We start from the raw sequence: 72,089 nt of genomic DNA on the forward strand, positions 1-72,089 counted from the left end.
ACACACACACACACACACACACACACACGCACGCACGCACGCACGCACGCACACACACACACACACACACACACACACACACACACACACACACACACACACACACACACAGCACATTGTGTACACCCACACTGCATATACAGTAGTAGTAGGCTATATAGGCAAGGCATAGGTAGGCCAATGTAGACCTGTGTATAACCACTATCTTCCCATTCTGACAAATATTTCCATGACACGATTTCTTAACCTGGTTTTTGCCCCTCTATTGTTTTACATTACCATTCTAATCGCTGGGTTTGCTTGGTAGCTATAGTTGCAGGTATAGGCTAAGTGCATCAGTGGCTGGCTGATCTATGCCTCAGATCGAGCATTGTGCATGCAGTTAGCAACTGTTCATTTATTTGTATTTTAATGCTATATTGAGGCCTTGCCTTGGCTATACCTCCTGTCCCCTTTACTGTTGCAGACTCTGCAATCATAACCACATTGACAAGGATCATCTCTGTCTCAGTGTGTGGAGAGGACGAGGAACCTGTGACAAGCTACATAACGGCGCATTAAGACCCGTGATGCGCCGCTTGAACACAACAAGAAAACGAAACGCGCGTGATCATTCAGCAGCCCAACACCAATCATGGTCAAAAGTAGAGGTAGGAATGAGACAAGATGATGATGACAAAAAGGAGGGCTCGCTGAGGTGATGTGAATGGAATGTGCACTTACATCTCGGAATTTATCCCATCTCCCCGCCAGCCACTTATCATCCAAGAAATTGCCGTTCTCGGTACGAGCGGAGACCTGTCCAAAGGCGACGGCGCACACACATAGCAGGGCGACGCTCAGCATCTGCAAGCACACACAACAAAAACAGAACCGGGGACAGCGAATCACACGGGGGATCGTTACCGCAGACCGACGGCACAGCAACAACAACACACTACATCAATTTCCAATGCGATCGTCTTGAATGGAAGCGACCCAATGATGTTCCCTTTCATACCTTGTCTCTGTGCTCTCTGTCGCATGAAGCTCTTCCGACTGTCTGTGCTCGCTACCGTTTTCTGTCACTGATAATAGCTCTCTCTCTCTCTCTCTCTCTCTCTCTCTCTCTCTCTCTCTCTCTCTCTCTCTCTCTCTCTCCTGCTCTGCGCCCCCTCCCCTCCGCACCGGCTTCTCTGAGAGCGCAGCAAGGCGTGAACGCGCATGGTGCCGCGCACGGCCTCTACGCTTTCTCCTTTCTATTTTTTTCCCACCTCCTTTCTTCAATCCAGTGCTGCGGACAAGACGCTCATGAATGCACGCTGTGTGAGATGCATTACATTAGCGGGGAGCGTTATCAGACCACCGCAAACAGTGTTTCATTGCGATAAGGGGTCTATGAGGAGTCTGTGGTGACATATTGCGAGCGTGCGCGCGCGTATACATGAGGGGTGTTCTGTGCGCGCGTGTGTTGTCCTACTGTGCCTTTCCTGTTTTCCTCCATTTTTGATTTGATTACAGGAATCACATGGCAGCGGTTCAGGCCTGTCTGCACAGTAACCTACACAAAAGAGTCGTGAGAGAGTGTAACTTCGCATTCCAGGCAAAGGTTAGCTCAGGACTGTAAATTGATGCCTGGAGATAACATGGTTTCCATAAGAAATGCACTTAATAGGCCCACTGTGGATGATTTGTGGAGGCTGGGGGTGGAACCACTCTCTTTTGAATTAGCTCTGAAGGCCGGGGGCCACAGAAAGCACAAACATATTCCTCAGCCTATATGGTGACCAGTGGCGTCAGTTCAGAAAAAGCAAAGGTATGGCAACATGACTGGTGTCTTGCACACGCACGAAGGCGCGCGTGCAAGCAGGGACGGACTGGGACTAAAATTCAGCCCTGGCATCTTAGCCCAGACCAGCCCCCACAACCAGCGCGCGCGCAGCAGATACTCTACCGACTCATCCGGTCACATACAAATACACAAGCTCTTAATACCACAACTTTTACAGAACAACATAAATGATAACTACACAACCCACAGGCAACTACACAATCCATAAATTGTATAAGTTAGCGTACAGTTCTCACCAACAAGGGGAGTATGAACATGACATTGGCAAATAACAACTTAGCACCAGTAAGACTCCCTAATCGGGAGATAAGCGACCGTAGGTCACTTATCTCCACAAATAGGGCAAAAATGTGTTTTTCCAAAATCTTCCTGATCCATGTTGATGACATGAGTGTAGACATAGTGTGTAGTGAGTTTCGTGATTTTAGGGCAAAATCTGTAGGAGCAGTGTCCAAAAATGTGTTTTAAAAATCGGCCTGAAGGTGGCGCTAGAAGAGGGGCATGTGAGAAATGAGGGGTGGGGTCTCCGCGTTGCCTTGGCGGACGAATAGGTACCGGGCCCGGCTCTCCCGGACGCTCCTAGCCCGAGTTACGGCATTTTATGTGAGCTGCAGTGGAGGGGGTCCTCCACTGGGGGCGCCACCACTTTTGCATCCGTTCTGGAGCAGCAGGAGTGGGTGGTCCCCAGGAATTCCCCGTGAGCAGCCCCGTTGGGGTGGTCATTTGGTCATTTTTGCACATGTGGTCATTTTTTACACCTGGAGGTCCCCCAGGGACCTGGGGGTCCCTGGAGCTCCGGGGGTCCTTGGAGGTTGTAGTTTGGCAGGTAAGGAGTGTGTGTGCAAAATTTGGCATGGATGGGGGCAACGGTTGTGGAGATATGAGCAGGACAAAAGTGTGACGTGTGACGGACTGACTCACTCACGGACAGCCCGTGGAGGTTTTGGTAGTAAATGCGACCTATGGTCGCAATTAGCAAGCCATGGGATCTTTTGGCAATGTGTGCCCTGGCAGAAAAAAGGTTGACACTAATAACTAGTGTTGTTGCTGCTCTTATACCACCATTATTATTATTATTATGAGAAATGCACTCCTTAAAGTTGAAACAAAATAAGTTAAGAACCAATTAACCAGTCTGCTTAAAGTATGCATCTGTAGCAGCTAGTTGACAGTGCAGAGAGACATAATTGCCTTCCTTTGATCCATTAACAAGGGGCTGTTACTACGTATTGGCATCAGCTGCCAGCTGGACACAGAGTCTGACACAATCACCTCCCCTCTGCAGGGCTCTGTGTCTGTCTCATTTCTCCAAAAGCCCTTGAATATGATTGAAAATGATTAAGGATTACTGTGATTATGGTAAGCTTACGTTTCATATCGCACTCACCTTACCTGTAACTTTCACTACTCCCCGAAAATATTTGTTTTTTTTTTCAGCCCCCCAGCCCTCTGGCCTAGTGGCCCACCGGGCATATGCCCGGTATGCCAGATGCCCAGTCCGCCCCTGCGTGCAAGACACCAGTCATGTTGCCATACCTTAGCAACAGGCATGATACATTTATTTTAAGAAGTACATTTTATTTTACCCCCCGTTTCTACGGTTTCTTGGGCTGGATGTGGCAGCCTGGAACGGTTGTTCAAGTGCAGCTAAACTTGGCATAAATGTTAGAGAGGCAGGGGCTGACATTTTTAAAAGGGCCTTTTGGTGAAAATATCGAAAATAGCAGACCTCCGACCTTGGAGGTCGGCTATTTTCGGTGCTTAATACACACTGAACTAAGCATAATCAAGTCAATACTGGAGATGTGGCTAATTCTTTCAACATAAGATGCTGCATGCCTGCATTCAAGGACAAGGCAATTCTCTTGAATGCTGCCTTCAGGTAAGGCATGGAAAGAGGGCCTTGCTTTCACTGTAGTAAAAATCAAACCTCGGTTCGAAGTGAAGCGGTGAATCTTTATTCTATGTGTTCTAGAGCTATGAAATCTGTGTTTTAGATCTATACATTCTGTGTTCTGGATCTATACTTTCTATGTGTTTTAGTTCTATATTTTTATATCCTAATGAATGAATGATTTTGTCTGGAGGGCCAAATTGTCATGTGAAGCTTGACCAATCCTCAATACTGCATGAACGGGACATGACACGAACACGGGACTCCTTGGAAGCCTATGGGACTGACTGTACGGGACAGACAAAGCCACTCCTTGGAAGCGGCTTTCACCGCTTAAAAAAACTGCATTCTGGAGAGGGCACCTTTTACAGACGGATAAAAGGGCAGGGGCTCAAGCCCCCTTTGATGTCTATGTGTGCACGTGCCTGCTGGGCTACAGTATGAGACCTATAAGGCTCAATGTACGAGACAAGCAAGGATTCTTCTTCGCTGAATTGATCTCCGGGGTGCATTTCTGGGTGTTTCAAATTAAAGTCTCTGCAAAGGAGTGTGTATTAGATGCCTATATTCCACACTGCATTGTGAGATTTCACATCACAAATCATGAACCTCCCACAAAGGCAGAGGGAGGCAGGGAAAGAGAGGTACATGATTGACCATGAGAGAACGAAGGCAGAGGAGTGGAAAGGAACAGCGTGAAACAGGTGAAGAGAGACTAGAGAAAAAGCAAAATAGAAGAGTGCTATTAGACCAAGGGTCTTCAACAGGGGGTCCGGGACCCCTAGGGGGTCCTCGGAGTCACTACAGGGGGTCCTCCAAATCGTAACCACTTGAACCCTAGTGTACATATTCTGAGAACTTTTCTGAGAGACGGTTCAAGTGGTTAAATATCTGAAAACACAAATTGACGTGAATCCAAAATACACAATGATGATTGTGCAGTCAGCCTGTCAAACAATGAATCTACCGTATATGGAATCTATGAAAAGGTTGTGGGGGTCCCTGCTTCATCTCTTTCTCAACTAAGGGGTCCTTGGCCTGAAAACATTGAAGACCCCTGGACTAGAGAAAAGGCAAAAGAGAAGAGAGAGTGCTAAAGACACAGAGAAGGGCAGACACAGAGGGACGTCGTAGTGAAATTATAAGTGTGCGAGAGAGCATGTGGGAGCAGGAATGGGACAGAAAGAGTTTTTAGAGCTCATTAACGGGCTCTTCGGAGAGCCCAGGTAGGTCAGGGCATTAGTATGCACACAGTTGCTGTAGAAACCAACCTTGCCCTCAGCTTCACATCTTCATCTTCATGAAAGACTGCAGTCTTTCTTGTGTAGTGTGTGCGTGTGTGTGTGTGTGTGTGTGTGTGTGTGTGTGTGTGTGTGTGTGTGTGTGTGTGTGTGTGTGTGTGTGTGTGTGTGTGTGTGTGTGTGTGTGTGTGTGTGTGTGTGTGTGTGTGTGCGTGCGTGAGCTCGCTTGCGTGTGCAGTCGTGTACCTGACAATGTATGCGTGAAGAGGAGGCATGATGTAAGCTCAGACATTTGAAAGTCAAATTGTAGCACACGCATGACTGCATTATCACAGTGTGATGTGTTGAATGGGCCATGTGACTACAGCTGCTAAAATGTCCATCCACACGCAGTGCGTGCACACAGGCCAGAATACATTGATGTTTGCTGCCAGCTGTTTGCACACAACTCCAGCAGCACAGGAAGTGTGACGGTATTCAGGCAGGACATTGTGTTTGGAACAGCAGGAGGTTCTGCAGAGCGTTCTGAGCCTTTGCTTTTCGTCTGTGGGGGCTCTTAGAGCAAGGGTCTTCAGAGTTACAGTGGGGCCGCCAAATCCTTGTGTGATTGGATAATTCTTTTAAGTTAACAACTTGAACACTCACATCCCTATTCCAAAGAGAACTTTAGCCAACAAATTATCTACAAGCTCTCAATGCCTCACGCGAGAGCTTGTAGATTGACTATTTTCGGCAAATAGGTTTGGTGTAGAGGTAAAAAAAAGAGCAGACCAAGTACATAGTGAAAGGTCAAGTTTACAAAAAGAGACTGACTGATGACAGTCGCTGTCAAACAAGTCTATGAATCTATCTATGAAATCGATGAAAATCTGCATCACACATTTATAGGCCTACAATATGTAGAGGGGGTCCCTGCTTCATCTTTCTCTCAGCTAAGGGGTCCTTGGCTTGGAAACGTTGAAGAGACCCCTGCTTTAGAGCCAATATATATAAGTCTGGCCAATATGTCATACTTTGACTTGTTTGCGACGCAACTTGTTGAACTTTTTTTTTTAATCTTCGAAAAGGGCTTAAAAGTTTAAATAGAAACTTCAATAGAAACTTCAATCAAATCCCTTTTTCTAATTTATTTGAAAATGTTGCACTTGCATCCGCAAAGGAACTAAAATTTCTGGCATCGGTCGGGCTCTACTTTGCTTTCCACCCTAGTATGTGCTTTTGGCTCAACTGTAAACAAAGTAACAAAAGGCTGAATGACTGTGGAGGCAGTGCTGCGTGTCGTACACACAGTAGCCTACAATCCTCGGCATTCATTGTAGAAATGGACAGGGCAAAGATTTCTTGTATTCATCTCTTATTAGCCTTTTTCCGTCATATCTTATTGTTGCTTAGTGCATCACGTTTGTGCAAATGGGAGCAAGTGGGGGTAAAGGAGGTGTGTGTGTGTGTGTGTGTGTGTGTGTGTGCTTGCCGTGGTTGGGTGTGTGCGTCTAGTCCAGCCCAGGGGGTTCATGCATTAATCATTCAGGGATATTAAAGATGTAGATGTGGTCCGAGACATAGGCAGGAGGGACTGACTCTCTCTCTCTCTCTCTCTCTCTCTCTCTCTCTCTCTCTCTCTCTCTCTCTCTCTCTCTCTCTCTCTCTCTCTCTCTCTCTCTCACACACACACACACACACACACACACACACACACACACACACACACACACACACACACACACACACACACACACCACACACACACACACACTAAAGCACGATCAGACCACTTGTGTTATTGATGTTTTTTTTAATAGTTTTGTCATTCGAGACAGTGTGTGTTACAGTGTGTGTGTGTGTGTGTGTGTGTGTGTGTGTGTGTGTGTGTGTGTGTGTTGTGTGTGTGTGTGTGTGTGCGTGCGTGCGTGCGTGCGTGCGTGCGTGCGTGAGTGAGTGTGTGAGTGAGTGAGTGAGTGAGTGAGTGAGTGAGTGAGTGAGTGAGTGAGTGTGTGTGTGTGTGTGTGTGTGTGTGTGTGTGTGTGTGTGTGTGTGTGTGTGTGTGTGTGTGTGTGTGTGTGTGTGTGAGAGAGAGAGAGAGAGAGAGAGAGAGAGAGAGAGAGAGAGAAGAGAGAGAGAGAGAGAGAGAGAGAGAGAGACATAGCGTGTCTCAGGGAGTTGAGATTTCACAGTTGGATGACTCTGTCACTGTGCACCTGCTCACTGCAAGACTGAAGGGCGGAGGAATGAGAGAGAAATGAGGGAGTTAGTAGGCATGGGGTAAAGGGAGGAGAAACAAGACAAATGGCTTTGCCATGTGTCAGTGCCATTTCTTGTACCTCTGAGTCTGGCTGAAATCCTACATTTCAGTTCATGCCATACCATGCCGTCCCCCATACAATGCCGTACTAGTAGACCATACCATGCCTTACAATGTCATATGACACAATACTGATACCATACCATACCAGATCATATTATAATATACAATGCAAATTATCTTTATGTTTTGGTCTACACAGCTTATGAACAGTGTGTGTGTGTGTGTGTGTGTGTGTGTGTGTGTGTGTGTGTGTGTGTGTGTGTGTGTGTGTGTGTGTGTGTGTGTGTGTGTGTGTGTGTGTGTGTGTGTGTGTGCGCGCGCGCACACATGTCAAGTTGTGCTTGTGTGTAGGAGAATGTGGTATCTGGGCAACGCGGTAGTTTTGAGCAGAACAGAGACTATAGGTCAGTTTGAGCTCTGTGTTTTATGCCCAGGGCAAAAAGCTAATAGCAGGGTAATGACAGAGAGGGAAACTGCAAACAGGAGATAAGGCAGACAGACACAAAATGGCCACCGCTGAGAGGGCTGATTAAAGAGTCAGGGCGCATGAGAGGAGGAAGGGAGCAAAGAGAGCAGGGTAGAAAGACAGAGAAAGAGACAGTATTTTACTGTGACCTTGTGCCTGACTAACCATAACTTACAGTCCTGGGTTCTTGATGTGTCTTTGAAGGTGTTGCGGAATTCCTATGACTCTCAGCATTTAACCACTTTTAACCTGGTGTCACAATTTTGGTCATGTCATTATAGGAAATATAGGCCCACTGTATATTTGTTCTTTCACCTGACACCATCGTATAATTAAGTCATAGGACATAAGTGGTTAACAAACTAAATATGTTGCCTCTTTCAGTTAAAATGATCGGACAATCTTCAAAGTGAAAGGGAGGAAAAAAGTAAATCCATAGTGTAAGCTGGTCAATGACTGCCATTCAAAGGCCCTTTCTGTGGTTTCTCTTCTTTCAGAGAAAAAGGTCATTGCACACTTGTGTCTTTTTTGGCTGGACAAAACCAAGAGTAAAGAGTGTCATTAAATAGAAAAAACTGAAAAAGAAAAGAGAAAGACTAGACAGTTCGGACTGTACTGTATCTACGTAGCCTATACTACTGAAGATGGATGGCCATATTAGTCCTTGGGCCAGACGAGATATCGGTACCACTGAGTCTGCAAAACCAAATGTTTTTTTTTGGGTCAATATAAGTACCTTTAGCCTTTCTATAGAAGTAGCTTTATATCTTTTAAAATATTATTTAGGCGGATTTTCATTCATGCATAATTGCGACCGTAAGGTCGCAGTTTAGTATGAAAACCTCCACCGGCCGTCCGTCCGTCCGTCCGTCCGTCCGTCCGTCCGTCCGTCACACACGTCACACCTTTGCCCTGCTCAATGTATACGTGTAACGCCTGATACTGAGGTGATGTGTCACTGTGACATCACAGATACTGAGGTGATGTGTCACTGTGACATCACAGGTGAGATCGCAGTGATGTCAGATACTCAGAGCAGGGATCTCCATATTTAGGCATAAACAGGTGACATCACAGTGATGTCAGATACTCAGAGCAGGTATCTCCATATATGGGCATAAAATGGATTCTGTTAGGGATCTCCATACTGTATATGGGCATAAAAGGGATTAGTGATGTCAGATACTCAGAGCAGGGATCTCCATATATGGGCATAAAAGGGATTAGTGATGTCAGATACTCAGAGCAGGGATCTCCATATATGGGCATAAAAGGGATTCAGATGGAGATTCAACTTCAATGAGTAACAATGGCAAACTGTCAACTGCCCGTATGTCTTGATAATTGGTAAAACAAACTTTTGGCCTATTTGTGGCTTATCATCACATCCAACCATCTTAAGATACTCAGCTAGTGGGGAATGCTCTCTTCCCTGGTGAGAATTGCCCCTTTATATAGGGCTTGTTTGTGTATTGTATGACATCACGCCACATCATCAGCTGTGGACTCTGTGATGTCATCGTATCTCCATATATGGCCATCTCCGTATATGGAGATATAAGTCGTCCATGCCCAGGTATGGGCTGGTGAGGTCAGACTTTGTGTGATGGGTAGGTTATCTCCATATATGGAGATTCAACATTCCAGGTGTAACTATGGCTGCCCGTATGACGTGAGAGGTGGAGGCTGTGATATTTGTGGAGATAAGCGACCAACGGTCGCTTATCTCCCGATTAGGGAGTCTTACTGGTATCATTGCGACCGTCAGGGAGCAGTTTACTATGAAAACCTCCACCGGCCGTCCGTCCGTCCGTCCGTCCGTCCGTCCGTCCGTCCGTCCGTCCGTCACACGTCACACGTGACCATCAACAAACGTCACACCTTTGTTGATGTTTAAATCGAAGAGTCTTGGTCAAATACTTCTGTTGGTTTCTGCACTGATCATTTATACAATTCAGCTGTGTTTGCTCGTGTCATCATGATGAGGTCATAAATCAGCCATGCCCAAATATAGATTTTACGGGTTTACATGCTTACTCAGTTATTCGTTATGTGAAAGTCCTATGACGTCTATGATATCTGACATCATCATACATACATTCCCTTTTATGCCCATAAATGGAGATCCCCTCTGTAGAACCAGCCACTGACATCACTGTAATGTCAGGGGAACCAAATCCCTTTTATGCCCATATATGGAGATCCCTGTGATGCCAGGGGAACCAAATCCCTTTTATGCCCATATATGGAGATATGGAGATCCCCGTGTTGCCAGGGTAACCAAATCCATTTTATGCCCATATATGGAGATCCCTGTGATGCCAGGGGAACCAAATCCCTTTTACGCCCATATATGGAGATCCCTTATGTCATCAATATTAAGCCCATATCTGTGAATATCTTTGGGTACCAGATGTCTCCATATATGGTTAAATGGTCCGATATACATCACTGGCCAGAAGACCAAGAAATGGTGCAACCTCGCCCTTTGCTTTTCTCCCTTAGGCATCTTACTGGTAGGTAGTTTAATGAGGAATGCAGTATGGTGGTAGGTAGGTAGTTATGGCCTTTGATGTAAGATTTTCACTTTCTAGGATAACTATATTTGCTATTCCCAGATGATGCCCTTTTAGGGTACCCCTCATGCCCATATATGGAGATCCCCAGGCTTTACTAATTAACATAAGTTTTATGCCCATATATGGAGATCATTGTCCCAATGTCATCAGATATATGGGCATAAATGGACACAGGCAAACTAGATGGGCTGTATGGATATCCAGACCAGATGTGTGATGTAAGTGTTTTATTCCAAATGTGGCACCCCACAGACATATTTCCAGAAACAAAATCCCTTTCATGCCCATATATGGAGATTTCTGATGTCATCAATCCCAGGCCCTGTAAAAAACATGGTTGCTATGGTATGAGCAACTTATGTCTCCATATATGGAGATTCAACTTCAATGAGTAACCATGGCAAACTGTCAACTGCCCGTATGTCTTGATAATTGGTAAAACAAACTTTTGGCCTATTTGTGGAGATAAGCGACCAACGGTTGGTCGCTTATCTCCCGATTAGGGAGTCTTACTGGTATTATTATGCTTGGTATTATTTTTAAGGGACACTTTGAGCTTTAATACAAGCCCTTTTGTGAATACACGCTGGGCTGCACTGGCTGCACAAAACAGGAGGGCGTGCACAACCTGCATTTATCAGTCTACAGCCATATTTCGATGTGACCACATTAGTTTTTTGTCTCCACCAGCCGAAGGCTTGGGGGAGAGTATGTTTTCCCCTTCGTCCGTCCGTCCGTGCGTCCGTCCGTGTGTCCGTGTGTCGGTGTGTCCGTGTGTCCTCGCAGTTTGTGTGCAGCTAATCTCAGTCGCCGTTGGCCCGGTCGCTGCCAAAGTGAGCACACACATTCCCTGGATGCCAATCTAGAACCTCTGCCCTAAATCTTTCAAATGGGCCTTTTCTAGCGCCACCTAGTGGCCGATGTTCGCAAAACACATTTCTGTGCACTACTCTTACAGATTTTGTCCAAAAATCCTACAAATCAGTAGGCAGTATCTCGACAGTCATGTGATCGACACAGATCTGTCCGATTTTGCATATTCCATCCTGATTGGCTAAGATTGGCTTCCAAAGTTTGTAGGATTGAGCCGTTTTGAACAAAATGCCTCAAATCCCAAACGCAAAGTGCAATTATCATGAAATCGTGCACACACGTTCCCACTAGGCCGAGGAAGAAATGCCACTTATTTTTTTTTAAATCAGCCTCATGGTGGCGCTATAACAGGCCGATTTGTGGTTTTACCTATAACTCCACCGATCAGTTTCAAACTTTGTAAGCGCACTCCCTAGAGTCTAAGGATAAACCTTTGCCCTGCATTTTTCACATCAGCCTTTTATAGCGCCACCTTTGGGCCGACTTATGTAAAACACATTTTTGGATATTACTCCTTGAGATTTTATCCAAAAATCACGCAAATCGGTACACAGTATCTCTATAGTCATGTGATCAAGTCCGATCCGTCTGATATTTCATATTCCATCCTGATTGGCTAATATTAGCTTCCAAAGTTTGCAGGATTGCTCAGTTTTTGAAAAAAATGCTTCAAATCATCAACGCAGCTTGCGATTACCGTGAAATTTGCCACACATATTCCCACTAGGTCAAGGAACAAATGCTACCTTTTTTCACATTGGCCTGTTATAGCGCCACCAGCAGGTAGACTTTAGCAAAACACATTTTTGGAACACAATGCTTCAAATCATGCATGCAGCGTCCGATTTCCATGAAAGATCTATGGTGAAGAACATATGCCACCCTTTTTACATTGGCCTATTATAACACCACCAGGACACACGGCCTGGTGGAGACCTGTGCTCGGAAGAGCACTGCTTCTAGTTTTCCCTCCATTTTGCAGATTGTGGATCTCACTGTTTACAGTGAAAATAATCTTCTCCAAAGTGGATATGCTGGTGACTCTTCAGCTGACCCAACTAACTGAAACTTTTGTCACACTCTTTACAGTGAAAAGGTTTTTCTCCTGTGTGGATACGCTGGTGTGTCTTCAGAGTAGATAACACACTAAAGTTCTTGCCACACTGCTTACAGAGGAAAGGTTTTTCTCCTGTGTGGATACGCTGGCGAATCTCCAGTTCATCTAACCGAAAAAAAAAGCCTTCTCACACTGTTTACAATAGAGAGGTTTTTCCCTGGTGTGGATATACAGGTGTCTCTTCAGGGTACCTAACTGATTGAAACTCTTGTCACACTCTTTACAGTGAAATGGTTTTTCTCCGGTGTGGATATACAGGTGTCTCTTCAGGTGACTCAACTTACTGAAACTCTTGTCACACTGTTTACAGATGTGAGTTCTCTTCCCTGTATAAGTCAGCTGATGTGTCTTCACTTCTCCTGGTTGAGTTAAAGTCTTGATAAACCTTTGATGACTGTAAGATTTTGGTTCATCTGTGTCTCCTTGTTCCTGGCTGGTTACAATTCTGGTGATTTGCTGGAACGATTCCGAGGGGATCTGTCCATGTATGGGAATTTGGCAATAGAGGTCATCATGGCTGGAATCAGCGGAACTTAGTCTGGGAGGATTGAGACCACGCTCCTTCCTGGAGTGGTGGTTCATCATCAAATCTGAATCTATACATGGACTGTTATAGGAACAGAGTTTTAGGTTCTGTTGGGTAATGAACAATTTATTTATCCTCTTTCTGACTCCCTATATGTTTTCTATCTCCTCTCACAACACAGAGTAAGAAAACTGAATGATCTGGCCTCTGGGGAATGAAGTGGAATTCAAAAGTATTTAGAGTCTTATTCATGCTGAGCAGAGCTCTGGTCTGTCCTCACTCACACAACACAACCGGTTGCCGTGCATGCCTGACAACACCGATGTGCGCAGTCTGCCGCCCCTCCATATTTGGGCAAGTGTGATATGATCAATTTGACATCACTACCATGATGGAAGAGATCCAGGTAGATGCCACGCCGTTATTAGACCCAGTTTATTTACTTTTTCATTCAGTAATTAGTGTGGTTGCTATAGGCAGGGGTGAAAGTGTGCCGGAACGGACCAGAACGAGGAGGAGAAGGCAGCTGTCAAAATCTGTGTGTAAATTATACATTTCCTTTTCCATTTCCAAGCTTTGAAGAGCTTTGGTGACCACTGTACAAATACATATTCACAAAAGGGCTTGAATGAAAGCTCAAAATGTCCCCTTAAAAATGATACCAAACATATAATATACAACTTATTATTTCCTGAACATGAGCCAATACCAATTAAGGTATGCACCCGTTTCTAAAATGCAATTATTCAATGGGGGAGCAGGGGGACGGTAACTTTAGTAGCTGATAACAACATTTTAGCTACCAGTCAGTAATGGTAGCTATCATATCAAAACTTAATCTAGGGATGTATAGGAATAAAATAAAAATAAAAATAAAACACACACAACTAGAATTTGCCATCCCAGGTGGTACCCATGTGATATTTTGGCTCTTGGCCCAAGGACTAGGCTATATGAAAATGTCTCACTGGCAAAAAACATTTTTAAAACTAAATGATGAATAACATTAACAAACATCAACAAAGCCTATCCTTACCTCCCTGTGACCTTTCTAATGTAAATACAATTTATTTTGTAAGGTATTTATTTATTATGACAGTTTAATATTTTCTGCATAGTACTGTTTTTATTTGTTATCTGAGCCCAAAAGCCCAAAAGCTTTCTTGAGGTGTTTATCCTTTTATTTGACCTTGTACCAGTGAACTGTACAGTCATGAAATTGTACCTTTTTCTATGCTAACTGCTAGTAAAGTCTTCAATCAGTCAATAGCGCTATATTGTCTTTGTCTGTATGTGAACCTTTTGCTTTTTGAAGCGGTAAGCCGCTTCCAAGATGTGGCTTTGTCTGTCCCGTACATGTCCATCTGATTGGATTGGTCAATTTTGTCTGTCCCGTATATGTCCCGTGCATGCTTGACCAATTGAGGATTGGTCAAGCTTCACATGCCAATTTGGCCCTCCAGACAAAATCTAGAACACAGATTTCATAGCTCTAGAACACATAGAATAAAAATTCACCGCTTCACTTCGAACCGAGGTTAGATCTTTTGTTTTTTAATTGCAGTTTTCTATTTCAATATACAGTAACTTTCCAATATACTTACTTCATATGCCTACTTACTGTTTTGATTGATAATTGTCTTTTCACAGATAGAGGCTGGTGAAGAGAGTAAGAGAGAAAGGAGAATATAAAACAACAAGAATCTTGTATGTTTCAAGAATTGAAAAAAGTTACTGTTTTGTAACAGCAAAAGTCATTTTCTGTTGCAAAACCTTTTCAATTTAAAATATTACCACCTCCACAAACTGACAGTAATAATGATACACCACAAGCTATCATCAATCAGCAAACCAACCAACAAAATCAGAGTCATTGGTTGTTGGTGTTTGTTCACCCCCTTGTGGTGTTTAGTTGAACCTACACTTAACATTGGCTCAATGGCCTGGGTATGACAAAAAAGAGAGGACTTGTTTTACCAAGAGTACCAAATTAAATATTCACAAAACAAAGACAAAATACATTATAAAACATACCAATGGTATCTGTGTTTTAATGTGTTATGGTTTGAAAGTAACATACATTGAAAACAAAACTGCTGGGGTGTCTTTGGAAAGAAAACAAGCAATGAAAACAGAGCAAAGAGTCCATAACTCATCTACCCATCTTAAGAATCATTCTTATCATCAAACTTAAACAATTGGGGTGGTTATATTTTTCTCCCTGCTCTTCTATGGAGACATTTAGACAGTGTCAAAGGTCATGTCTCACCCACAGGATCTGACACACATTTTGACCTGAAGGTCAAGATTCAGTTTATCTGCCTGAACGGCTAGCGTAGCGGTCTGGGCACCTATAGGCTGCAAATTCAGCTTGACAGCGTGTCGCGGGTTTGAATCCCGATGAAGTTTGCAGTGTGTCTCTACCCATTTCCTGTCAGTCTACTGTATTCTACTCAATAAAGGTTCAGCCTTTATTGAGTAGAAACCCCAAAAAATGAATAAAAAGAAAATCTGAAAAAATAAATTTGTCCCACGACCAAGCAGGGAACCGGGTTGCAGGGGAAGTTGCAGCTTTAAGGTGGGTTACCTAACTTAACTACTAGTCCATTCAAAATCCAACAATTGCATTATGTGAGTGTATACGTGTTGTTTTGTTAATATTTTATTAACAAAACAGGAATTACAGTAAAAGGTGAGGTGGTATAGGATAACAAAACAAATCCCCAGGGTCTTGTTTCCATTGTTTGACTGAACTCAGTTATGAATGATCCATCATCAGGAAGACTTACAATACATACAATACAGTGTGTGTGTGTGTGTGTGTGTGTGTGTGTGTGTGTGTGTGTGTGTGTGTGTGTGTGTGTGTGTGTGTGTGTGTGTGTGTGTGTGTGTGTGTGTGTGTTTGTGTGTGTGTGCAGGGCCGGACTGGGACCCAAAATCTGACCGGGAATCATATACACCCACCCAGGCCACATTTGCTCGCCAGGCCACATTTGCTCGAGGGCGTGACGGTGTGCGCGAGCGAAGTTTGTTATTCCATATAGACTGACAGTCACACGACAGCACTCTTAAACTGAGTCACACAATAACACGTTTAAAATGACAGTCACAAAACAACACTATTAAAATGACAGTCACACAACAACACTCAAAACCACCATGACAACAGACTGCCCCACACAGTCCTACATTCCAGTACTTTTCTCTAATCATTCTCTACCCTCATCATAGTGTGTCCTGTCCTATATTCTGTCAAACAATCCATGAATTGAATACCAAGGACCTCCAAAGTAAACATGACTGTAAAAGGACTTATTTGGGGTGTTTTTAGAATGATAACATCCAGACTATCATACCTCAAGTGGCAGTCTCAAAGCTTTTCAGGCTGCCTGCAAGGCTGCAACCTGTGGATGTATTTTTGGCCAGACCAACCAAATATGTTGTGCAGTAAGATTAGCAATTTACATTTTCATTACCAGTAAAAACAAAGGTTAAAACATTAGTTAATTAACTTCTCTATTCATTTTGGTCAGAGGTCATCAATAGTATTTCCCTTGTCACTGGTGTCATGTTACTGAGCCAGGGCAGCTAGCGCAGAGCTCGGCTCTGCTGCCACACAGAGCCACTGTGTGAATTTAATTAACTGAGTTTTTGCACAAGTAAAGCGCAATCAAGCGATGCACTGCACTGGCTGTAGCTGGCCTGAAGCTAGGGGAATTTTATTTTGTAAAAAAAACCAAAAAGAAAAACCTTTTTTTTTTCGGCGGCGCAGGCCACCGGGAATCGGCCCGGCGTTCCCGACGGCCAATCCGGGCCTGTGTGTGTGTGTGTGTGTGTGTGTGTGTGTGTGTGTGTGTGTGTGTGTGTGTGTGTGTGCACGCGCGTGTGGGTGTGTGTCTGCATATCTCTACCTTACTGTATCTCTGTCTGTCTGTGTGCACAGCTAATCGTGCAAGCCGCAGAAAGGTGTTGAAGTGTTAACACATGTTTTATCAAGCCAGCTGGAGCTAGAATTGCCCCTTTACTTGTTTATAAAGCACTTAACAACCTGCCATCTTATATATTACACTTCATTATTCCAGCCAGAACACTTAAGTCTTCCTCTGCCATCCTTTGTTCCCAAAGTATTTCATACCGTAAATGGCCATGGCTTGGTGGGGGAAGGCCACTTCAGGGTCTCCAAATCCCTGCCATCACTTTGGGCCCAGTTGGTTAAACTATTGATACGGAGCTATGTGTCCACAGTCCACAAATATGACAGTTGCACTACGCAAAGGCCAGACCCAGTGCTTACGCGATGCACTATCGAGGTGGACTGGGCCCTTTCCTTGGAAAGTGCTATGTCATAGTAGCGATGAACTACTTTACCCAGTGTCCAGAGGCATATGCAGATCCAGACGAGAGTGCTGTCTGTCTGTGTCCCTTTTCATATTCATAATTTATTGGATTCTAGGTCGATGCCCATTGGAACGATGCCTTCTGGAAACGAAAGACCCTCCGCTTCGTGTCCAAACTTTTTTCAAAGGGGCCACATTAGAAAATATTAAAACACCCAGGGGCCGACTTTATCTTCTGATATAATAGTCACATACATATGCACCATTTTATTTAACTATCATCATCAATATTTAATATCAATGGTCTTTTGTGAGGTGTTTGCTCTGAACAAAATACAAATAACTTGTTCAAGGTAAAAACAAAATACAGTAAAATAGCCTTTTTTTGACCCCTTCAGAATGAGGCAACAGGGAAAAATTATACTTTGGGAAAATATTCTTGTTTGACAGTGCTGGTGGGCCATTTATAACACAATTTAGAAATGCAGCAGAGGGCCGTATAAAATGAGTCCTCGGGCCGCATTTGGCCCCGGGACCGCACTTTGGACACCCATGAGTTATGCAATACCCGCTCCAATAGTACCCATTATACCTGTTATCAGTACCTACCCGTTGCACCTGTTTTCAGAGTTGTCAAAGGGATATGATAGTACTTGGGCCGGATTTACACTGGCAAACAAATCCAGCCTGAATAAGATCTGTGCCACATACAGATTGGAATCCGATTGGTCACATGTTCACATGGAACAAATCAGATTCCAATCTGGATGTGACACAGATCTGATTGATTCATCTGGATTTTAAACCCGGCCTTAGAGGCCAGTCTGTGATGTCAGTACTATGGTGTCATGTTGTTGATGACATCAGCGATTTCCATATATGGGCATAAAGGGACACAGTGAGACAGACAGATTCAGATTCAGATTCATAAAAGTCTGTCTGTGTCCCTTTCATGATATATGGAGATCGTTATCTTCTTATGTCTCTCTTATGTTCATTTGGAGTCTGTGTACATATTATGCCCATATAGTATAGAGTTCTGTGTCAGCCATGCTCAAATATGGTGTCCTGACCAGTACTATCATCTTGATATATGGGGATTAGCAGATTTCTCTCTATATATATCTTTTGACAGCCGCCAATCCGACCGACTCTGTGCATTACTCCCTCAGATCGTCGATGATAGCATTCAAGACTGTATCTGCTGCAATAAGCCTTGTATATGCCATCATTTTATATTCCAAAATTTCTTCTGAATTTTTCAAACTTTCTCTTTATGAAACTAAGACTTTCTTTCACAGGGCTCCTGCTGGCCTAGCGGTCCAGACGCATGCCACATAGGCTCTGATGCCTGACAGTGTGCCGTGGGTTCAAATCTCAACGATCTTTGCTGCGTGTCACTCCCCATCTCTCTCCCCATTCCCTGTCAGTCTACTGTTAATAAAGGCATAAAAGCCCCCCCCCCCCCCCCCCACCCAAAAAAAAACATGTGCAATTAGCATGAAAAGTGTCCCAAAAAAGTCCAGATAGCCCAGCTGTTTGGTCCACAGTAGGCTATCAGCTGCAATATGCCTTGATGTCCACAAGAGGGTCACAGAAGCATGTGTTTAAAAACTGACTATTCCCATGCAGGTTAGTTAACAGACACAAAGGATATTCTGAGTTTTCTGACAGGCTAATTCACTTATTAACAAAGGAACGAGTGTGTGTGTGTGTGTGTGTGTGTGTGTGTGTGTGTGTGTGTGTGTGTGTGTGTGTGTGTGTGTGTGTGTGTGTGTGTGTGTGTGTGTGTGTGTGTGTGTGTGTGTGTGTGTGTGTGTGTGTGTGTGTGTGTGTGTGTGTAAGGGGGGCACGGCAGAGAGAGGCAGATATATATAGACATACATAAAATAATAATTAGAAGGTCATAACTCTGTTCCATCCGTTTCTTATCACTGTAGGCCTACTGCTCATCTATCCCTTGTCCCCCATGTGTCTTTTTTTGTGTCGATTTTGCCTTGTGTCGTTCATCAGATTCTGACTTTGGAACAAATATGGCATTTCCTTACTCACCCGACTGACCCTCCACCATCACTCTCCATGGGAGAGTTCTGTCATTCTCTGTAGATTGGGTGTCCCAGGATGATTAACTATTGATATGGAGCTCGGGTGACACACTTGAGATATCTGGAGGGAGGGAGGGAGAGAGAGAGAGAGAGAGAGAGAGAGAGAGAGAGAGAGAGAGAGAGAGAGAGAGAGAGAGAGAGAGAGAGAGAGAGAGATGGGGGTGGGTGTTATGGGGAGAAATAGAATAGAGGAGGAAGAGAAGAAAAAGAGAGAGTGAAACAGAGAGAAAGAGTGTAGGGGGGAACCAGAGAGAGAGAGAGAGAGAGAGAGAGAGAGAGAGAGAGAGAGAGAGAGAGAGAGAGAGAGAGAGAGAGAGAGAGACCACAGGAGAGAGTTAATCTTCATTTATACTCCCATCTAATGATGCTTTAAAATGAGTTATTTTCGGTGAGTGAAGCTGTCGTACGACAGCGTATATAGGCTATTAGGCTTTAACTTGTAATGGACAGACAAGATTAAAGCAGATTGATTCACTTCCCCACAGATTCCATACAATGTATTGATCCATTGTATGGAATGTCTAATGGCCAAGGTCAGTGTGGAATGACTCTGGAATGCAATGAAAGAAAGATAGCATCAGATAGAGAGAGAGAATGAGAGAGAGCAGAGAGCGAGAGACAGACAGAGAGACAGAGAGAGAGAGAGAGAGAGAGAGAGAGAGAGAGAAGAGAGAGAGAGAGAGAGAGAGAGAGAGAGAGAGAGAGAGAGAGAGAGAGAGAGAGAGATGACCTGAGAGATGAGGCAAGAACTAAGAAGGGAATTTTATGCAATCAAAACAACATCAACCTGGACATCGATCCAATACAACTCTGGCTCAAAATATTGGACTCTGTCAGAGAAACCATTTCCCTTCATGACTGTGAGGTCTGGTGCCTCTGGGCTCCATTGCCAACTAGCCGGGCAGATAACAGAAATAATCGTTCACTTGCGGATACAAGCACCAAAATTGGCACACATACTCCTTAGGGATTGCTCTTTTCATAAAACCATCTGGCCAAATCAAATTTCAAGATGGCGGCCATTTTTCAAGATGGCCGCCATAAAATACCATAGACCTGTCCTATTTGAATGATCTTGGTGTCAAATCATACATTTTTCACTATGTAGAATCCAAATTTGGACCCATGGACTTACTCACTGGCTTTCTTGTACCATATATCAGTCCCGGAATCCTAATATTCTGCTAAATTAGAGGTTTGTGTTATGTCTGACTCGGATAAAGTGTATATCTTAGTATTGTTAGAGGTTTATAGTGTGTATGTGTGTGTGTGTGTGTGTGTGTGTGTGTGTGTGTGTGTGTGTGTGTGGGGGGGGGGGGGGGGGTAATGTAGTAATGTAGTAACTCAACAGAGCGGATTTCAATGCACAGCGGCTGACGCGGCTAAAATGCATGGTAGATATAATAGCGCCGTGGGATCACTCTTTGTCTAGTCTCTATTCTTCGACCTTTTCGACTTGGGTAACCCTGCCAGGAGTACAGGAGTACAAGACTCCTGCCGACATAGCTCTGGGGGTCATGGAGACACGCAAACTGCCTCACCACGATAAGGTGATGATCCCGTCGAGGCAGGAGGTAGTTTTTTTTTTGTCTTTTCTTCTTTTTTTTTTCTTTTCTATGGCCTAGGCAGTATAGTACAATAGTATAGTAGGCCTATACTACAACGCTTCTAAACCTCGCACCTGCAGCTGCACAGTGCCGTGCAGGTCAGACCAAAGTGGTAGCATTTGCATCGACTGCAGCATTCCAACTTGCATCCACACTTGGTCAGCTGCTGGCAACTCTCTGCAATGGGTGGGAGCTCAGTCCAATCAATCTGCCACAGATCTCCTTTCTTGGTCCAGCCCCAGTTGTCAGGAGTCTGCATTTCTGGTTGACATACTGTTGACTGACTCCAGATGCAGGCCGCTTGATAGGAAGCGCGCTTCACATGTTGCTTCAGTGCTGCTTGCGTTGGAGGAATGGCTTCGTATGGCCTCTGCTTCCGAGCAAACAAGTCCAACCTCGCATCATTGACACCTTCAGCTGTGCTGGATCGGTCGTACATCATGACCACAAACTTCTCCAAGGTTTTCAGGTCTTCATCATCCACTACAGGTGGGTAATGGCTGAGTTTGCTGAAGACACCAGAAGCCTCATCACAAACATTCCAGGTTTGCCACGCAGACTTCTTCCCCTTTACGCGGAATGCTGAAACAACATCGCAGCCAGTGAAGGCATGGAAGAAGAGCATCCCTTTGCTCTTTTCTGCAAGAGTGCAACACAGGTCATGAACAGAATCCACTTTAAGTTCTGTCTTTGGCCAAAGGCAACCCACTGCCCAGCCCTGAGGCTCATAGGGCAGGAGTCTATGTCCTGTTTCTGTGAGGCTGCTTGATGTACATTAAGTACCCCTAGTGGACATGATAATAGTTTGTCACAGGGACATACCCCAATCCAGCCTTTGATGCTGAGGTCATAGATTCAAGATGTATGACAAGGTCCATATATGGAGTTCCCTGATGTCTTCAATATTAAGCCCATATCTAACAGGACTTCATATGGGAATGCCCATATATGGAGGACACATTGGCCACATACCACACTAACAGAATCCATATATGGCCAAGACAGATGGCCAAGACAGCCCATATCTGTGTGACTGGTTCTACAGACAGGGATCTCCATGTATGGGCATAAAAGGGTATGTTGTCAGTTGTCATGGACATCATAGTACTTTCACATAACAAATAACTGAGTAAGCATGTTTGGGCTCTCACAGCATATCTCCATATACAGTACATGGACCTCCATATATGGGTACCAGGGGGTCTCCATATATGGGTAAACAGCCGTTTGGATGGCCCCCTGTAGTAACGCTGAGGACACCTGGGGGTCCCGGACCCTGTGGAAGACCCCTGGTATTAGCTACAGAGCCCAGTTACAGGTACAAAAGCTTTTATGCTTCAAGTATGATCTAATTGTTCTGGAGCAGGAGCAGAGCAAGGACTGTACTGAGATAGGCTCAGGGGTCATTCCGGGGGTCCCAGGTGAGGAGAGACCCCCACCAAAAGTCATAAAGGTTATTCTGGCTGCTTCAAAAGTGCAATATATGAACTTAGAATGTTTTAAAACCTTCAAAACAACTCTAATATTATGAGAATTGGACATTAACTGGCTGACATACTGTTCTGCGAGGTCCTAACATAGATGACCCCCCAGAAAGGGGGCTGGGGTCAGGAAAATCTGACACCCATCATTTTCTGACAGTTTGGTCCCTATAAATGCCAAAGCAGTAAAAAAAATACATTTTAGCAAAGAAATCCTTAGAAGTACACTTCTTATCACACTAGGTAGTAACTCCGAGGACCCCCAGGGGTCCCGAAGCCCCTGTGGAAGACCCCTGGTATTTGTTACTACTTTTTTTTTGTTTTCAGAAAAAAGGTTTATGCTTCAATTATGATCTAATATGACATTGTTCTGGAGCAGGAGCAGAGCGAGTACTGAGATAGGCTCAGGGGTCCATCTGGGGGGGTCCCAGGTGAGGAAAGACCCCAACCAAAAGTCAGAAAGCTTATTCTGGCTGCTTCAAAAGTAATAAATGAACTCAGAATGTTTTAAAACCTACAAAACAACCCTAATATTAAGAAAATTGGACATTAACTGGCTGGCGTACTGTTCTGGCATGCAGGTCCCAAACTAGATGACCCCCAGAAAGGGGGTGGGGGTCCGGAAAAGTTGACACCCATCATTTTCTCATAGTTTGGACTCTATAGAACCAGGATCTGCAAAAAGATCAATTTTAGCACAAAAATCCTACGGGAGCTGTTTTTTGGACGCATCGCACCACACTATTAGCAGAATATTAAGATTCCGGGACTGATATATGGTACAAGGAAGCCATTGAGTAAGTCCATGGGTCCAAATTTGGATTCTACATAGTGATAAATGTATGATTTGACACCAAAATTATTCAAATAGGACAAGTCTATGGGATTTTATTGCGGAATGCAAGATTACTGTATATTCAATGGCGGCCATCATGAAAATTGGCCGCCATCTTGATTTTTTTTTTGGCCAGATGGTTTTCTGAAAAGAACAATGCCTAAGGAGTATGTGTGCCAATTTTGGTGCTTGTATCCGCAAGTGAACGATTCACCTGTAATATGCACTTTATCTGCCTCGCTAAACCAAGATTCTGTTAAATGGGATAAACACCAAACTGAGACAGACTGAATACAGACTTCTGCAAATCCATTCCCTGCATCCAACGGAAAACACCAAATAATATAGGCCTATGCAGAGCAGAGGGACAACACCAAGAGTATTAACATTTTATAATCACCTAAATAAAGTGACCCAAATACGCTCCATAACAAACCCATCACCTACAGAGAGACAGAGATCCCTCCTCAGCTTCTGCTCACAATCACAAGCAGAGCCACCAGACAGATCCATTGAGTGTGGAGAAGGCACATAAAATCCCTGCCCTCAAATTTTTCAATGAATGTTGCTCACTCAGCACATACTCCCTCAAGAACTTGTCAGAAGTACACCGTCCTTCCGCGTTAAAACAAACTACCTCCTATGAGCGAACTTGTGCGTCGAGTCTATCCAGCCACCTGGATGTGGAGTTTTGTGGACTCAAGCTTGCAGTAGTATACCGTCCAGAGCTGGCCACTTGTTGACAGCAAAACTCCCTCTCAGTCCAGGGGGATTGGACAGAAATTCCTTGTTGTCCTACAGGACAACAAGGAATTATATTTGTACTCAAACAGAGAATACACAGTGGCAGAATACCTGAGCAGTGAGCACTGTGACTGATCCAAAAGGAAATCCTTGACATGTGACTCAATGAACACAGCCTTTGAGAAAGGCCATCACGGGCAGCTCCAAGAGAAGACAGACTGTGCACCACATGCACACAAAATGAGGTGGAGACCGAGGTGCACTTTCTAATAACCTGCCAACTGTTCCAAGACATCAGAGATGCATACTTCCCACAGATTACAAATACCCCTATCAGTGTGTGAGCTGCTGTGATAGCAAAAGGATGTAAAAAAGGCAATGTCCGCACACGATAATGATGCTCTCCACAGTCTTTTCTTTTATTTCTCAAACAAACAACATTTCGCCCTGCAGCAGGGCTTTTTCTGGGAAAAACGTTGTTGTTTGGTGGAAGAATAAAAGAAAAGACGGTATAGCATCATTATCGTGTGCAGACATTGCCTTTTTTATTGACTTGTTTGTTCTTGGATCCAGCACCGTATAAAAAGTTGTGGGATTATCCGTCTTTTGTTTTAGCAAAAGGATGTCCAGTGGAATAAACCATCATAAAGACTGTCAATCCTGTGTATTCCTGTTCTACACAGACCAGATACCTTTAAATACAGAGAGGGAAAGAGAGATGGGGAGGGGGAAGACACCCACCTAGGCCGAATTACATTGCATTGTCTTTGTGTTTATTGTGTACACGTGTGAGTGTGTGTGTATTGTGTGTGTATGTTTGTGTGAGTGTGTGTGTTTACAAAATAGTTACTTTTCTAATGTCAGCATAACCACATTGAACTCACAAGTGAACTATTCTCCTCGTTACAACCTTTTGCCAGATAACCATCTTTCCCTGTGTATAGATCTATACATTGCCAGAGGCAATCTAACTCAACCCCCTTTTCCCACCCTGCCCTGCAGGTGCACTATCCAACAATGGGCCACAGTAGGTGGTTCAAGTAATGTAACCTGGGCCAGTAATCCTGGATCTTTTTCCTCCAAGAAATGAAACGCTGTAAGCACAATAACTTAGTCATATAGTAACACTAAGTTATTGAGCACATTATGTACATTCCTGATGAGCTTCATCAGGAATGCAAGGTGCCAGGCAGTTATTTGTGAAAGTGACATATTTAGCATATACACATGACTGATGCATGCATGTGTTCACGCACACACACACTCAATCACATGCAGAGAGGACTGCTGCAGAGTGCAGATGCTGAATGCTGATATGTGTTACTCAGCACAATAGTGATGGGAAGTAATGAGATATACCTGTATTACCAAGCATTCTGCCCAATAGAGAGAGAGTATTATGAGTTATTCTCATTAGGGATGCCACCGATTTGATCTTCAGATCGGATATCGGCCCGATATCAGCCAAAAAATGTAGATTGATTCGGGTGGCAGTGAAAATTAATACATAAATATGAGCTTTTATTTTAGTTTTATTTCATTGTACTTATTATTTATATTTCATATTTCATATATAAATATTATCAAATATGTGCTGTATTGGATCGGATCGGTATTAATTCTGCCATATAGGTAATCGGATCGAAAGTGAACAATTACCTCAAGTCTAGGGCATTTATTTACAGATGCTGCATAATATCACAGGGATAATAGGATAACCTATTAAGGTCACCAAGTTCCATTAATCAAAATGAATGACACATGACATGGCTAACAGTCAATATCATTTATTGGCCTATAGATTAGAACAGTGTAAAGGTGGATGATGCATGCATGGCACCACCTGTCACACAGGTAAGCTAATGTATAATACTAGGCCGAAACTCCCTTTTGTCATGTCCACGACCAACCACTGTGTCCCATTCCTGTGACACTCCTCCATTGACTACACTGTGCAGGCCCCTAGCCCCGCCCCTGTGAAAGATACAGTGAGTCTGATGTCCTCTTTTACTCGTCTTCTCGACCACACTTATGTGTTGCCTCAAGCAGCCCTTTTTTTTTTTTTTTTTTTACTCTTCTCTTTTTAGGCTTCTCCACAAGTACAGTTACAGTTCTGTTCGAGGCCGGACTACTTTGTCTCTCACCTCACCCACTAGGATCTAAATTCAAGTAACGAGGTAAGATTATTCCAATAACAGGTGTTTACTAGTGCGGGTTGCGCTCGCAACAGGTGCATCGTCTCAGAACTCGTTGTTGCTGTTGTTTTGAGCAATAGTCCCTTTCGGACAACGTCTGTTGTCTAACTAGAAGCGGCCATGGGGGTGAACTGAAGAAAACAAAGAAAGTATGCGCACCTTTCCACAGTTTCCAGTTCCAGAGCCACTGGGGGCCTTTGCAGGTGAGAGGTATTCGAAACCTCTTTTGGCGCAAGTAGCTATAAGGCAAATAGCTTTCGTTCCAGTGTTTTTCCCAGTGGTGGAAAAAGTATTCAATTTTTTCTACTTAAAGTAAAAGTATCAATTCTGCAATGTAGAAATACTCTTATAGTGTTACTATATAGTAGAAGTCCTGAATTCTAATAAATGTTGGCCCAACTTGCATAAAAAGTAGTAGGGTCTATTGGTATCAAAATGTAGGCTATACTCAAAGTACCAAAAGTAGAAAGTAGTCACTTTGCAGAATGTCCCATTTCACAAGTTAGCAAATGTATAAAATGTATAAAAATATTTTGAAAATAGCTGATCTACAAGCTCACAATGCTATATAGAGCTATTTTCAAATGGCCGAAATAGACCTGTACACAGTTAAAGTGTATGTTTTTTTTTAAATAAATAGGCTATACAAAGTAACTAGTAGCCTAAATAAAGTTAGGCCCAATAATTAAAAATAATTATAGTGAAGTAAAAGTAGCCTACAATATTTCCTCTGAGATTTAGCCTAGATAGTGGAGTAGAAGTAAAAGTATTGGAAATCGGAAATACTCAAATAAAGTAGAAATACCTCAAAATTGTAGGCTACTCAAGTAAATCTCCTTAGTTACTTTACATCACTGTTTTTTTCCCCCCTGATGAACTATCCATCGTCCTGTCTGCCAGCCACAGCTGAGCTAGGGCGAGGCGATCGGCCACCTAATATTTATATAAGGCGTTTCGGTAACATCCGAATAGTCAACATCTATCAATATCTTCTGTTGGCTCACTCATTGTACGCCTGACTTTGAGGACGATATATGATATGACTAGCGCGGCATGTCGTGCATTGTATAGTTACATTATTATCATGTAATTTCTGCTAGCTCTTAAAATAATGGAATATCAAATATATCAGTCGGTAAATGTTCAGTTGGACTTGGTGAGGAGTGAGTGGTCGTTCAAAACCGCCCTCAAACTTTCTTAAGGTGTTCCCACCAGGCTGCAGGCTTGTTTATGGTGGCTGCTAACTGCTGCCATCTCGTCTTACCCACTGTATCTGCTCTATTAGTGGCAGGTAGCAACACTTAGAGCCAGTCTGACTTGTTTCTGTGAATGGAAAAAAATAACAGCAACAAAACTATATAGGTTCAGAGACAGAGTAGTGTAAAACGGTCCAGAAAAATAGTAGGCCTAAGGGATTCAAGGGAAGAAAAGGCCAATTCTGGAATTTGGATGAAAAAGAATAGGCTTGTTGAGTAAGGGGATATTGCAATTATAGAGATTACATTTAGGGAAATTGAAAACAGTATTCGAGGCGCCTTTCCAAAGTAACAAATTATCACAACAGTAGCCTATTATCAGCAAGTGTGGTAAACCTGATGCATGTACATCAGCTGTAATGGGGCTACAAATGTGGATGACCGCAGGCTTCTCAGGATGAAGGCCTATCACTCTACTAGAGTGCATCTATGTTGCCTACTTGCCAGGGACATTGTAACTAATATCTTTATTACATCATCGCTGTAGGAACATATTTCACAGTTTCTGTCATGGTGTGTGTAGACTTTAACTTCACCAGCCAGGGTTTGGTCAATGCAGGCCTACAGTATACAATATTTACCCATCAGTTATCACCATGTCATACACTTGCATTGCCTTGATTATTATTTTTTAAGCCTTCTGCCAGAGAGTTAATAAATATAATATAATTGTAAAAAGTGCGAGAGAGTGATGTGTAGTAGCCTAATTATTAGCGGCTTATTATTCATAATATTATAATAATTAACCTTTTGTAACATAATTGCAAGGTGATTTAAGAGAACAAAATATGATAAAACAATAGTTAAAAGTAACTTCAGCAAGGAATCAAAAAACAAATACAAAAATGGAAGCAAGAAAGAGTATACTATGGACAAAAAGTCACAGAAGGTGTAGAACAGCAGCTATGTTGCCATTATAAACAAGGTGCTTTGAATATTTCCTTGTCCTCTTCATGCATTCAAAGCATGAAGAATGCCTTTGAGGAATAAAGTAGACATTTCATTTGAATGTTCATGTGTCCTAACTCCTTAGTAAATATAAGATATCTGTAAAAAAACGAGAGACAAAACCCATAGACGTAGAGTAGCCTACCTCTGTTAACATTTCAATTAGCTATATGCAGTCTAAAGCATGGTGTAGGGCCTACACTGCGGCACCTGTGTGTAGGCTCCCCTGTTGTACAAAGGTGACGAGAGATGAAAATAGTTGATCTGCTATTTTCGGCACACAACCCTGTCGTACGATGAGGTAGAGTACAACTGATGTTTAACCCCTCAAGGGAGCAAATGTAGGTTACTAATCACAGAGCGCTGAGATTGGCTTTATCTCTCAGACTTGCACACCATGTGATATGAGGTTGTAACTTGACTTGGACGAATGCCTAACTGACTAACTTAATCAGTGGTCAGAAGTCACATCTCTTAGCAGGACAGATTAAGCTAATTAAGTCACATTGTGAATGCAGCATTGTGGCTTCTCCCTCAACTAAACGCATGGAGAGAATGTAGATAATCTAGATTAGGATATTAGAGAGAGATTAACGCTGCAATTGCGTCTGCCTAAATGGATGTAATGGATGTATTGTATTTGCAATACTGTAGGACCTTGTAAAACTGTGTTTTATTTTGTATTAATCAATTACAAGATGTCTTATCTGATGAGATGTATCAGTTTTTTGATAGACGATCAATGTTGATATTTTCAGCATTGGTTCACTGGACTCTTAATGTAAGTGTAGGTTATTTTGTCCTTGTTCAAGGCAGGCTATGCGTGTGCAGACTGTGCACTGTGCAGTGTTCAGTGAGTGCATGTAGGTGATTGAAGAAAGGAATTTAGCTCAGCTCAGACTATCGCGGTCTTTCACATGGTAGTCATAATATATATTATTTATTGACATTTTACAGACTCTGGTCACATACTTTGGAATTGGCTTTAACATCCAGTGCAGCTGACCCATTTGGAGTACCGATAGCAGTGGTTCTCAAACTTTTTCATGTCAAGGACCCTAAAATCGATATGTATTTGACCGTGGACCGGGCCCCCATCTGAAAAGGTTTTGTGCGAAATTATTCAACATTTTCCAAACATATCTTTCAAATATTTTCAAAAATAGCAGATATACGAGCTTGTAGATCTGCTATTTTGTCAATAGCCAATAAGTGGATAAAGTTAATTTATGATGCTATTCTACTTTTGCTGTGGACACCCTGGACCCACCCGGACCCCACCTTGAGAACCAATGACCTATGGGCTGTATTTAAAAAATCAAGCTAGTCCAAAGGAAGTACGTTCAGTGTTGTGTAGACTTTTGTAATAGACAAAAGTCACATTTAATAGCATTTGATGTAGAACTGTAAAACGTCATTCTAGTTTTGTCTGTTATTTTCCACCTCTGCTTTGTCTTCTAATTAATAGATCATTGTTTTGTACTTTAATTCTCTTTGGCCATATGATTTCCTCAGCCCTCCGTGTGTGGTGGGTAACCAGACTCTCGTCATTAGTAACTTAAGTCATGACGCATCACAGTCCTCAGTATAGATGGTGGCGTGTCTCTATGGTTACGGTCAACAGTCTGGACAGAGAAGTGTTTGTAATGTTATCCTCAGAACAATGCTAAAACAAAATGGCCGACACAGTAAAATCCCCTCCCCACCAAGTCCCAGCTGTCTGTGCATAGAAACCCCATATAGTGAATAAACAGATGGTTGATACACTGACTATATAATCTAGTTCAGATAAGAAGGTGTCAGCAGAACTCGTATGGACTCTGCCACTTGATATACGTAGATTCTGTGGTAACGCTAATGCTAACAGGAAGTTTCACTCTTTTCTGATGTTAATTATTTGACTTATTCTGAAGTTAATTATTTGACTTATTCTGAAGTAAATTATTTGACTTATTTGAAGGAAACGTTTACATGGAATTGATCAAAGGTAATTAAACCAGAATTAGCTGTCTAATGTTACCAGTCCAAACTGAAGGTACGTTAATTTGACTCACCCATGCTAAACATAATTTACAATAGAATATAAAAACTGGTGAATATCTTGCAGTATCATCTTATCAATCCTGCTTTCTAGGTATTAACAGTGTAGGAAAATACTATTACTAAGCAGCATAGCTCACATTTGTCCCTAAGGAATGTACGACGCACAGCTTTGAGCAGAAGCCAAACACAGGCCTACAGGTGTCACACCCCAGAGATAATACAGTATATACCACAAGTTAGTTATCAAAAATCAACAAACGATGTTCGATTTCTGTGTGTCTTCTCATCAGCCTTCAAGTGTAGATGATTGAGCAGAGAGTGGCAGAATGAGTGTGGGCATGTAGAACATGGTGACACGATAATGGCTCTTTGTATTTGTAGAGAGTGTGTCCGGAGGTTTAGAATGACGCTGGTGCTACCCACGCCATGTCAGTGATGACCGTACACACAGTCAGGGTAGAGGAGGGATGGAGGTGGGGAAGTGAGGCACCGAGGACGAGGGCAAAAGGTGAATAAGTGAGACGCGCACAATTTATGAAAGCCTCCTCACAACATTGGGAAAGTCTGTGATGTAACTGAGGCGCGTAACAGTTTTGACAGAAACAGTATTCCCCTGTTTAAATGATATACCGGTAGTATATTGTAGCCTACTATGGTAAAAGCACAAACGCTGTGGTGGTTCTGAAACATTTTCTAATCAACGACCCCCAGATTTATTTGTCCGCGGACCACTTTTGAAAAGATTTTGTGCCAGGGAGTGGGACCCCCAAAAGAGAAGATTTTTCAAAAATAGCGAATCTACACGCTCACAACTCATCGCGATATGATGTGTTGTGAGCTTGTAGACTGCTGGCTATTGCTGGCTATTAAAAAGCGTTTAAGTGTTTAAACTGTTCCCCATTTTGCTTGAGGCCCCCTGAACCCCCTCCCTCAAGGACCTGTGGGGGTCCCCAGATCCAGCTTTGAGAACCAATGTGGTAAAGAATAAAGATTATAAAGCAGTATATATGAGTCAATAATCCCTTCTGAGTGGAGTGGAGGGTCAAATAAATATCTTCAAAGAGCTGGTCCCTCTTCTTATAATCATTAATAAGTTCAGCACTGGCTTTAATAGATTGAATGTGTTTATCCTCATGAAGTGTGGGTGTTTGCTTATTATAACTTAAGTGACAAACTCCCTTGAAGATTTGATGTGTGGCGATGAACTCCTTCACCAAAGGTGAGCAAAGTTTCCGCTGTCAAGTCTTTTGTCATGAGAGGCACTGAGGCAGTAAAGATAAAAGATTATAAATCACAGTTTCTTGATCATTTACATACCACATAAGAGAATGATATACATAATGTATTAAACCACTAAGCCCTATTTACTTCATAGTACAACAAATATGCTATTTAGATACAGTATCGAGCTTAAGGACTATGCCCCTCCCCTAAAAGCTTTTGTCCAATGCTAGCTTAAGGGCCATTTATAGTTACGTATGGTTGATTTTGTGTACGTTTTGGGTGAGATATTACGTACTGTAATTCCGTCGACATACATAGTATTTCTCTACGTTATGTCCGTGCCGACCGATCTCCGTTGGGCCGCACGCCACATTTGAGCCTCGCAGCACAGAAGAGAATTGCTAACAAAAGCGAAGCAGCCAAAATATGTAGAACCACAGAATGTCTTGACCCGACGACGTGATGTTATAAGTGGTAACAGTCTGGACTGCTGCTTCTGCTGTCTGTCGGCAAAGTTGTTTCGCGGATTCGCGGTAAATGTAAAACTCCGCGAGGGTACAGATTTAACCACATATGGATCAGGACCCAGAGTGATTATAACAAAATACACCCGCATATAATTCCCAAGTATATGATGAGCCGCTGAGCTAATTAATCAGCTCTCCTCTTCTTGTGTGCAGTGTGCCTCGTCTTGTTGGCAGCTGTTGGAGAGGAGAGGATATAGGCGGTGTGTGTGTCAAGCCGTCCTGTTGCGACTTTTTTTTTACCGTTTCTTGATACAATATATTTATCATTGGGACACATAGTTTGAGAACCGCTGTCATAGAGCAGAGGAAAAGTAATTTTCATCACTCTGCGCCTATGTTTGACAACGGTGGCCGTGGGTACTTCTTGCTACGGATAGCTACATCTTGTACGTTGAGTCCGTCCAGTTGGGTGCTGTCCGTAACCGTCCGTATACGGAGATAAATCATCCGGAGTGTTACGTACGGGGAGTCAAACCGGACCAAACGGAGTAAAGTTCTCTCACCCTCCGTTGCTTGTGTATTCCTGCGGATGTACTACTATGCATGGTACTTTAGCAACCGGCAGCTTGCCAAGGCTGTTGCCAAGGCAAACCTTGGCAAGCAGGAAGTTATTCTAAGCTAGCATTGGACAAAAGCTTTTTGGGAGGGGCATAGCTACTGGCTAATTGGGAAACAGAAAAGAACAGGGCGGCTGGGTCCATTGAATTCAATGGAGAAATGGCACCATGTTCTATTTGGTTCCTCAAGCTAGTTATCTCTCTCTCTCTCTCTCTCTCTGTGTGTGTGTGTGTGTGTGTGTGTGTGTGTGTGTGTGTGTGTGTGTGTGTGTGTGTGTGCGTGTGCGTGTGCGCGCGCGTGCGTGCGTGCGCGCGTCGGTATATGCATTAAAATTCGTCACCTGCACAAAATAGGGATGCCAGGTTGAAAGTATGCTTAGAGTTGGTGACATGTTTTCATTATGTCATTGACTTCTATTCATTTTGCATTAACACTGCTCCTGTCTCCTGTCGTATCTCTGTTCCTCCAGCCATGCACCTACCTCCTTTACTCCTGCTCCTCCTCGGCCTACTCTGCTGGAGCCCCAGCGCACTATGGGCCGCTAAGGTCATCGTCGTCCCGCCCATCATGTTTGAATCCCACCTGTACATCTTCAAGACGCTGGCCACAGCGCTGCACCAGGAGGGCCACGAGACGCACTTCCTGGTTTCGGAGGGCCGGGAAGTGCCCCCCTCCCCTCACTACCACTTCCAGCGCTACCCGGGGATCTTCAACAGCACCACGGCCGACAACTTCCTCCAGTCCAAAGTCAGCAACATCTTCTCAGGTCGACTGACGTTCCTAGAACTGTTTGACATCCTGGACCACTACTCCCAGAACTGTGACGCCGTGGTCGGCAGCGCGGAAACCATGGCCCGGCTCAAGGAGGCCAAGTTTGACCTGCTGCTGGTGGACCCCAACGAGATGTGTGGCTTTGTGCTGGCCCACATCCTGGGCGTCCAGTACGCCGTGTTCAGCACAGGGCTGTGGTACCCCGCCGAGGTGGGGGCCCCGGCGCCCCTGTCCTACGTCCCCGAGTTCAACTCTCTGCTGACAGACCGCATGTCACTTTTCCAGCGGATCTCCAACACGGCTGTTTACCTGGTGTCGCGCTTTGGGGTCCATTATATTGCGCTCCCCAAGTATGACCGGATCATGAGGAAATACGGGGTGAAGCCCCAGGTGGCCATGGCTGACTTGGTGCAAGGCAGCCGGCTGTGGATGCTGTGCACCGACATGGCTCTGGAGTTCCCCAGGCCCACCCTGCCTCATGTTGTGTACATAGGGGGCATCCTGACCAAGCCTCCCAACCCTCTTCCACAGGTCAGTAGTACTCGGACAGAGATGGATAGCGTCACTGTCGGGCAGAAACCTTGTATCTCCAAGTTCCAAATTTGCACGTATTTTCGTAAATTAAAGCCCTGCCTCATCATATAAAACTGTTGCTCAAAACTAGTGAAATAGCAGATCTACAAGCACACAACGCCTCGCACCGCAAGGCGTTGTGTGCTTGTAGATCGGCTATTTTCACTCATTTAAATCGTTTTTGAAATGATAAATACAAAACGAATGGTTTTGGACATACAAGGTTTCCACCCGACAACGACGATAGAAAAAATATAAACAGAGGGACACACAGGGTTGCTGTTGATTTGTTTTTTCTTCATGATGATAAGTCTTTTGTGTTTCTTTGCCATTGCCAACCTCCACAACATGAGTGATAAACCTTCCCCATTGTAATTAACTTCTGTCCGTTTACAAATTGATAATTCTTAATCACTAATAATTTAATTCATTTACTCTGTAATCAGTACTGTGTTTCTTTGCCATCGCCAACACTCACAACACAAGTGTCTGCACAAAAGAAGAAGGCATTATAATATCCAGTAAGAAGTATAATGCCATTTTATGATACTAATAGGTCATAACTGGGTACTTGGCAGGTATCACATTATTCAAATCTGTAGCTAGCTAGAGGATGTGTGTGGGTGTGGGATGCAAAGCCTCATTATGTTCCACGGGAAGATTGGGGGGAAACCTTTCCTCTTTTCTTCTTTAAACACAAGCAGTCAAATATGTCCCTCTCATTGACAAATGCCAATTAATTATTCAGAACTTGGCATGAATGAATCCATTGCATGGAAGGCTGGTGGTAGCCCTGCGGAGCCTGCCCAGGAGAATGGTGGTTTTCATGGATGGAATCAATCCACCTCTTGTCTCATTCACAATGCCTTGGCTACCACATGTCTGTCGGACCTCATTGTCAGTCCACACACACGCACAAATACATATGTCGCGTTTATCCATTGACGTATCCCTCCTGTGTTCTTGCGTCCTCAGCATCTACCCCCTCCTCCACAAACCTGCCTCCTTTATGTATTTTTCCCCCTGTGTTGCTGATTTTTGCATGTGCTTCTTTCTCTCTTTCTTTTTACAATATACTTAAGCTGGTTCTCTCTGTCTCTGTCTCTCTGTCTCTGTCTCTCTCTCTCTCTCTCTCTCTCTCTCTCTCTCTCTGTCTCTCTCTCTCTCTCTCTCTCTCTCTCTCTCTCTCTCTCTCTCTCTCTCTCTGGCTGTGTTCAAAGTCAGTCACTCATTCACTACCTTATAGGGAGTTATAACATTTTGCATGCCAGAATAAATGTTGGCATTCTTCTTTCAACGCAATGCATGATGGTAGGCTTTGTGATGTTGAATGTCCACTATGGGTATAATAACTGCAAAATTGCATATTAATCACTATATAGTCCCCTGTATAGTGAGTAGGGAGTGATCTCAGACACAGTCTCTCTATCGCTTTCTCTCGATTTTTACTGTATGTTCTCGAGTATCAACAGGAAGCAGATTATTATGGATGATGCTGGTTTTGACTCGTCCTGTCTGGGGTCAGGTTGGCCTGGGTCTAGGCCGGGGTGAATGGAGACACAGTAGGGGGAGGGAGGTCGAGTCAAGAAGAAGAAGAAGAACAGAGGCGGGTGGCGAGAGGGGTTTTAGTCCATTTGTTTGGACGGAGACGAGGGCCGGCGGTATCTACTGCGGGGGGCTTTGGAATGCCACGCCGGCCAATAGGCAGCATTGTGTAGCATGGGGCGGAGGGGGTCATAATGGAAGTGGAAGGAGAACGAAGCCATTGTTTTCCGTCGAGCTCCGCGGACACTGAGACTCCTTTATGGGGACACTGAGGCTGCGTTGTAGGGACAGTAGGGCCGCGCTGCGGGGACACAGGGGCCCAGTGTGTCCCTGAGGCTGCTCTGTGCCAGGGCCAGGCCTGATTTGCCGCAGCTGGACCATTCTCTTCCCTCCTCCTCCTTGTCCTCCGCCTTCCAGCTCTCAAATATGGCGACCCCTCCCATCCCCCTTCTCCCATTCTCTGTGCGTGTTCCTTATTCTCCCACCATTCTAAAATGAGACGTTTTTTTTACATTTACAATATTCCTTGCACGCATGTATGTATGCCCGCACACACACACAGACACTGGGGTCACAAATTGCACCCCCAACCAGCGTGTTGATGTCTGACATTTGTCCCAAAACATGATGCGGGCCAGAAACAAGCACGCACGCACACTTACGCACACTTACGCACACGCAAATCCAATCATTCTACACTGAGTCCTACTCTGTTTGTCATGTTTGGAAACATCCCCCCCATCAGCTAAGTGACCAAGTCTTTTTGCTGACTGACTGGGTAATGGCACGCTGGGTTAACATGCTCAACATTCCTTCAGGAGGAGAGGACCTCAGTCCGCTATTGTCATAATTGTCCAAGGCTTGAAATATTCCTTGGCATCCCACATTTTCACTGCCTCAGTGTTAGGCAGTGAAGCCAAATGGACACTGGGACACTCAGCAAAACTAACGTCTAAATTAGGATTAATGAGTTTTCTTTGTGCTGATAAGCCAGATTATGGTGATATTATGCTACGATAGAGTGCTACTGTATCTGATAGCTCCAGATCAAACCGCAATTAACATAATATTTGTTGACTCAAGCCATATCTACGGTATGGTTGCTAAGTTAGCATAGTTGGTAGATGATAAGGTATTTCCAAAGGTAAAACACTTTCAAAGTACATGTATAAAACAAATAAATGATTGGCCTTTATAGTAGGATAATCAGTGATAAGCCATAAAGTCAAATTGACAATATAATGAATAATTCATAATCCATGATTGTTTTTCATTTTTTAGATTAATGTCATGGCATTTTGCCTTTAGATCAGTGAACATTGACAGGGTAGAGAGTAAGACAGGAGACACAGCTGAAATATTTAGAATAGAGTTTTGTGTGTCATTTCTTTTTTCCTTTCTTTTTTGGGGGGGGGGTATAATTGTAATCTCTGCTGGATAGTTAGAACACAATTGGACATATTTATGAAGTAGAATAGACACATATTTGGATTAAAATTAAGTATTTCTGGCCATATACAAAATCTTATCAGACTTATGTTGTCCATGGTAGTATATGCGGTTTTAACACATTCTTTTTTGTGTGTCACTTTTAGAGCTTGTTGCTTCACTTGCTTGACCTTTTTGGCTCAAACTCTCTTGTTTACCTTTTTTTCATTATGAACAAATGTGAAAAAGTGTCACTTGAAAAGGGGTCTCCCCTCCTGCTCAAGTCATTACTGTAGGTGTTTGTTCATTGAGTTTTATGAATCAGTCAAGGTTCATTTAAAACCAAATGCAGTGCAGTAGTCCAAAGGTTGAGCACAACAGAATCTTCAATATGCTGATTATGAGTTTATATGAGGGTAGTTGCTTTGAATTGGAAATGACCTCTTATAACCTCACAGCATGGTTACATTGAAAGCTGTTAGACCTTTAGATTTTAATTAGCTTTTATTTTGTTAGTCAACATACATATTATTTACCCTATTGCCTTATAGTTTACTTCTATCACTCATTATGCAATGATTTATTAATTTTCTAATAAAAGACCAAACGACAGCTTGTCAGCCATCTATTCGTTTTTGAAAGACACAGTATGGTTATGAGCTGTATGTTCTCATGTTTATCCGACATTTATTTATTTATGGACTGTGATGAATCATCGCAGAGAGACAGATAAGCCTATGCCATGGTCTTTAATAATGGCTATAAACTTTTATAATGTTGCCTGGTTGGCTATAAAGCAGATTACACACCATGACAACCACGGGTTCACATGAACATGCGATGGGGTCGGAGGGTCGATTCCTAATTTAGCATTCAACTTTTTATTATAGGAAAGGATGGAGTTTTTATTACGTCTCTTTCTGCTCATATCAGGCCAGTTCTTCAGTGCACTGCATATAAAGCATCAATTGACAAGCTAGAAATTTAACTTTTTGGACATGTTGACATGACATGATTGCTTGGATCTCTATTCTGGTGCCAACATTCTACAAAAAATATCAGATCTATGAGCTCACAACGTTAGCGTAGCGACACATTCTGAGATTATAGACATTTTAGGGGAAATTGGAGAGGGCCTAGGCTAGTATTAGATCCCTAGGGCCTGGGGGGCTCCGGTTAGTCACATATAGGGTTTAAAAGTGTCCCAGACGTTGTTACTAATTTGTTACATGTTCGCACTGATGTGTTTGCATGAATGCATTAATGAAGCCAAAGGGGAAATGGTGATGTCATTGAAACACATTTCGGTCGGATGCATTCACCAGGATCAAAGTTCGCCGTAATTTGTTTGAAAAGCTTGAAACATATCTCTTTCCCTCCATTCCAACAGGAATTTGAGACCTGGGTCAATGACACAGCGGAGCATGGGTTCGTAGTCGTGTCATTTGGAGCTGGGGTCAAGTACCTGTCCCACGACATCGCTCACAAACTGGCTGGAGCCTTGGCCAGACTCCCCCAGCGTGTGGTCTGGAGGTACAGTACACTCATCACTGTCACTCACTCATAGGCATCACTGTTCCCTCTGACACCCAGAATGTGCTGCGCAGAACAAAGCTCTCTAGCGCAGATAGATCTGTATATTGCAGTTGTTGGATTGATTCTTTTGTTGCCCGCACCACCGACCTCTACCTCACTTTGAATAACACACACGCACGCACTCACGCACTCACTCACGCACGCACGCACGCACGCACGCACGCGCGCACACACACACACACACACACACACACACACACACACACACACACACACACACACACACACACACATCCTACTGTTTTCCATCACCTGAAAAGTTACCATATGAGCGACTGCACCGGCATTTTGCATTTTGGAATTGCCGTTCTGCATTTAACATTAGTCCAAGTTTTGACCTTCGTGCACCAGCGACGCTGTACTAAAATATATCAGATATTTTGCATAACGGAAAGTGACTCAAAAAGATGGAGGGAGGATATAACAAAAGACATGATTACCCTAGTCTGAGCACAGCGTAGAAAGATTGATTTATTTACTGTATATCACTGGACTCCAGTTAGCCCACAAAAGAACTGCTTGAAGAAGCAGGAGTGGACGTTACTTTATCTTTTAGTTGACTGTAACCATCTCCATCCTCTCCCTCCCCATAACCTCTAGTGTTAAAATTCAATGTTAATATTTAGATGTTGTGGCCCGGACCGTGGCTCTTTCTTTTCCCTTGTAACTAGCCTTTATAGCACACTTTATTAAAAGTAATCCAACTGAAATGACTTCTGTAACTAAATTATTTGTCATTGTTTAACCCTTAGACAAGGGTTGGACAGGTGTCAAAGTGACCACAGTTTATCCAGTGTACAGTACATGTCAGAGAGGAACGTGCGGAGAATGTTAGAGAGGCAGGGGCTGACATTTCTAATTCTAAAAGGGCCTTTTGGTAGAAATATCGAAAATAGCAGTGTGTTATACCACACTCAACTAAGCATTATCAAGTCAATACTGAAGATGTGGCGCACAGCATTTATACACAGTGAGGGCAATTCTCTTTCAACATAAGATGCTGCATTCAAGTTCAAGAGAGTTTGGACGAGGCAATTCTCTTGAATGCTGCCTTCAGGTATGGCATGGAAAGATGACATTTGCATTTCTTTCACCGTAGTAAAAACTGCATTCATGGCTCATTAGTTGCTGAAGTATCGCACATTATTGGTCACAGGGTTTTGCTTCCTGTTTGCAAATGTGCATATTTTCATAATGATTCTTTTGTACAGATATCACTCCTGTAAGTCGAGGTAGAACCGAAAATGAGAACTGAAAATTCTCCCACCGTTCAGAAGATTCACATTGTGAGAATTTTCGTGAGAAATTCTGTGTTCTGAATACATACATTTCAGTAAGACTCCCTAATTGGCAGATAAGCGACTGTCAGGTCGCATACACAAACTTTAGAAGGCAATGGTAGCCAATCAGGAGGGAATATGGGAAATGGGACAGATCCATGTTGATGACATGACTTATACTGTGTACCGCTGTGTACAGATACTGTGTACCGCTTTGTGTGATTTTAGGGCAAAATCTGTAAGCGCATTGTCCAAAAATGTGTTTTGCAAGAGTCTGCCTCATGGTGGCGCTGGAAGAGGGCCATGTGAGAAATGAGGTTGTGGTTTGGCAGCCAAGGAGTGTGTGTGCAAAGTTTGGCATGGATGGGGGCAACGGTGGCGGAGATATGAGTAGGGCAAAAGTGTGATGTGACGTGTGACGGACAGACTGACAGCCGTTGGAGGTTTTGATAGTAACAATTCAGGAATCTAAGTTAAACGTTTTACGATTTATTTATTCAGAAGAACACAGGATTTCTCACACGGTTGTGCTTCAACTCACTGACCCCCAATCCATCCTAACACAGTGGCTGTGCACTTGGTTCTGCAATCTGGCTCTCAGTGGTCAAAGTTTTCATGCACACCCCACATGAACTTTAAAGAGATTAGCGTTTATTGTCCACTGAGCTTCACATTTGGCATGCATGGGCACCCTCTGACCTCACATCGTTCTCCTCGTCATCTGTGGACAGAGTGATCTCCAGCTTGAATCTTAAGCATTTGGTAATTAGTCTGTTTTATTGTCAAATCACTTGCTTAAAGGCTTATATGCCTGTCCTTCTTGTTTAGTAGTTATATCTCTGCCATGCCGGAAACTGGGGCGGATGTCATGTTTTCTTTTGTGGTTTCAGTGTGTCTGTCTGTGTGTACGAAATCTTGCAAAATACTACACCAACTAACTACTACTCAAAATGTAATATTGAGTATTAGTTATAATATATAATATACCGGTATAAGTATTCAAGGTAGGGTAAGTGATATTTTTGTGTTCAAATAAATGTTAAATAGGTTTGATAGTTCTGATAGTACTCACTGACATAGAATGTTTGTTCAGTAAGTCTCCCTGAACTTAGGTGCATAAACATGTCCTGTTCCTGACTAGAAACTCATGAAGGTGTTGTGTGTTCCCAGGCACTACACTGTCTTTCTGCATTTGATGTACAGTATGTTTACCTTGCTTATTTTAAGTCGCTCTGAATAAGAGCGCCTAAATTGTGAATTGTATTTCAGCATACTAACTTTACAGGAAGAGAAAGCTGTAGTTTCAGTTAGCTTGGAATCCCCATCAGTGATGTCATTGGTAGGCAGCTTTCTGAACTGCCCACAATGAGATGCAGAGTGAGTTGACAGAAACTGTGCCATCTTATAATGAGCATTAGTGAGGTAAGGTTGCTCCAACTTTAACTCTGACATCCCTCATGTCATCATAGGCAAAAGTTTTGAAAAGTGTTTATTCATTTGTCAAAATTGTCAGCTCTACACTTGCAAGTTGCAACCAGGGCAGGAATTTCATGGAGGCCATGAAGGCCATGGCCGTCGTTGCCCCTCAGTTTGGCCTTGTGCCCCTCAAACCAATGGCATTCCCTGAGGCCACAGTGGCCTTAATGCCCCAGCTGACTGTCCCACTTTCTCCTCTGTCTCTTTCTTGTCAATATGTAGACAGTAGACACCGGTGTCTCTTTATTGTCAATATGTAGACAGTAGACACCAGTGTCTCTTTCTTGTCATTTAGACACCAGTGTCTTTTGTTGAGAAGATCTGAAATCTCAACCCCCCCTGGTCCCCATCTTTAAACCAATCCAGTGACTTTGATTGGTGCAGGGCTAAGCATGGATCAGATTGTAAATATCATCATTTATCTATTTCACTGCAGATTAGGTTATCATCCCTAACCCTTAAATTCAACAAATTCTTTCAATGGACTAAAATCTTTTTTTATTTGATGGCCTTCCTGCCCTGGCATTTGGCCTTTGTGTCCTTGCCCCTAAAATGACGAAATTCGTTGTGAGATTGTAGATTTTGTATTTATTTTATTTTTTATAGACATTTAGGGTAGTTGTTCTGTTCCTGTACATTGTTTTTATTCATTCTATTGCTGTAATTAGGGACAGACAGTCTGTCACACTGTTTTTATGTGGAGCCCAGAACAAATAGCTGTAAGACTAGCACCTCCCAGTCAGCTAATTATTGAAATAAATATAAACTTTTACTTTACCTACTCACCCAGACACCCACGCACCCTTGTATTTGTTGGTTTTCACTATAAGCTAATGTTCCGACTGCAGGTGTTTGTGGGTCATTGCTTTACTCCTCAGATGCATACAATAATGTCTGATAGAGGAACTGAGACATAATGCAGAACCGAGCTCCACTTGGTTCTGCATTATCTGTCTTATCTGTGCGTGTGTCTGTTTTTCTATATCATAAATTTTAAGTTTGCAACTTTGCATGAGTCAATGTGTTCTGGTGTAAAGGTTCTGGTGTTATAACATACTGAAATGTGGGTTTCAGTTTAGATTTTTGGAGGGAACGTTTTCCCAAAATAGCCGATCTTATGAGCTTGTTGCGACCGTAGGTCCCATTTACTATAAAAACCTGCAGTTCCTGTGCGTGCATGCGTGCATGCGTGCATGCATGCATTCACTCATGTCACGCTGGCCAAGACAGAATTAATTTGCACTGACATCACAATGATGACTTGACCAGCTCAGCAGAAGGCCTTACTAATTAGCATACCTTTTAAGCCCAACCCGGCCCGAAAACGTCAATGTTAAGTCCATATATGGGCATTCCCAGTTGATGCCCTGTTAGGGCAACCACACTAATACAATCCCTTTTATGCCCATATAATGGAGATCCCTGATGTCATCAATATTAAGCCCATATCTGGGAATGCCCATATATGGACATAGCCCATATCTGGGAATGCCCATATATGGACATATTGTGTCAGTCTCATGTGGTCTATGACATCAAACATCTATGATGTCAGATGTCAGTTATCTCCATATTTGGGAAAATAATATGGCTACATTTTGTCCAACATAAACAACCAACCAGGTCTGTCGATTTTTTTTGGTCAAAGTTGATCCCATGGCTTCTCGCCCCTAGGCCGTCTTACTGGTAAATTACTATTTTAGGGGAAGATATTTAGTATATCCCATGGTAATATCTGTGTCCATCTTATGCCCATATATGGAGTGAGGCATGCCTAAATATGGAGTCCAGGCCAGTACTAAGACATCATATTGATGACATCAGGGTGCTCCATATATGGAGATTTGCGGATTCATCAGTATTCTTTTTAGCTAACTTTCCACTCTGCACATCATTCTGTGGCTGCGCACCAGAATTAACCTCCGTGAGCTTGTGATATCACAAAACGATGTCGGAGTGTGACATCATGAGTTAGTAGATGCGGAAGAGTGACACACCAGCAGGCGCAGGCTGGGGGAAGGGAAGAGCAAGGGGCGGCAGATTACAGCCCTTCCTCGGAGCGAGCTGCTGTCATATTTCGATCGAAGGGGACTGTAACAACGGCTTTCACTCACCTATATAATATACAACTATAATTGTATAGTAATATTAGTACTCCATATATGGAGCCATCCGACATATCTAACTAACCTATCGAAGTCTGACATCACAAACCCCATATTTGGGCGTGGTTGATCTAGAGCTCCATATATTGAGCCAGCAGAGACATCTAATGCTGACATCATGCTAAGGTAAAATCCATATATGGATATAGCTGACTCATCGTGACATCAGTGTGATGTCACGAGCATCCAGCCAAGCACTATATAAAGGGTGGCCGCCACTCCTTGAGTTAAGAGGCAAGCAGTGTTTACTCTACTCAGTCCTATATCCAAATATATCAATTACATAGAAGCTGTGAAAATGGCGCTGCCACCAGACAGCAAGAAGATCTTCTTTGAGAACCTGTCCGGAGCGGGGAAAGCCATCGCCGTGCTGACGAGTGGAGGAGATGCTCAAGGGATGAATGCTGCCGTGCGTGCTGTTGTTCGAATGGGAATATATGTGGGGGCCAAGGTTTACTTCATTCGTGAGGGATATCAGGGTATGGTGGATGGTGGAGACAATATAGAGGAGGCCACGTGGGAAAGTGTCTCCAGCATGCTACATGTGGGCGGCACGCAGATCGGGAGCGCCCGCTGCAAAGAGTTCCGTTCCCGCGAGGGCCGCCTGAAGGCCGCCCACAACCTGGTGCAGCGTGGCATCACCAACCTGTGTGTGATCGGTGGAGACGGCAGTTTGACCGGAGCCAATCTCTTCAGAAAGGAGTGGAGCTGCTTGCTGGCCGAGCTGCTGGGTCAAGGTTTGATCGATGCAGCGGCAGTTCGGAGGTACGATGCCCTGCACATCGTGGGCATGGTGGGCTCCATCGATAATGACTTCTACGGAACTGACATGACAATTGGCACAGACTCGGCACTGCACAGAATCATCGAGGTGGTGGACGCCATCATGACCACCGCGCAGAGTCACCAGAGGACATTTGTCTTGGAGGTCATGGGCAGACACTGTGGCTACCTGGCCTTGGTGAGTGCCCTGGCGTGTGGGGCAGACTGGTTGCTGATTCCTGAAATGCCCCCAGAGGACGGCTGGGAGGACAACATGTGTCAGAAACTGTCTGCGAATCGCGCCGTGATGAAAAGGCTCAATATCATAATTGTAGCCGAAGGCGCGATTGATCGTTACAACAAGCCCATTACCAGTGAATATGTTAAGAATCTTGTAGTCAAATGCTTGGGCTTCGACACTCGGGTGACAATCCTTGGCCATGTCCAGAGAGGAGGGACTCCATCTGCTTTCGACCGCATCCTGGCCAGTCGTATGGGTGTGGAGGCTGTGATTGCGCTCCTGGAGACATCAGCCAACACTCCAGCATGTGTGGTGTCTCTGTCTGGAAACCAGGCTGTGCGTCTGCCGCTCATGGAGTGTGTTCAGATGACTCAAGAGGTGCAGAAGGCCATGGACGAGAAGAAGTTTGAGGAGGCTGTCAAGCTCCGTGGAAGGAGCTTTGAGAATAACCTGAAGACATACGAGCTGCTGGCCCACAATAAACCCTCATCAGTGATTGTCAGTTCTGGCTTCAACGTGGCCGTGCTGAACGTGGGCGCACCCGCAGCGGGCATGAATGCTGCGGTGCGCTCTGCTGTCAGAGTGGGCATCTCCGAGGGCCACAGGATGCTGGCTGTCAGTGATGGCTTCGAGGGATTCTATAAGGGACAGATCAAGGAGATCAAATGGTCTGATGTAGGAGGATGGACAGGCCAAGGAGGATCTCTGCTGGGAACCAAAAGGACACTCCCTGCAAAGCATGCTGACAAAATTGCTGAGCAAATCCGAGCACATAACATAAATGCGCTGCTAATTATTGGTGGATTTGAGGCCTTCCTCTCACTGCTGGAATTGCTGGATTTGCGCAGGAAATACGTGGAGCTGTGCGTGCCCATGGTCATGGTCCCTGCCACAGTGTCCAACAATGTGCCTGGGTCAGACTTCAGCATTGGCGCTGACACGGCACTGAACGCCATCACGAGTACCTGTGACCGCATCAAGCAGTCAGCCAGCGGTACCAAGCGTCGTGTGTTCATGATTGAGACCATGGGGAACTACTGTGGGTACCTGGCCAGTGTAGGGGGCTTGGCTGCTGGGGCAGATGCTGCGTACATCTTTGAAGAGCCTTTTGACATCAGAGACCTGCAGGCCAATGTTGAGCACTTGACAGAGAAGATGAAGACCAGAATCCAGAGAGGACTGGTCCTCAGCAATCACAACAGTAACGAGAACTACACGACAGACTTCATCTACCAGCTGTACACAGAGCAAGGCAAAGGAGTGTTTGACTGCAGGAAGAACGTGCTTGGACACATGCAGCAGGGCGGAGCGCCTTCTCCGTTCGACCGTAACTTCGGGACCAAGATCTCAGCGAAGGCGATGCAGTGGATCTCTAAGAAGCTGCAGGAGACATACAGACACGGCCGAGTGTTCGCTAACTCGGATGACTCGTGCTGCTTACTGGGAATGCGTCGTAGAGCCCTGGTCTTCCAGCCTGTCCTACAGCTCAAACCGGAGACTGATTTTGTCCACAGGATCCCCAAGGAGCAGTGGTGGTTGAAGCTGCGTCCGCTGATGAAAATCTTAGCCAAGTACAAGACCAGCTACGATGTTTCTGACGCCGGGCAGCTGGAGCATGTGGTCTGCCACCGGCACAGAGAGTCCCGCAGAGCTGCCACCGTGGAACCCCCTGTAGGAATCGTATGAGCTTCCTACAGAGAAGGACGATTATGTGTCCACCCATGCATGTTATGTTTGTGACATCCAATGTGTTATGTTTGTGATGTCCAATGTCCACCACCCATAAGCCAATTTTACTATAACATAATATGAATGAACTAGAAAGATGCAATTGGAAATTGCAAGTGTGGTTCCTGCTGACTAATGGGGAGCCAATCAGATAGGGGGAAATGGATGATATCACGATACCTTGAAGGGTTACATCAGATGATGAGAAAAATTACAAGAACAATAGTCAATAGTCTGGTTAGACAAGTGTGGTTGCCGTGACATGAGTCACACTTGCGTATTAATTCCGTCCTTGTCCCTTTTATGCCCATATATGGAGATCCCTGACATCATCAATATTAATTGCAAATGAATTCCGTCTTACCATTTGAATTTTCCCCAATCAGGTCAATGGGGAAAGTGAATTCACTAATATATTAATGTCCATATATAGAGATCTCTGTGTCAGTCCTTGTCCATTTTATGCCCATATATGGAGATCATCAATTTTAAACCCATATCTTGGAGTACCCCTTATATGGACATACTGTGTGAGTCTAATTTTTGCATTTTCCTAATTAAGTCAATGGAGAAGATTTGTAATTCGGCTACTTGCCCATATAAGGAGACTATACTGTTTGAGCCAGTATAGTCTCCTCATATGGTCATGTTTGTTACGTCCAATGGTCGGCCACCCATGCATGTTATGTTATCAATTACCCATATATGGAGATCCCTGATACCCATATATATGGAGATATGGGCATATTGGTTGGGTTGGCAGTGCTGCAAAGAAAAATGTTTCATACAACTGTACATTGTGCAAGTACAGTAACGGCAGGGGAAGCAGCTAAGAATATAGGCAAGTATATGTGTCAGTATCTGACTCTCAGTTCTTGTCCCCTTTTATGGGCATATTGGCTGGATCTGCGGTTCTACTGAAAGATGTTGTTCCGTACAACTGTACATCAGGGATCTCCATATATAGGCATACAAGGGATAAGGACGGAATGTGATGTCACACTGTGATGTCAACAACCTATAAACTGTAGATATTGAGCCGTTGTGTCAATGTGACATTCTAAAATGGCTAGTTCCATTCCTTGATTCTGATTGGCTGGTTTCCCTTTAATTGCTGTGGTATATGAGACTATAATCCACACCTTGAATCAGTTTATATCAAACCCAGGTGCGTTATTTCTTTCCACAGTGAATCAGTTCATATCAAACCCAGTGCTATTAGTGAAATAAAACCGTTTTAATTGGTACATGTCTATGATTTTTCATGTTGCCATATTGTAACCACTGACATTGAGGCGTTACGACTCTACAACTCTACGGACAAGATGTGCCGATTTTCATAGTTAACTGCGACCTACGGTCACAATAAATAATAATAATTGACTATGAGATTAAGCATTCACTACAACTTGACCACGGAAATAAACATAGTCTTAAATGTCTTTCTCCATCCCTTTTGGGAATCCCTCGCACCGTTTCCATTGATCTGTTATTCATTGACTCTTATCTTGTATGGTTAACCTGGCTGTGGTTCATTTCTCGTTTGAAACCATAATGGGGGACAATAATATTGATGGATTCCTCTTTCTGGAGTTAGATACTTCTCTTTAACCCTTGTTTTATTGTTTTGTTGTAAACATACACATCATTAATAAGACATGTAAAATGAAAATGGAGTTAGATATGTCTTACCGTATATATCAGATAATACAAACAATCTGTGTCATGTGCACGGTCTTTGCTGTGGAGGTTTGCTTTGCTAGTGTATAGTTGTTTGGTGTGTAAATATACAGACTAAACCATTTGCGATGATGTAATCACTGGAAAGGTGTATTTTGAGCCATCCCTCTTGGCACTCAAAGTGTGTCTGTGTCTGTGTGCGTGTGTGTATAAAGTATATACAAAGTTGAGGTGTTTTTTTGCACTTGTCTCAATTCCAGCCATGTATGTTCACGTTTAGTCAGAAATGCCTTAACGGAAGTCTGTAGTTAGTCTAATGTTCTTCATGCCCAAACATGAAGAACATTAGACTAACTACTTTCTACTACGACTTTCTGATAGTTGTGTGTGTGACGTTAGACATTTATTTAGCCCATTAAAATCGAGAAAGCATCCTTGTAATTTTTGGCTATTCAAAATGAGCAGATCTGAAGCTCATAGAGCGTCACTTTGTGCTGCGCTATTGATCTGCTATTTTTGAAAAATCCTGAACATTTGTCAACTATTTGAATATATGTATTTTCAAAGTGAAAATGGACAAAGGGTTCCCTAGATTGTCATGTTTGACGAGCTGCGATGAAGGGTATGTTTTTCACAGTCAGTTTTGGAACATATCTATGGTCATATTGGGGACATAGCTGTGTGTGTGTGTGTGTGTGTGTGTGTGTGTGTGTGTGTGTGTGTGTGTGTGTGTGTGTGTGTGTGTGTGTGTGTGTGTGTGTGTGTGTGTGTGTGTGTGTGTGTGTGTGTGTGTGTGTGTGTGTGTGTGTGTGTGTGTGTGTGTGTGTGTGTGATTTACCATTTAGAAGCCTATCATCATCAGTCTAAAAAGAAGAAATACAGTCATTTCTTGTTATATTGTTATCCCTTGCACTGAACGCAGTGGTTACACCTAATCTGGCTACATATCTTTGGCAACATAAGGCAATGTATGTGACCCTTGAGTGAAGGAAGAAGACAAGGTAAACAAATGTGAACAAAAGCATTCCTTTTGCTTGGTTCTTAAATTACACCATGGCTGTCTGCAGAATGCTCAATCTGGATCCTTCAGCAAATGTGGCAGATCAATTGAGTAGAATATGCAGGCAGAGAGAGAGTGTAGTGAGAACATAAGGTGAGAATTTAAACCATGCAACCATAGTCCTGGCTGCAGCCCTCACCCAATCACGGACACCCGGATGCCCCTAAAAGTGCCCGCGTGTTCATTCTGGGGTCTGGAGCACGGCCAAAGAGAGACTAAAGCGAAAAGAATTGTGTCATTGATTATCAGTGAGTCAATGTTGGCTTTGATTGGACACAGTGAATTGTTGCTTTGTTGAAGAGAAAGGGAGATAAGAGATTTTTGGTTAAAAGGAGGAGAAACGGACAGAGGGATGGGGGAAGTAATCTATGCATACAGATGTATTGTGTTCCGCCTGCACTGGAAAAAGCTTTGAGTCTCAGTAGACAAAGGCTTGGGTTGAGCTCCAAATGACCGGAAGTACGGCTGTCTTTATATGGTTGAAGCTTATGCTCCTTTTGTCTTTTTGAATGGTGCCATCAAATACTTATGACCTAACCGTATGTGTATGTCCATGCAAAATGGACAGGCCATCAATACTTATTACCTAACCGTATGTCCCTTTTCTGAATATAATGATGAGACGTCATGTGGGTCTATCATCACCAGTAAGACTCCCTACATCGGGAGATAAGCGACCGTCAGGTCGCATACACAAACTTTAGAAGGCAATGGTAGCCAATCAGGAGGGAATATGGGAAATGTGACAGATCCTTGTTGATGACATGACTTTAGAGATACTGTGTACCGCTTTGCGTTATTTTAGGGCAAAATCTGTAGGAGCAGTGTCCAAAAATGTGTTTTGCTAAAATCGTCCTGATGGTGGCGCTCTATCATCATCATTATCAGCAGCACCGCTCGCTTCAAACTGGTGTTATTTCTTTCTGTAAGTTTAACTTGGAGGATATATAGTTACCTGTGCCAGCAGAGGGCGCAAGTTTGGTGTTTCTGTATGTGGCGGTGTCTGTCTGTGTTTACACCAAACTCATGAAAAAACGTGTTTCCAATGGGAAAACATCACCAACTTGGTGACCTCACCACCAACAAGTGCGACCTGATATAAGTAACAAGGTGCAAGTTGGCACCTCGACAGAGTGCCAATTGGCACCTCGACAGAGTGCCAACTTGCCCATCCACATACATACAGAGCACCGAACACCCCCGATCGCTGTACTTGCGCGCTCTGCTGGCGCATAATTAGGCCATATATGGCCACGAGTTCACAAGGCACAAGTTGGCACCTCACCTGCAGTCTAGCTTGACTGCAGGTTACACTTTTTGACCTGCTTTATTACAATCACTTTCAATCTGGAGTCCCTCTTTTGGGCCAAGGTAACAATTGCAGATCTAAAAGCTCACAACATGTCACGATGTTATACGTTGTGAACTTGTAGATTGTCTTTTTTTTTTGCAGAAATAGATTAAAAGTTGTTGATTCGTTCATGTCTGTGTTCATCTACCCCTTGATTATATTTCCTGTAAGGCTGAAGTGCCTCCCTGTGCTGTAGTAGTACTCCTAGCCCTTGATCTGGTTGCATTAGGAAACACCTGTTACTCTCAAGCAACCTATGTAGTATTGTATGCACATGTAAAACATCATACCTATTAAACAAAATCCATTGTTTAAATGTAACTCTTGAGAGTATAGACATGGATTTGAAAACAACTTTGGATTTGCCTTGTTGGCATCAATACAGTATACCGGTATATGTACTGACACTATTTAGGCTATGAGATTTATGTTCTTGTGTGTAGTCTGTTTTATTCCTGGAGAAATCTTTGATTTTCCTACCAGATCGCAAACACACAATGATAAAATGGCACATTCTACTTCTTGTTTAGGCAGCAGACCAGTGATCGGCTTGATACTTTCATGTTGAACACTGTGTTAACAACGGTTAGTTTTACCACAGCATCTCTCCTTTCCTTTCTGATGGATGGTCAGTGAGTCACTGAAAGCAATGAAAACAGCATCCTATTATAGGGACTAGCAGCTCAGCGGCCTTGTGGTTAGCGTGTCGGCCCCGAGACTGGGAGGTCAATACCTTGTCGAGTAGTCGATGTCATACCAAAGACTATAATAATTGTACCCAATGCCTCCCTGCTTGGCATTCAGCATCAAGGGATGTATTGGGGTTAAGTACCTAATGACATGCTGTCATCATCCATGTCCAGGGGGTGTACTTGTACATCAAGCTGCCTCACACTAAGGAAATAGGAGATGTGACCTTTTGGCCTCATGCCTCGGGAACGGCTTGTTCTCAAGGCTACTTCTACATCCACGTACTGCTGGTGCTAAAATAACTGCTTTATAGTGTAATATGTAATCTAGTGGAACTGAAAACCCTACAAGGTGGTATGATGATGATGATGATGCACTATATGAATGCACCAATTACCATTGATGACAGGAGTCTTCAACGTTTTATAGGCGACCCATAGATACAATATAGTTTCAACGTTTGACGGCACAATCATCTGTGTATTTTGGGTTCATGTAAATTTGTGTTTCCAGATATTTAACCACTTGAACCGTCAATACTTAATAAACTTGACCTATCACTCTGTACTTACTCTGCTCTTTTTCCCCTCTACACAAAACCTCTTTGCTGAAGCCTCGCAGCGCGAGGTGTTGTGAGCTTGTAGATCTGCTATTTGTGGCTAAAGTTCTCAGAATATGGACGCTAGGGTTCAAGTGTTTAATATAGAAGGAGAAAAAAAAAGCCTCTATGACACAAAGATTTGGAGGACCCCCTGTATTTATGGTGATGATGATGATGATCGTGGGTGATACTCGCTATGGACCTGAAAATTGATGTCTTGTCCATGAGACATAGCGTCAGTTTTCACATTTACACACATTTTCACATTGACTCTGTATTGCTGTGTCTCCTGATGACCTCTATAAGTGTATTCTAGACATTATTTGTGGATGGCTCAAAGCTTCCTTCAGATGAACCAGGACAAAACACAGATAAGAAGGATCCATCACTGGAGCAGAGGAACACAGAGCGAGAAACTTTTAAATTGAAGTCACTGACACCAGGCTAAAACCCTAGATGTCATCATAGATTCTTATTTAATTCTTATGAATGTGACCATATCTTCCTTTTATCACTTATAATTCAAATTCTCAGGCCAATAGAGAGTGCTTTGATTCTCAAACCTTTTCATGTCAAGGACACCTATTGACACTTATTAGCCTGCGGACCCCCATTTGAAAAGATATGTCAGGGACCCCCAGAAGAGAAGATCTCTACCAGTGATTCTCTCAACCACCAAGGACCTCCAGTTTGAGATTTAATGGCATTTCTATCTTTGGGAACCCAATTTATATTGTAAAATCAATTTAACTCTGAGCTATTTGTACACTCTCTGAGTTACAGACCCATAAGGGTCCATTTGGTTCCAAACTATCATTTAGCTGGGGACCCCCTGGAACTCCCTCAAGGACCCCTGGGGGTCCCCGAACCCCACTTTGAGAACCAATAGTCTAGTGCATGCTTTTATTGCTCGTAGGCTAGAATACTATAACGCTCTCCTTTCATGCCTACCAAGAAAGTAATACATCAACTACAACTTACACAAAGTTCAGATGTGTGTCGGCCAGGACAAGAAGGAGAGAACATAATACGCCTGTATTAAAATGGCTGCACTGGTTGGCTACTGATCCACATGAAGCCACACCATTATTATTAGACCCCATCTTGTTATGTTCAATGCTTGGAGCTGCATCAGATGTCTGCTACTGTATATAATGTAAATAAGCTTTGATTGATTCAGAAATAACGATGTATTTCTCTCTCTTTCTCTCTCTCTCTCTCTCTCTCTATCTCTGTATTGTAGGTTCTCTGGAGTTCGGCCAAGTAACCTGGGCAATAACACCAAGCTTGTTGAATGGATGCCTCAGAACGACCTGTTGGGTAAGTCCAGAAAAAAGACCCAATAGCTGTCTTGCAAACTGTTATACTGTCTTACTGGTTACTGAAATGTAATGTAGCCAAAAGTGTTATTGACCCGGTGCACTGCGTCCTTGTGTTACGCTAACACCGGCAATAGCAACAACACCAGCAACCCGCCGTTGGTTGAGCTGATGAACTTGACATATTTTTCTTCTGTTCTATTTGACTCTCACAACAGCAGTAGTAAATGCATTGGGCATTTTGTGTAGATGAAGGGAATTTTCTGTGACCAAGAACATGTAATACATCACTTATTGAAGGAGTCAATGATTCACAGACAGTCTACACACACTGAGACACATACTGCTCCTAAGCTGAGGAGTGACCCCCCCCCCTGACTGCAGACTCACTCCCCGTCTGAAAACTCACCTCTGCAGACTCTTCCCCACCCCTACCACACCTCATTTCATTCCTTCCATCCACTTCATGTCGCCTATTTTTGATTTGTTAAATTTTGCTTACTTCTTGTAACGTTGGTTACATCTTGTTTCTAAGTATGTTATTCCTGGCTACTTTGTAGCACTAAATTGTTTTATATGTTGTTTGTTCGCTAAGGGCCACGCCATTTACTCTGATCTTGCACTTTATAGGTTGCGTAAAGTTGTGTAAATTATACACACATAGATGTTGTTTGCCCAGCAGGTGTAAAGACATGTTTCAAAAGTGTGGCTTTTCAGCGGTGCACGTGAGGTTTGTTCATGACTAATGGGTTAGGAAATATACACAGGGTTCAGCTGGTTCATAGTCGGCATATTATTCTGTAGCCTTGAAGAAATATGCTTCACGTTTTATCAAACCTTTAACCCGGCGTTCCATACAGACATTTAAATAGTCAACACAATAGTAAAAACACGTACATTCAAGGTTTAGGGTTGTGCTTTATTGTTATTGTTATCTTGTGTGCAGGTTCCTTACATATGAGAAAAACTTATTTTTGTTTGGACAATGCAACAGCATAGGTAATGCTACTACTACTACTAATAAAACTATATATAACACTTTTTTTTATAGATAATAAAACTATACAAATTGAATAAGAAAAAGAGAGTGAAAAAAAGGGAACATCAGTGTAGGTATATTATATAGACTAGCAGCATTTTCTTCTGTAGCTGCCACATTATTTCATGAAAACAACTTCACTGTATCTTCTAAATGTATATCGTCACTGTCGGGCAGAAACCTCGTATCTCCAAGTTTCAAATTTGTACGTTTTTTCGCAAAGTAAAGCCCTTTTTCATCACACAAGGCCGTCGCACAAAGGTAGTGAAAACAGCTGATCTACAAGCACACTACAAGCACATCTACAAGCACACTCGCACCGCGAGGCGTCGGCTGTTTTCACTAGTTTAAATCAATTTTAAAATGATAAATACAAAACAAACGGCTTTGGACATACAAGGTTTCAACCCGACAACGACGATATACAGCAGTGTAGGTGTAGGAAGTAACAGTAACAGTAAAGTGCAAGAAAAGGACAGGAGAGGGAGGGAGGAGGTGTGAGGGATGGTGGGGTTGGCAAAACATTTCTGATCTGTTGCCCTGCTATTCCTACCATACAGGCCACGCCAACACCCGGGCCTTCCTAAGCCACGGTGGCCTGAACAGCATCTACGAGGCCATGTACCACGGGGTACCAGTGGTGGGGGTGCCCCTCTTCGGAGACCATTATGACACAATGACCCGCGTGGCTGCTAAGGGCATGGGCATCATGCTGCACTGGAAGACCATGACCGAGGAAGAGCTCTACACCGCCTTGACCAGCGTCATCCAAGAGAGCAGGTTGGAGTTCCAGGCCTGGGCAAAAACCTGGCCTTCATTTACAGCAACACACACGCACGCACGCACGCACGCACGCACGCACGCACGCACGCACGCACGCACGCACGCACACACACACACACACACACACACGTGCACATACACAGAATTGGAGAGAGTCACACTTCACACTTTCTGTGAGATTCAGCCACAATGTTATATACTGTTCCACTTGCAATTGTTCCGAGTTTGGTCTGTTTTGGATATCAGTGCCATCTAGTGACTACTTGTGGCAACACATGCTGGAGTTTCAAACCAGGGTTAAAGTGCTCCCTAACTGTTGTTTGCATCAAACACATAAATGCTGGAAATTACAATGAATTTTTATAATGTTGTAAAACTCACACACTCACACACACACACCCACACACACAAATTGTCATACGTAGTCCCAATGTATGGCACACATTGACCCTTACATCTTATTTGTGTTCCTATAGGTATCGCCAGCGAGCACGCGTCCTGTCCACCATTCACAAGGACCAGCCGGGACACCCCGTGACCAGAGCCGTCTACTGGATCAGCTACATCCTCCGTCACCAAGGTGCCAACCACTTGCGCTCGGCGGTCTACGAGGTGTCCACCCACCAGTACTTCCTGGTGGACGTGGTGGCCACCGTGGCCGCAGCCTTAGCTCTGTTAGTCTTTACCCTCTACCGGATAGGACGGTTGTTCAGGTCGAAGGTGGGGAGTCAGAGGAGAGCGGGCGAGGTCGCCAGGGATGACGATAACATGGCCAACGGACATTGCCATAGCGACAGCCTGGCCAACGGGAAGCACAACCGCAACGGCTCCTTGGTAAAAGAGAAGAAGATGAATTAAGCGTGTGAAACGGCTGGGAGGGAGAAGGAGGGCGGACGTTGTCCTTTTAGACTCTGACCTAGGTTCAGTTTAGTGTTTTGATAAAGGATATAACTCATCAACGATGGAGGAAAAAGGCTGATCCTAGGTTGTGTCTACAGGCGACTGCTACAACAGCAAACCCAGAGGCTGGAGGAGGAGGAGGAAACACAATGCATCATGGGGGTTCAGAATTAAAGCCTAATTAATGCGTTGTTGCACTATGGTGTGGCGTTTATTGCTTGGAAAGCAGTTATTTGTGACCAGCGGGCGCTGTCGTGGCAACAAAGCATAAATTAGGCTTTAGGGGATTGGGTGCTCAAAACCTGTGTGTGTGTGTGTTTGCAAGTGTGTATGTGTGCCGAGAGGAGTTTTAATGAAATGCAACAACATCTAACAGAAGCAGTTACAACAAGGACATCAAAACCAGTCTGATAGTTAAAAAAAAAAGAAGAAAAAGGAAAAAAAAGAGAATGCAAGCAGGAAAAATGCGTTAGAGAACATAGTGCTTTTCTCTCTCTCTCTCTCTCTCTCTCTCTCTCTCTCTCTCTCTCTCTCTCTCTCTCTCTCCTGTCTTCCTCTCTGGAATGGAGGGAGGGGAAACTCTGAATGCCAATCCGTTTTCCTTGAACAAAATAAGCACATAATGAAAGAATATTTAATTTAGAAGCTAATGTTTTTAATGACAAGTAATGGCACTCCTTCAACCAAGTGCCTGGCAAACTGTAAATAGAGGACAATTCTATTTATTACTGTACAAAGGTATTTTAATGATGGACAATTTAGCATGGCTTATTCTTAATTTATTATTTCATTTATCGGTATTGTGATTTAATTATTACGCACACACTCCCTTTTTTAAACAAATAACACCCCTGTGTTATGTTATTCTACCATAATATACGTAATAAATGCATAAATATAACGTATAGAGGTAGACCGATATATGTCCAATTGACTGATACAGTATATCGGGCCGATACTTGCATTTAATACCATATCAGAATCGGTTGTAAAGACCTTTGTTCACTCCTGATACAACATACTTCTATTGCTACCTGTAGAATCAATAATCTGCTGCTTCCGACACGTCTTCATTTGTTGATAAAGATCCAGTGTAATTCTAATATTTGTTTTAAATTATTTTATTTCTGTTTTTAAAAGCTTTTAAATGGTAAGAGTGGTTTAGAACTTGATCCACTCCAATCAAGTTTCCCCAAAAAATTCTGTTTGAGAGGATAATGCGTGTTGTAAAGACAGTGCTGATTTTACTCCGGTTAATACGGCTATTATATCGGTACATACTGTATGTGGCTTATCAGCTGTATATCGCCAACTAATTATTGACTTATATGGGCTTATCAGTCTTCCTGTTCTCTGAGATATCGTTATGGGTCAACCTCTAATTAATTAGTGTTGAACAGTTCTGTGTGCTTTCCAACTCCTCAGCACTCCGATAGATTAAGCCCCAACTCTTAAAAATATATTATGAATACATTATTGTCTATGTCAAAACCTCTCCCATTTCACATTGCCAAACATTGCCTGCACTATGGTGGATCAAGGAACTTCCCTTTTCAGCAGCAGAGGTGAATTTGGGACCAGCTCAGTTGGGTTTAGCAGTGTGAAAAGGGTGATTGGGTTGATATGTGACGTCCCATTAACAACCGCAGAAGGTTGACCAGAGCCCACTTCATCAGGGATGAGACCTAATGTTATTGATTTATTACCAATTGCCTTGGTAATTCCCCCATGTGGATCGTGCCTCCCTCATATACTTATCCCTCATATAAGTATTGATTGAAAGATTTATTGCCACATCTCTGGTGCACTACGTGACAGCATGCATCCCTCCAGTATGATTTATGTTCTTGTTCGTATTTGATAGGAATAGTTGTCCATAATGACAGTAGAGGATGAGGAGCACACCGGTCGTAGGTGGTTACAGAACTTGACAGTCATTCAGAAACCCTTTTGGTTTCTCAGTCCCGGGTAGATTTGTCAACGAAGCAACCGTAAAAGTTTTCTTTACACTATACACACTAAGCAGGCCTACAGTGTATAGTTGTATTAATTTTGAATGTGAATGGTGCCGTTTCTGCATATCACCTTTTTAAAGGAAATATTTTACACATATTGAAAGCTTGATTACTGGTGTGCATGTGTGTGTGGACTTGTGTGTGCTAGATATTGAGCAGATTTAGGCTGGAATGCCAGGGAGTTGTCCGAAAACGACAACGTTTTGGCCCCGCCATGTTCTCATTATCATGAGTGTGCGCTAATAATTATTAAAAGCATTCCAATGAGTCATGTAATGGCAGTTTCAGCATGTTATGTTTAGATAAAGGTTATTCAGCAAGACTGAAGTCGCCTTTAGTAGTTTTCTCACCTTTCCTCAACTCCACTATTGACCATAGTCACACTGGGGTTTGTCACCCACCATGTGAATTATGGCCAATGATACAGTGCTGGTATGAGAATCAAAATCAGGGTCCTGCCTGTGAATCCTCAATAGAGGGAATGTTAAGATGAGGATCTGAGGAAAGTACAGTAGTGCAGACAACCAGTGTGCATTCATTCTTTGTTCCTAATCCTATTATGTCCACAGTTGATTCTGAAAAACAAAAAGTTTGTCTCATTCTTTGTGCGGATGTTCTCTTCCATTGTTCCTTGTCATAATGTCTGTGCCGTCTATTCAGTGAGATTACGCTTTAAATTGGCAGCCACAATTTGCTGATGTCCACCGTTACTAAAACTCCATATGAGAAAGAAATACAAATTTGTTTTAACCAATCAGAGTAGAGGTGAAACAACAAGGAAACTATGAAGCTTCTGTTATGAAACATGATGAAAAGATCAACAAAAATATCTTTGTGATCCTTCTTTTCCTCTGAGAGCTGACTGTGAGTCTTCCGAACCTAGCCCTGCCATGAACTGAGACTGTATACTTGAATCTTAATCAGCATTCATCATCATCATCATCATCATCTTCGTCTTCAACAGCATTTTCATCTTCATCGTCATTATCACCAACAACTCCAACTCTTTATGGTAACGGGCTACAGGCGACACACAAGCTATGACCAGGGGATGGCGAGAAAGGAAAAAGTAAAACAAACTTTGTGAATAAAGAACTTTGTTTTTTTATGATTTCAGTATTAACATTAGTGTAGTTCTCATGGTAGCTTAGCCTCATCTTCTTTATGTATTGCTGTTTTCCTGTCTTACATATTTCATCATAATGTATGTGTGTTTGAGCATCAACCTGAAAGGCCTTCTTCTAAATATTGTAATTGATTTTTTAAGAAGTGCTTTTCTTGGTACTTAGACACTACAGAAAAGAAGGGGGGAAATGCAGTATAAAATGGACAAAATGCTGACTTTTACTCTTGCATTGGCCCTGTCCTCTTTCTATATTGAAGCTTCTCTATTCTCTTGTCTTTGCTCTCTCTCTCCATGACTGTCTCTTTATCGCTTTTCTGTCTTCTCTGCCCTCATAAATAACACCAGGTATAGCTGCGACTGCAGAAGTGCGCCTTTTTTTCATATACTTTTATTTAAAAAGTAAAAATGTCCTCAATTGTCCCGTCATGTGTGTCCATGTTGTTGTAAATACAATAATGTAAACAAACAAAACTAATGCTAAATAAACATTACATATTTTGTTTGCATATTTGCATTGGATTTTTCTTTTACCATATATGTGTCATCTGTTGAGGTATCGAACTTGGATTTGATAGCTCATTCACAGGTCTCGATGGAATTGATCATCATTTAGCCTACATAAATCGCAATACAATAACAATTGGGTCATTGAACAATGGATATACTGTAGAAAGTATTGTGTTTCACCAAAGAGAATATTGTACTGCATACATTTGATTGGGAAATGTGTTAGCCGTCTAGACATATTCTTTGTTTCTGTATTTATTTGATGCTTGATTGCAAATGTATTTAATGTCCATTCCACTGTGATAGAAATGAGCTGATGCATAGTCACACTGAAAAGTCCAAAAAAATTGCACAAAAGGTTGTACAATAGGATGGGATTGCAAACATCCACTGTACATAGATTGTTATATGCTTTGTTGTTGGGTGTATAGGCAGGGTGGTGTTCTGGAGATCTGATCCGTTGAGTCCAGTATGAAAGTGACATCATCATTGTGCACCCCACCGGTCAGCGCAGTGGTCCAAAACACTGTTTCAGGAGGTGAAACAGTGGAGAGAGAGAGAGAAACACCCTCTGGAAAAACTAAAAGAATGAGATGAAACAAGATACAGCTGCCTCACAGCCTATAGTAGTGCTTCATCTCACTCTGCCTCCAGTGCCAGAAAGGTGCTTCCATCAATCCACAGATATACCTGTACTACATGTCAATTTAATTTGATTTGTTCTTATTTTTTATGGCATCCCTTGTTTTGTGAGAACAGAAATATGAGATACTTTGCTGGCTGTTGGAAGTTTTTAATACTTTACATCTCCGTCTCAAGGCCAGCTAACGGCATCTTAGGGTCTTGTGGGTTGTTTTATTTTGTTGTTTTTTCTTCGAATATTGGACATGAATAATATAAAGGACAGCCAGTAGTTCTACCTGGCTGTTACCTAGGCTGCGTTTGGTAGGGGATGTATAGCTTATCTGAGTGGAATTGTTACTGAGCTGCTGAGAAGCTTGGCAGGTATCAGATGGTGGAATAATCTAAAGTGGCCCGTGCACGCACACACACACGCACACACGCACACACACTCACACTGACTCAGGAACTTGGCCTGTACCTGTTGGATAGGGTTCTCTAATGTTGTGTGCTCGTGCTGAGTGAAGACTCTGTAATAAAACACCCAACCTGCACCCCGCCTCGCTCAACAGCCCTGTTAATTATTCATAGTGCTCACCTGCCGGCCTGCCCATAGCGCGCGCACACACATTAACACGCACACGTGCAGACACAGTCAAATGTGCCCTCGGGTATGTTTAACTTGCGTTCTTTCAGTTGTTTTCTTTTGTTGTGACCAAGCCAAGCAGTTGACTGAGGTGCCGGAACAGAGGCAGGCCGAGAGACATTTTTTTGGGGTGGGTGGGAGAGTCTTCCTTTTCTCATGGGGAATCTGATATGGCAGAAAGCACAGTGGGCATCATTCACAGCCATTCGTTCTCTAATACCCCACGTCCCACCCTCCTCAAACGTTGCAAGTGCCCATTATCTCCCCTATACCTCAAAGGATCCTGATGAGGGGTAATTATTAAGCACTTAGTGTTTGGACTAAGTGGGTTTATTGTGTGGGATGAGAGACCCCCATCACTATAGTCCAGTCCAGTTCATTTCATTTAATACACAAAGGCAATATCCACTGTGTTCACATGAGGCATGAAAAGACCTTTGGAAACAAGGAAACAAGTAAAACGCCGTAAGGGCGAGAAGCGACCGTCAGGTGGCCCAGACAAAACAAAACAAAGGACAGGCATTGGTACATGAATGGTTAGAAAGTACACGTCACGTTGGTGTAGAAATTTAAATGAGTAAGACAGGCTTATTAATCTGGTTGGTTGCCACGTTATGGAGTATCTCCAGTCCTCAATAGCTTGGCCATGATCTACCTTCAGAACAGGGGTGGCTCTATGGTACAGTAGGCCGACTGAACCAGGGCATTCACAGTTTTACAGCTTTCCTGCCCTTAAACTTGCAGTGGTGTGTGTATGTGCTGCCACTCCCTGATCAACTCAGGCCGACAGACAGACATAATACACACGTCTATTTACTCACTACATCCTGCATGTATAATTCGTGCCTGAGGCTGTCACCAACAGAGAATTTCCTGTTGTGATTGTGTCTGTCTGTCTCTGACACTAACCTATTTTAAAGGAGTAGTTCACCCCCAAAATGACTTTTTTTCTATTGATTACTCATGCCATGGAGAGTAGAGTTCAATAATATTTTTAGTTTTTTGTCGCAATCCTAAGACAAAAATGTGATGACAATAAATTTACCCCCATTCGTTCCGGATGGGGACCCGTTTCGAACCGGGAATCAATGGGGGTAAATTTACTCGAATGATTCGTGAAACTAATGCCAGTGTGGGCCTACCATCAGACTTCCAGGACTAGCTAATAAAGATGTTACCACTGCTTCAGAATCAAATGACACAGTGGCTCATTTTCTAAAGATTTTTTTTGGGGGCCATTATTTGATAGGACAGTGGACTGACAGGAAATGGGGGGAGAGATGAGGAGTGACACGCGGCAAAGGTCGTCCGGATCGGGAATCGAACCGGAGGCGCCGTCAGGCATCATTGCCTACTGTATGTGGCAATGCCTATGTGGTATGCGCGTGGACCAGTAGGCCAGTGGACACCCTCAGTGGCTCATTTTCTACTTGGCCTCTTCAGATGGCTCTGTCTATCACTGGACTCTTCTCATAGCTGTAGTACTTCCTTCAGCGACTTTGCAAAAAAAGCCACTGTTTTTCTGCCCATGTTCATTCCTCTTTCATCGCAGTGATTCTTGGATGGCATTTCTCTGAATGTTGTTCCACTTGGCCGTAAAGTGATGACACCAAGGTTTCCAAGAATCCGAGGTCTTTGTATTTTGGTCTTTGTTGTTTCTTCCAGGCTCTTTATCTTTACATTTTGACCTTGAGTTCAGGCACTCAAATCGCCCGTAGCAGAGTCATTTTACACTTTCAGTGTCTCTATCTCTCTTCTCAGCGTGTCAGACAGTACACCAGCAATATTTTTGTCAATCCTGTTACAAATTGCCCGAGGCTCCTAGGGAACACATTGACTGCAGCATGGACTTTGAAGACTTAGCGATGACTTTAGCGATGCTGTTTTGGTCAAAACCTTCCTCACTCCAGTCCAGAGTCTCTCCTGGAGTGTGTGGACTGCTGGAAGGTATTGACCACCACAGCATTGCTAAAGTCATTGCCTAAAGTCAAAAGGCTTCTGGGCCTTCTCCCTGGCTTGTAACTGTTTTGGGATTCATTCTTGTCTGCATTTTCATTTAAAAAATGTAACTCACTTAAGAGTAAATCCCACACACAAGTTCCACAAAAGTGTTTTACACAAAGGTTTCATCTTAAATGTAGTTTTGATATTATGCATGAGCTACTGAGAATCATGTCCTGACTGCTCAACAGGCAACAGCGCCCTCTCACTGAGACAGTTGTAGATGGTCAAAGTCAGGTGAGATAATTCTCAATTTCTGCCCGAACCCGACCCTACCCGAACCTGACCCGACATTTAGGGTATAGGCTAAGGCCTAAAATGTATGCTAATTAGTAGGGCCGGGGCGGGCCTCAGGCTCAATAAAAACAGAAAAGATAATTTTGTATTTATTTATATTACTTTTACTCTGTGATAGAGTTCTCAAATTCTTCCCGAACCTGACCCTACCCGACCCGACCCAACGTTTTCGGACCGGGTAGGGCCTAGGCTATATGATAATTAGTCGGGCCGGGCCTCAGGCCAGCCCAATTAAGGCCCAAGTAGGGCCTTACAGCAAAGTCATTGAAGTCATCTAAGGAGAACACATGGTGAACCTTTCAATATAACCAGGATGTTCAGCCTGGTGCTGAGACTGTTGCTGGGCTGTATCGGGGTGGGGGGCAGATTAGTGATGAAGAAAATGGTCCACTCTGGCCTGTTTGGATGGATGTCAGGGACGTGCTGGCCATTGGGAAAAGCGGGACAACTCCCGAACGGCTGCTTCACTCCCGGCCAGTCCAGGCCGGCCATTAGGAAAAAATTAAACTGTTTGCACAAAAGTAAAAATTAAACTGTTTGCACAAAAGTAGTGAAAACAGCAGATCTACAAGCACACAACGCCTCGCACCGCGAGGCGTTGTGTGCTTGTAGATCGGCTGTTTTCACTAGTTTATATCATTTTTAAAATGATAAATACAAAACAAACGGTTTTGGACATACAAGGTTTCTACCCAACAACGACGAAATATAACTCGTGTAATTGGCCCACTGGCTTGTCACTTGTCACAAATCTTTGAGTAGCAGCAGGGCTATAGCGCGCTATATAGAGAGATCTCTCTCTATATATAGAGAGAGATCTCTCTATATAGCGCGCAATGAGGGCCTCTCCAACTCTTTTCCCGGGCTGAATCAGGGGCCCAGCACGTCCCTGATGGATATCGATGAGTCCTTTGAAGTTTCAGGTCGAAGAGAGCCATGCATTTAATCATGACAAAACCTGTTAAACATTAACTCCTCTGTCAACCGTTATTAGTTGTTAAACAGAGACACAAACACTTCAGCAGACAATGGGTTTGCCAACAGGGTGTGCTCTAATCCTAAACAATCTCTGACAGCACACAGTCTCTCAAAGAATGCTGAAGAGATGGGGGTGTAGTTTGCTGGTACAATATATTGATTTTGCTTGGCTTAGCAAAGGTGTGTGTGTGTGTGTGTGTGTGTGTGTGTGTGTGTGTGTGTGTGTGTGTGTGTGTGTGTGTGTGTGTGTGTGTGTGTGTGTGTGTGCGTGCGTGCGTGCGTGCGTGCGTGCGTGCGTGCGTGCGTGCGTGCGTGCGTGCGCGCGTGAGAGAGAGAAAGAGAGTGTGTGCGTGTGCGTGTGTGTGTGTGTGAGAGAGACCCAAGGGTGTGTGTCGAATGTAAAATTGTTGACTTAGCTTCTCCACGCTTAAATGACTGATGGCACTCTCTGAGTGTTTATTCATCTCTGTCACGGCAACAATTGTGAGAGGCCAGCCTATATGGCCAGGAGCATATCATATTTCTCCGCAACTTGTTTGAAAGGATTTGAAGTGCTTTTGCCTCTTGCTGAATCAACCCCAAACTGGACCCAACATTTGGGTTTGGTTATTAATTGGAACGATTCAAAACTTTTCTGTTCACCAGTTTTCACAAAAGAACAACAACTACTGAATCAACATGGGAAGTGGAACCCATTCGTTTTAAATCAAAGATTTGCATGCAGATTGAAAATGTGTCTTGAGAGATAAACTCAACCATATTATGCCTCCTCCCAGAAAGTCACTGTGCTTGTTTGTTTGTTTTTCCTCTCCCTAGAAAGGTGTCTGCACTGTAATATGTTTTCGTACACAGCATTAAGCTTTCATTTTTAGAGGGACCAAAATTGAATGGAATCACCTTATGTCAATATGGCCTACGTTGTTTGCCTGATTATGGGTTTCTGTTAGTAAAATATTCTGCCTGGCCCCAGTCCTATTATTAACCACGCCCGATGTATTTGCAAACTCACAATGCATTGAGAGCTTGAAATGGAAAGACAGGTGAAAGGATCTCATCTTGCAGGTTGGTCTCAGGGCCCATAGAGGGCAGTATTACTCCAGGTTTTACTTAGGACTCAATGCCCCTCCAAGCTCCAACACAGTGTTTCTCAAACTTGCAAATGTCAAGGTTTCCCCTAGCGGGTTCATTTGGTTCCATTTGTACACTGTCAGAGTTAGAGACATGTATGGGTCAATTTAGACCCCGCTAAAGGAACCCACAGATTCACTGGAATCCACTTTGAGAACCACTGCGAACCACTGCGAACACTCTTCAGCATCCTTATCCTCACCTGTGTGTCTCTCTCTCTCTCTCTCTCTCTCTCTCTCTCTCTCTCTCTCTCTCTCTCTCTCTCTCTCTCTCTCTCTCTCTCTCTCTCTTCACCATAACCAAGCAGCAGATAGACTAAGTATGTCTAAGTTCTGTTATAAGTGTGTGTGAGTGTGCACGTGGCGTGCACACAAACACGTGAGTGTGTGTACACATGTTTGTCTGGCCCCCTTTCCCCCAACACTAAGAAGCAGAGCGTATTTCTTTAAAGCTCATTCGGAATTCAGCTCTGGTCAGAGCCAATTGGTGGGTGAGATGAAACCTACTGTAGAACATAATTATGTTACAGTTGTTTGTATGTTTTGAGGGATTGATTTAATTAGCAGGTTTGTTAACAGGTAGTACAGTAAAAGGTCACGCTAATAGGATAACACAAACAGCCCCAGGGAGGATTGTTTCTATTGTGGTCCATTCATGTACTCACTGTTTATGACGTTTCAGTTTAAATAACAGTAAGAAATTGGGATAGAAGAACGCGAGTGAGGGGAGAAATACAGTATATTCACCCGAGGTCATTAGGTCAGGTGAGTGTGTTTGTGTGTGTCGGTGAGTACTCTACCTCTGTGAGGGGTGCATGTGTATGCTGCACATGCTGATGCATGCATGTCCCTGTGTGTGTGTGTGTGTGTGTGTGTGTGTGTGTGTGTGTGTGTGTGTGTGTGTGTGTGTGTGTGTGTGTGTGTGTGTGTGTGTGTGTGTCAGGCACATGCACACATAGACATAAAAGGGGGCTTGAGCCCCTGCCCTTTTTATCCGTCTGTAAAAAGTGCCCTCTCCAGACCATGAATGCAGTTTTTGCTATGGTGAAAGCAATGCAAATGCCCTCTTTCCATGCCATACCTGAAGACTATGCTTAGTAAAGTGTGGTATCAAGCACTGAAAATAGCCGACCTCCAAGCTCACAACGTGTCGCAGCGCGACGCGTTGTGAGCTTGGAGGTCTGCTATTTTCGATATTTTCTCCGAAAGGCCCTTTTAGAAATTTCAGCCCCTGCCTCGCTAACATTCCCTGCACATACCTTGTGTGTGTGTGTGTGTGTGTGTGTGTGTGTGTGTGTGTGTGTGTGTGTGTGTGTGTGTGTGTGTGTGTGTGTGTGTGTGTGTGGCATGGCAGTGTGAATAATGAACAGGGCTGCTGAGCAGGGCGGGGTGCAGGTTGTCACAGGATGGAACCCTGTCAGTGTGTCACCATGGCGATAAGAGGGAGCTGACAGCAACAGCTTTCATATCAATCATACTGACTTATCACTGTGTGTGTGTGTGTGTGTGTGTGTGTGTGTGTGTGTGTGTGTGTGTGTGTGTGTGTGTGTGTGGGTGTCAGCGTGAGCGCGTGCGAGTTAAGGACAGGGTATTAAGCCGGAATCAAAAATAAATCAATGTCATGTGGCCTGTGCGTCAACAGCTGTTGTCAGTTTTTAACAGCAGTGACCACACACACACGCACACACAAACATGCACGCACACACGCAGATGCCACTGTGTGTCACCCATCTCTAAGTGTCTGGACTCGGCCCAGGAGAGAGAGAGATGGCCAAATGTTATCCTGGCAGAGTGAAGGAGACTTATATCTGCATCTCTCATCTTCTCTCTGTCTCTGTCTCTCTCTGTGTGAAATTCCCTTTCTGATTCAAAGTCTTTGTTCCACACATACTGTGCTGTCCTTAAGTAAATGTACTTAGTTACTTTAAACCAGTGCTTGTGTTGCCTCCTCAGTGTCAGTGAGTGTGTGAGCTGATGCAGCATGTCTGTGAGGAATTAAGAATCCAATTGTACAATATCAGCCTCATGAGCCTCTCACACTTGATTTTGATTTAAATCAATTGAACCTTCCAGTAGACTAATACTTAGTTCAGTATAGTTCTCAATCTTTTCAGGGCGTGACCCCCTTTTTTCCCTTTCTTTCTTTTTTTTAGGTATTAAAACTCTCTTAAAATCCTTAAATTGTAACGTCACTGTCATGTGGAGACCCCCCGGGGGGTCCCGGCCCGCAGGTTGAGAACCACTGACTTTGTTGACCGTGGCTGGCTCTGTACCCGGTCCATTCTGCTGTTTCCCCCTGCACCAAATCTGTTGTTGCCGAATGTTCACCCCAGAATAGGGACGCTAGTGTTTGTGTGTTTAACTGTAGGAATGAATACAGAAGTACCTAATGTGGTGAGTAAACAATAAATGCATAGAAGATGCTAAATAAACACACAAAGTGAACGCCACACTTGATTAGAAAAGTGCCGCAGCTGCAGTCCTTGCCGCACCTAAAACCACTTACCTTTAGTTTGTCGATCAACACAACTGTTTGTTGATCCACGGGATGTATTTGTGCGTCGGCTCCCTTCAAAGCTTTCCACAAATATTATCTGCGTATTTTGCCCACAAGACTGCCTCTCCCAGACGGCAGCTGAGAGGGAGGCCAATAGTAAGATAGAAAGATAGGGAACAGGAGACGAGGGGGGAGGGATAAGAATCTAACCTCTACTCTGATTAGGTACCAACCCCACAGGCTGCTGTCTGCACTGATAAAGGAGCAGGAACACACACACACACACACGCACACGCACACGCACACGCACACGCACACGCACACTCACACTCTCACACACACACACACACACACACACACACATGCGTGCACGGCACGCTACACGTGCTGCCCAATCCCCTATTTTGAACTCTGTAGAGCAGGGGTCTTCAACGTTTTCAGGCCAAGGACCCCTTAGTTTAGAGAGAGAGAGAGAGATGAAGCAGGGACCCCCACAACCTTTTCATAGATTCCATATAAAGTAGTTTCAACGTTTGACGGCACAATCATCAGTGTATTTTGGATTCATGTCAATTTGTGTTTTCAGATAATATAGGCTACCACTGACTTGAGCCGTCATTACCTTGTCAATACCTTGTCAATAAATTGACCTTTTACTCTGTCTGCCCTTTTTCCCCTCTACACCAAACCTCTTTGCCTGAAAATAGCCGATCTACAAGCTCACAAGAGGCGTTAGCTTGTAGATCTGCTATTTTTGGCTACAGTTCTCAGAATATGGACACTAGGGTTCAAGTTGTTAATATAAAAATGATTGGAAGATTTGGAGGACCTCCTGTAGTAAAGGACCTCTTAGGGGTCCTGGACCCCCTGTTGAAGACTCCTGCTGTAGATGATTTGACCCTTATCGGACCTTTCAGTGGCCTCTCTTCTCATATTTCGGGTTGTTTCCCCCAAAAGGTTTGGGAAGGGAGATAATCCTCCGCTGATTTGATCTGACGTTCTCCGGCTCTCAATTTGGCGCCGCCGAAAACGTTCCCTTTTTTTCGATTAAGCAATAACAGAAAGTTCAAACAAGGTAAAAAGGCGGCGATAGATCCCCTGTCTTCAGTAAGCTCTTGAACTATCTTCTTGTGTCTCACCACTTAGCTGACAGCGTTCTGCTGATTCAGTCTATACCTTTTAAAACCTGCAGTGGAAAGAATAAGAAGGAAAATGGCTGGTCTTTGTAAGGACAGTGAACGTTGGAAAGGAGAAGATGCTCTAGTCTAGTCCATCAGTAAAGTGATGACTGATGCCTCTCAGCCTGGGAGAAGACAGTGATACTGCAGTTAAATCTCATCGGCTCTACTCCTTCCTGGAGGCCTTATATCTGGTGTCAGATAGCTGTATTGCCGAGCCTTTCAAACGTCAGATAACTCCATTGTCAAGCATAACTCTTTTTTTGTTTGTTTTTAAGTGTGGGGTTAACACAGGATGTAACGTGGCTATTCCCCCCATTTCTGTATATCCATCAGTGGTGGAAAAAGTACTCTAATCTTTTACTCAAGTAAAAGTATCAATACTACACTGTAGAAGTACTCTGTTAGGGTGCCCACACACCAAAATACCTAGAGTGGAATCCGCCAATTCATTTCAATGAGAATTGAGCGTTTTTTGGATTTCTGCAAAAAACGCTCCATTCTCATTGAAATGCATTGGCGGATTCCACTCTAGGTATTTTGGTGTGAGGGCACACCAAAGTACCTATGAGAGTGGAATCCGCGTTCCGCCAATGCATTTCAATGAGAGTGAAGCGGTTTCATGCCAGCAGAGGATTTCTGCAAAAAAAAAACGCTCCCTTCTCATTGAAATGCATTGGCGGAACGCGGATTCCACTCATAGGTATTTTGGTGTGAGGTCACCTTTACAAGTAAAAGTCAGAAATTCAAAATGTACTTGAGTAAAAGTATGAAAGTATTGGCATCAAAATATACTTAAAGTAGCAAAAGTAAAAGTAAAAAAAATGTTATAATGTAATCATTTATATCTGCAAAGTAACTAGTAACTTAAGTTTTCAGATAATTGTAGTGGAGTAAGGGTGCCCTCACACCAAAATACCTATGAGAGTGGAATCCGCGTTCCGCCAATGCATTTCAATGATAAGGGAGCGTTTTTTGCAGAAATCCTCTGCTGGCATGAAACCGCTTCACTCTCATTGAAATGCATTGGCGGAACGTGGATTCCACTCTCATAGGTATTTTGGTGTGAGGGCACCCTAAAAGCATAATATTTGGATCTGAGATGTAGTGGAGTAAAAGTATTGGAAATTGGAAATACTCAATTAAAGTACAAATACCTCCAAATTGTACTTAAGTGCAGTACTTAAGTAAATGTACTTAGTTACTTTCCACCACTGATTACTGCCCACACTGCACTTGCATGTACCTCACTTACAGAGGCATGCATGCACGCGCGCATGCACACACACAGACATGGTGTGCACGCTGTCCATCATTGCCAGTGGTAGCCCGGTGCACCTTGGATGGTTGCAGGGTGATAGATGAGTTTCCCCTGAGAAGCTCTGTTAAAGCGTCTCTCTATCTCTCTGCAGCCGCCTGGGCCCTCACATCTGATTAGTTCCCAATGGGCACCAGTCGCTCCCTGCCATCACTCATGCAGCCTGGGCCCCGAGATGTGGCGGAGACGACACGCAGCCATTGGAGCACAGAGGCCCACGCCACAGCCAGGAAGCCATTTTGGTGCAGCGCGCAGGATATTATGTGACTTGTGAATAAACCAGTCTCGCATGAGTGGCAGAGCACACGGCCCGAAATCCTCGGCGTTCGTTTAACTCTGCGAGAGTGAAAAGTGTACCCGAATGCACCTGTAACTATGAGAGTGTTTGGAGGCTTTTACTGTGCATAATAATAGCCGTGAGGAGAGAAACCCAGACAGAATGGAGTTATGCCTAACCACTTTCAACCTGGCGTCCCTATTTTGGGCATGTCATTATTATAGGTTGAAATCTTAGAAGAACTACAAGAGACAAATAGAGAGAAAACACAGCTATTTTTGTCATGCGATACGACGGAATACTAAAAGGGCCTATGTGGTTAATGAAGAGGGACAATCGCTGTTTCCTGTGTACAAGGCTCATATTCATACCGCATTAACAAAAGGCTTCATCCATAATTGTATCAATAAATTGGCCATCTATTTATTCAAATTACACTTGACTGAATAAGAATACCATTACAGCACTTCTGAATTCACTAGTAGCCTTTTTTCTTTGCTCTGTCACACTGTTTCACATTCTCTCATCTATCATCTCTCTCCATTAGCATTTACATGTCAATGACTTTTGTGTAGGCTTGATTTATACTTTGTTTCGCACTGGTGTCGCACACTGAACTTAGATCAGATCTACAAGCTTACAACGTGCCACAGCACTGCACGCCGTGAGGTTGTAGATCTGTCGATTTTCAGCGTGCGACACCGGCGCCCGGCCAAGTATACGCTGGGCTTTAGTGCCTCTCTCCCTCTCTGTCTCTTATTTACATGTCAATGGGCTTTGGCTGCTTGACGGTATAGCACGTTGAAATGAAGGTAATTTGCTCTGTGACAGTCCAGCCATTTTCCCAGCTATTAGTCTCATACATTCTGGTCAGTGAATGCTGATGAAAACCAGGGAGCTGTGAAGACATTTCTGCAAGCGCCTGCGTTAGTGACGCCGGGACAACTTTGATGTGGTGGTGCCCGTCGTGTGGCACCACCCACTTTCTGCTCCAGGCACGTGCACACATAGACATCAAAGGGGGCTTGAGCCCCTGCCTTTTTATCCTGTCTGTAAAAAGTGCCCCTCCAGACCACAAATGCAGTTTTTACTATGGTGAAAGAAACGCAAATGCGCCCTTCCTATGCCATACCTGAAGGCAGCATTCAAGAGAATTGCCTTGTCCAAACTCTGCTGAACTTGAATGCAGCGTCTTATGTTGAAAGAATTGCCCTTTCTGTATAGAAATCCATGACGTACGCCACATCTCCAGTATTGACTTGATTATGCTTAGTTCAGTGTGGTATCACGCACTGAAAATAGCCGACCTCCAAGCTCACAACGCGTCGCAGCACAGCGCGTTGTGAGCTTGGAGGTCTGCTATTTTTGATATTTCCACCAAAAGGCCCTTTTAGAAATGTCAGACCTTGCCTCTTTAACATTCTCTGCACGTCCCTGGGCACCAACCACTTTCTGCTCGCATCTTTTAGAAGACGCAGTATCTTTATGGCTTTTATGTGCATCTCTGACAAGCAGTCATTTTATATCGTCACACCAGCCCCAATGCTTTAGTACACAGTATCTGATAAAGCGCAGGGGTAGGGATCGTTCTGGATTGTGTTGTATCTTGGAGCCATTGCTTAATGTAGTGTACTTTTTCGCAGCTCGTATAAAGCCTGGCAGCCTTGAATCAGGCCTGGCACTCTATTAATTACATAGGGCTCACTGTGAGAGCCATTAGATTCATTGGTAATTGCTTCGAAAACCTGATGGCTGAATATAAAAGCTAATATCAGCATGAAATCATGATACTGCAACCAAAGTGGCTCTGCAAATTCAAGGTCT

The 72,089-nt window shown here is 43.5% G+C and overlaps 3 protein-coding genes across 3 annotated transcripts in view; 2 read left to right on the top strand and 1 right to left on the bottom strand.

Moving 5' to 3' along the window:
* spock3 (SPARC (osteonectin), cwcv and kazal like domains proteoglycan 3) overlaps window positions 1–1,062 on the bottom strand; it is a 26,024-nt gene extending 24,962 nt beyond the window's left edge. The window contains exons 1-2 of the mRNA XM_080721005.1: window positions 1,001–1,062; window positions 724–846 (exon numbers count right to left, since the gene is read on the bottom strand). Of these exons, the coding sequence (XP_080577131.1) occupies window positions 724–846 (123 nt within the window). The 5' untranslated portion in view covers window positions 1,001–1,062. The remainder of the gene's footprint in view (window positions 1–723; window positions 847–1,000) is intronic.
* A 24,980-nt stretch (window positions 1,063–26,042) lies between these two features.
* ugt8 (UDP glycosyltransferase 8) lies at window positions 26,043–59,280 on the top strand. The gene is made up of 6 exons (XM_080721501.1): window positions 26,043–26,115; window positions 33,159–33,991; window positions 38,397–38,539; window positions 52,880–52,956; window positions 54,555–54,774; window positions 55,254–59,280. The coding sequence occupies exons 2-6, from the start codon at window positions 33,161–33,163 to the stop codon at window positions 55,633–55,635; spliced, it is 1,653 nt and encodes a 550-aa protein (XP_080577627.1). The 5' UTR covers window positions 26,043–26,115; window positions 33,159–33,160; the 3' UTR covers window positions 55,636–59,280.
* LOC308281546 (ATP-dependent 6-phosphofructokinase, platelet type-like) lies at window positions 43,822–46,212 on the top strand (the record flags this gene model as incomplete). Its single annotated transcript, XM_080721779.1, has 1 exon — window positions 43,822–46,212. One exon carries the CDS (start codon window positions 43,822–43,824, stop codon window positions 46,210–46,212), a length of 2,391 nt encoding a protein of 796 aa, XP_080577905.1.
* Window positions 59,281–72,089: the final 12,809 nt, after the last annotated feature.

This window comes from Nannobrachium achirus, assembly GCF_963921795.1.
Source record: "Nannobrachium achirus genome assembly, chromosome: 3".
NCBI classification, from domain to species: Eukaryota; Metazoa; Chordata; class Actinopteri; order Myctophiformes; family Myctophidae; genus Nannobrachium; species Nannobrachium achirus.

Coding starts and splice junctions, on each gene's coding strand:
- ugt8 (XM_080721501.1), top strand. CDS start 33,161: ATGCACCTACCTCCTTTACTCCTGCTCCTCCTCGGCCTACTCTGCTGG. Junction 33,992..38,396: donor CTCCCAACCCTCTTCCACAG/GTCAGTAGTACT, acceptor CCATTCCAACAG/GAATTTGAGACCTGGGTCAA. Junction 54,775..55,253: donor AGCGTCATCCAAGAGAGCAG/GTTGGAGTTCCA, acceptor GTGTTCCTATAG/GTATCGCCAGCGAGCACGCG.